The sequence below is a fragment of the Heterodontus francisci genome, chromosome 18 (genome assembly GCF_036365525.1).
Source record: "Heterodontus francisci isolate sHetFra1 chromosome 18, sHetFra1.hap1, whole genome shotgun sequence".
Taxonomy (NCBI): domain Eukaryota; kingdom Metazoa; phylum Chordata; class Chondrichthyes; order Heterodontiformes; family Heterodontidae; genus Heterodontus; species Heterodontus francisci.
Window position 1 is genome coordinate 76,891,615 of NC_090388.1, and position 60,948 is coordinate 76,952,562.

General features: G+C 44.4%; 1 protein-coding gene across 1 annotated transcript; it reads right to left on the bottom strand.

Moving 5' to 3' along the window:
* Positions 1-2,553: 2,553 nt before the first annotated feature.
* Positions 2,554-58,933, bottom strand: LOC137379889 (uncharacterized). Its single transcript, XM_068051291.1, has 13 exons — positions 58,687-58,933; positions 56,410-56,650; positions 53,469-53,548; positions 51,807-51,939; positions 46,605-46,802; positions 45,401-45,508; positions 43,248-43,355; positions 32,478-32,843; positions 25,064-25,201; positions 23,963-23,998; positions 17,192-17,230; positions 5,340-5,383; positions 2,554-2,900 (listed from the first exon to the last, which is right to left on the bottom strand). Exons 2-13 carry the CDS (start codon positions 56,496-56,498, stop codon positions 2,890-2,892), a joined length of 1,350 nt encoding a protein of 449 aa, XP_067907392.1. The 5' UTR covers positions 56,499-56,650; positions 58,687-58,933; the 3' UTR covers positions 2,554-2,889.
* Between the last annotated feature and the right edge of the window lie 2,015 nt (positions 58,934-60,948).

Here is a 60,948-nt window from a genome sequence, read left to right on the forward strand (position 1 = left end):
TGAACATTGGAAACCACCCACATCTCACCACATGGCCGTAACGATGTGTTTGGAGTTATTAAATAATTGTATATTATTTGTAACAATTCTTATACGTATCAGGCTGCAGCAGGTACCAGGACTGGACATTTGAATGCAGGGCGCGAAATCATTTTCTGAATTTCTTCCTTTCGATATGTGTTAGGAACCCTGCATTCTACTTAAGTTCTTGCAACAATGCAAGGAAATTTGTAACACAACACAGGCCAAAGACTCAGCAAAAGCAAATTGGACAGTTGCATTCACATTAAAGGCAAGCACAATTTAATAAAGATTACATCATATTTATGTCATGTCAAAGCTTTTCATAGAACTTTACACAATGAATTAAAACTCAAGTGCTGTGAAAACTGGAGGAAAATATAGCACTCATACTGTGTCACAAAGGTGAATGACCAGTTAGCTCACTTATCTTGGAGATATATTGAGCAGAAGAACTCTGTCCATTGTTGAAAAGTGCTGTGGGATATTGAATATCAACATTTTTGAGGCGATGGGGAAAATGAGCCAGAATGGGGGTGGGGGAAAAACAATAGATAGAGAGCGTATAGGGTAGAGGCAAACACAGGAGTGGATAGGTCTGGTGAGCTTTGTCAGATGAAACCGAATGCCGATGCCTGCCACATGTCCAGGACTTTTGGTGAACTCGTTACATAAAGTGTCTCAATCACATGACTGCTTGAAGCCTCAACATGGCTGTGTGCATGTTATATGTTACCAGTCTGATTTTGGAAAGTGAGCACTTTATGTGGAATAAAATTGTGGGACTTGCCAGTAAGGAGTTTTTAACATTCTAGGGCATTGGCTTGATGAGTTGTTTGGAGTCAAGCAGCAGGTATCCCAGCTATCTACCTCTCCAAGACCCATCAGACTGGCTAGTCAAGCATCGAGAGATGACCAGGTCTCCCACAAAGCAATGATTTGGTTCTAATCTGCTGACAGGCTGTCATAATGGAGCCATCTCAATCCCAGGAAAAAAACCATTAACCTTCCCTGGCCAAGAGGTTAGTCACTGGTTGGTCATTGGACACCTAAAAATTGTGTGTTTTGAGTACTCGCTAGGCAAACAGCTGGTACTAGGGGCTCCTCAAGAGCAGCACAACTCAAAGTGAAGTTTGAGAGTGCACTGCTAACTACTCTCCTGATCACAGCATGAACACGTAGCAGATCCCAGGGGGTTCCATCTACTGGTGTTGCACAACTTCATTTCAACATGGTTAGGCATCAAACACTGGATATATAAGAGAGCATGTTCTCATAGCTGGATGCGTTGAGAGAGCAGTTAATAAAGCAACCAGTATCCTGGGCTTTATTAAAAGGGGCATAGAGTACAAGAGCAAGAAGGTGATGTTGAACTTGTATAAAACACTAGTTCAGCCTCAGCTGGAGAATTGCATCCAGTTCTGGGCGCCGCACTTTAGGAAAGATGAGAAAGTATTGGAGAGAGTACAGAAAAGATTCACAAGAATGGTTCCAGGGATGAGGAACTTCAGTTATGAAGACAGTTGGAAAAGTTGGGACTGTTTTCCTTAGAGGAGAGAAGGCTGAGAGGTGATTTGATAGAGGTATTCAAAATCATGAGGGGTCTGGACAGAGTAGGTAGGGAGAAACTGTTCCCACTTGTGAAAGGGTCAAGAACAAGAGGTCACAGATTTAAAGTAATTGGCAAAAGAAGCAAAAGTGACATGAAAAACATTCTGACACAGCGAGTTGTTAAGATGTGGAATACACTGCCTGCGTGTGTGGCGCAGGCAGGTTCAATTGCAGCATTCAAAAGGGAATTAGACTATTATCTGAACAGAATTAATGTGCAGGATTATGGGGAGAAAGCAGGGAAATGCCTCCAGGCGAATTGCCCATTCGGAGAGCCGGAGGAGACACAATGGGCTAATTGGCCTCCTTCTGTGCTGTAGCAATTCTGTGACCTGCAGATAATGCAGCTGTTCCAATTCTAATTGTTCAGCAGCTTATCCAGTGGACAACTGCCTTCACTGAGGTGTAATCGTCAACACTGGACATAGTTTCCCTCCTTTACTGATCTCGTTTTTGCCACAATTCTACCTCTGAGCTTGTTCCTGGATTATCCGGACAGAATGAAGCCCTTCCATTGCATGTCGGAGTTTGGAAGCATGAAAGAGGAATGCCCAAGCCGATTCTAGCTGCCACAAGTTTAACCTGTATAAGCGCTTGGTGTCGTTGAGGAAAATGCGTAAGATCAAATTGCCCTTTGCCCCTTTCTCAGCATGATCTCCAAGCCCTGTGCCAGGCTAAAACTAACATCTACCTGGACCTGCAGGTAAATCAACAACTGGGACAGGCACCTCTTGGTCAGTGCATCAGAACCCTAGGCGAATGCCAACACCCCAGTATCATCTGTGAAAAGGTGTGGCATGGCTCTTGCAGGAATGTTTGAAGTTGAGTCTGTGACCATCCGTTCTTCTGAATTGAGATGTTTCTATACATTGAAACTGGAAATGAAGCTGCTGCTATTGTCCCTTTATTGAGCTGCTTCAGAAATAATGAATTAGTAATTTGCCAAAAAAACTTTTATTGGAGTTAAATTATAGCATCAGAAGATTTATTTCTAACCTACACAATAATTTACAAGCTCAAAACAATTTCAATATAGTGCAGTAAAAATATCTTCAAGATAACTAGTTATGGTTGCCATTTGTTTCTATCAATGTGAATATGAACATATTAACCGCTGGTTTTCTAGTTGTTGCCATTATAGATTTTACTTTGTGGAAATTATGTATTTAGTACTAACATTTAAACAATGTTTTCAACTACCCAATAAAAAGCAGATCTTGTACAGGATTCAACTTGAATCGAGACTTGGATTGACGCTCATTCATTTCCTAAAAGTTGGGATAGATGAACATAATGTCAGTATGTGAATAAGCAGGACTGGCAGTTCAAATAAGAAAATGTGCCTCTTGTATGTATATAGTTAATGCATATCATGACATTTTGAAGGTGCCTGTAAGGTAAGCAAGCATTTTGTTCACTGCGTCATTCCATAAGCAAACATAATAGTTAGTTAATCTGTCTTTTGGTCCTGGCAGATCTCCTGTGGCATTGCTCACAGCACATTGGAGGACATATTCTTCTCTAAGGACAGCAGCATCATATGGTGAAACTTAGAGAGTATTATTTTGCTGCTAAGGTGGATCTGTGTTCCTTGATGATCACTGAGTCTAATTGTTCAAAATAGGTTCAGGTCAGATGAAATCTTCAAGTGAGAACAAGACCAAGTAGAATAAGCTAAGAGGGGAAGTGAAGAGGAAAATACGACTGGCAAAGAGAGAATATGAGAATAGAATGGCAGTCAACATAAAAGGGAACCCAAAAATCTTTTAACGGCTTGTAAATAGTAAACAAGTAGTAAGAGGCAGGGTGGGGCCTATTAGTGACAAAGAGGGACAGGGCAAGGCTAGAATACTCAATGAGTCTTTGGATTGGTGTTTACTAAGGAAGAGGATGCTGACAAAATATGAGCAGAAGTGGAGATGGTAGAGGTAATGGATAGGGTGAAAATTGAAAGGCAGGATGCACTGAAAAGGCTGGCTATGCTTAGAGTGGAGAAGTCACCTGGTCTGGATGGCTTACATCCCAGGTTGCTAAAGGAAGTAGTAGCGGAGAGTAGTGGAAGGGCTTGCCTTAATCTTTCAATCTTCCCTGGATATGGGGGAGGTGCCAGAGGATCAGAGAGTGACAAATGTGACAGCCTTATTCAAGAAAGGGTGTAAAGACATTCCTAGTAACTACAGGCCAGTCAGTTTATCAGTGGTGGGTAAGGTTTTAGAAACAATAATTGGAAAAAATCAGCAGGCACTTGGAGAGGTTTGAGTTAATTCGGCAGAGCTAGCACAGATTTGTAAAAGGATGATTGTGCTCAACTAATCTAATTGAATTTTTTGATGAAGTAGCAGAAAAGGTTGATGAAGGGAATGCGGTGGATGTTGTCTTTCTGGATTTTAAGAAAGTCTTTGACAAAATACCACATAAAAGGCTGGTTAACAAAATTGAAACTCATGGAATAGGAGGGTCAGTGTCAGCTTGGATAGAAAATGGCGTAAGGACAGAAAACACCAAGTTGTGGTAAATGGTTGTTTTTCAGACTGGAGGATGGTAGACGGTGGTGTTCCCCAAGGGTCAGTGCTGGGACCACTCCTTTTGTTGGATATACATAATTAACTTGGAACACAGTAAAATTTCTGAATTTGATGATGATACCAAACTTGGAGATGTGGCAGACAGTGAGGATGATACCAATCAACTACAACAGGACATAGAAAGGCTAGCAGAATGGCAGACAAGTGGTAGATGGAATTTAATAAGAGAGAAGTGTGAGGTGATGCAATTTGGCAATAGGGTGAGTCAATATGGACTTAATTGCACAGCTCTAAAGAGTAGTACAGAGGGACCTGGGGGTTCATGTGCATAGATCTCTCTATTAACAGAGTAGTTTAGCAAAGCATATGTGATCGCGGGCTTCATAATTAGAGGTATTGCGTACAAAAGCAAAGAGGTTATGCTGAACCATTATAAAGCTGTGGTTAGGTCACAACTAGAGTATTGTGTCCAGTTCTGCTCATCCCACTTTAGGAAGGATGCGAGGGTCCTTGAGGGTGCAGAGGAGATTCACCCAAATGATTCCAGGAATGAAGGTTTTTAGCTACAAGGTTAGGTTGGAGAAGTTGGGGTTGTTCTCCTTGGAGCAAAGGAGATTGAGGGGAGATTTGATAGAGGTGTACAAGATTATGACAGGTTTAGATAAGTTAGACAAAGAAAAGCTGTTCCCATTAACTGATGGCACAAGACTAGGGGACACAGATTTAAGGTTTTGGGCAAGAGATGCCGGGGGATGTGAGGAAGAACTTTTTTTTTTTACACAATGAATGCTAATAACCTGGAACTTGCTGTCTACGAAGGTGATGGAAGCAGAGACCATGGATAATTTCAAAAGGAAAGTGAATGGGCACTTGAGAGAAATAAACTTACAGGGCTATAGGAATAGAGCAGCAGAATAAGACTGATTTGGATTGCTTTACAGAGAGCCGGCATCGTTTTATGGGCTGAATGGCCGCCAATGATAAAAGTCTACTGGAGGCCAATTCCTCGGAGAAAGGACCCAAGGTCAATTAACTGGTGACTGTTTCTTTCGAGATTGGCAATTATTGACATATTTATAGCCTCCCCCACTCCATCTTTTTTTGATGTCTGGTTCTGTCAAAAAGACTAATTCTGGGATACAACAAAAAAAAGATAAAGAAATGGGGCATAAGGGTACTCACTGATTCCGCTGGAGACTGAAGAAGTGGATGAAACAACGTGAAATCTGTAGGAGCAAAATAGCAAAGATCTGAGTGCTTGTCCACTCCTGAACCTATGCAGAGAAAATGGCCAGAAGTTTACAGCCCCCAAACAAATAGTCTGATGGTGGAAGCGGGTGTAAAATGACCAGTGGCCAATTAACTGCCACTTAAGGTCATCCTCCCGCCGCTACAGGTGTTTTACCCTTGGCGGCCAAACGGCAAAGACCTCAAGAACACTACCTGGTAAAACCAGGTGGCCTTCTTGCAGGCTAGGGGGCCCTCCTGATCAAACACCCTGTGCCCCACGGAGAGTTGCCCCCGAAGCCCTAACTGCCCCCAATGCACAACACTCCACCCCCCCACTCGCCTCACTGGGGCCCGGCTAATTGTCCCCAGCGAGGCCCTAAAAACTTACCTCTTTTGCTGGGCCATCTTTCCTGTTGCCTCTGATGGCTGGGTGTAGTCCCAGCAGTGGCCACCGCTCCTGGTGGCACTGCTGGGACTAAGAGCTGCCAGCCCACTGATTGGCCAGCAGCTCCATTAGGCGGGACTTCCTGCCTCAAAGAGGTGGAAGTCCTGCTCAAGACCAATTCAGGGCCTGGGGAGCAAAGAAATCTGGCCTGGCTCCCCAGGCCTGGCAGAGGCGGCCTCGTTACTGACTTTTCGGCCAGTCAGCGGGACTGCCCGCCCAATGTAAAACTCTGGCCAATGTCACAATTGCTGGAAGAAATGTTTATACGTTTGAGCTTGAGGCTCCAGGAAGGAGCCTGTCATACTTTAAAGCATTTCATTCCCATGAGTGCAGTTCACTGTGTTGTTGCAATCTCATTTGTGTTTACTTTCTGCCAATGTTCTCTTCGCCTGAAGACTGTGACTCTTGTTGGGTACAACTCCTAAAATACTGCTCACTCCCTATACTTTGCCCAGGGGCATTCATCTATCTGCATCATGATAAGTCAATATCAACAGACTCTTCAACCATAGCACCATGGCATCCTTAACAACAACAACAAATTATATTTATATAGCGCCTTTAATATAATGAAACATCCCAAGGCACTTGACAGGAGCATTATAAAACAAAGTATGACACTGAGCCACAAAAGGAGATATTAGGTCAGGGGACCAAAAGCTTGGTCATAGGTAAGTTTTAATGAGTGTCTTAAAGGAGGGCAGAGAGGTTTAGGGAGGGAATTAGAGCTTGAGGCCGAGGCAACTGAAGGCAGGCCACCAATGGTGGACCAATTAAAATCAGAACTGCACAAGAGGCCAGAATTAGAGGAGCACAGACATCTTGGAGGGTTAGATATAGAGAGATACAGCACTGAAACAGGCCCTTTGGCCCACTGAGTTTGTGCTAATCAACAACCACCTATTTATTCTAATCCTACATTAACCCCATATTCCCTACCACATCCCCACCATTCTCCTACCACCTACATACACCAGGGGCAATTTACATATCAACCTGAAAGTCTTTGGCTGTGGAAGGAAACCTGGCAGAAACCCATGCAGTCACAGGGAGAACTTGGAGGGATTTGAAAACAAGAATGAGAATTTTAAAATCAAAACATTGCTTGACTGGGAGCCAATGTAGGTCAGTGCGGGCTGGGGTGATAGGGGAACGGGACTTGGTGCAAGTTAAGACACGGGCAGCAGAGTTTCAGACGACTTCAAGTTTACAGAGAGTAGAATGTGGGAGGCCAGCCAGGAGTGCATTGGAATAGTCAAGTCTCGAGGTAACAAAGGCTTGAATGAGGGTTTCAGCAGCGGATGGGCTGAGACAGGGTCGAAGTCGGGCGATGTTAGGGAGGTGAAAATAGGCGGTTTTAGTGATGGCACAAATATGAGCTGGGGGGTCAAATGTGACATCAAGGTTGCGAACAGACTGGCCAAATCCCAGACTGTTGCCAGGGAGAGGGATGGAATCGATAGCTAGGGAAAGGAGTTTGGAGCGGGGACCAAAAACAATGGCTTCAGTTTTCCTAATATTTAATTGGAGGAAATTTCTGCCCATTCAGTACTGGATGTTGGATAAGCAGTCTGACAATTTAGCAATGGTAGAGGAGTCGAGAGAAGTGGTTTAAGGTGTCGTCAGCACACATGTGAAAACTAAGGCCATATTTTCGGATGATTACTAGCAAGAGTCTCAGGACAATCATTCAGAAATGGAGATCCTGGATGATTTGGAGGACAAACACAACCTGAACTACTGCCCCAACTGAAATCAGATCATTTAGTACACACACAGCTTCTGTTGCTTGTTTGGCTTCACCTGTGACAAAAAAGGATTTTTTTTGTATTGTATTTTAGATCAATTTGGATAAACGGGGTAAATATGATGTTAAAAAGTCGCTTTAACCTGCTGTATTTCTGGGCAAAGCTTATTGTTTCTGTGGTGGTGATGACCTCTCCATGTCAGTGGCTGCTAACCAGCCTATAGCAGTGGATGAGATAGCCCTTAATGGATTACCTTTATTTTTGATAAAATGGGCTCCCTTTGTCTGTAGTGAATGGATTCTCTTTGTGATGAATGAGATCCCTTTGTGATCAACTAATTTCTTTCATGTGTGATAAAATGGGGTTTCTTCGGGTTGAATGTGTTGCTGTTGTCTGTAGTGAATGGGTTGCCTTTGTTTGATGGATGAAATTCATTTGGTTGTGATGAAAGGATTTCCTTTGGATGAAAGGGTTTCCTTTGCTGGATGAATGGGCTGCCTCTGAGGAATGGTTTTCGTCTGTGATGAATAGATTTCTTTGTCTGTGATTCATTAATGGGCTCTTTGTGTCCCATCTTAATGGTCAAGACTGAATGTTTGAAGTGTTAACATATGACAGATTCCAAATTAATTCTTACTGATGAACATCTTTACAAGAAGACAGAAATATCCTAGCATTAATACTTTTTCCTCGAGGTGTACGTTCTGCTGTGCTCTCAGGTTGCTTATAGACTTTAAATGCCATGGTTATAACTCAGAAGGATTCCCGCAACATAAAGTAAAGGTTTAGTTTGTCAGGTGATCAAAACTCCATTACTCGAAAAATCACATCATTCACAACAAAAGATCTTTTCCATGAGCAAACAAACTTTTCTGTAAACTGCCCTGTGTTGTATAAAATGTCATAATAAATGGATGTACTAAGAAAGCTATTTTAGCCTTGTGGACTGCTTGTTTTAAATAAAGCATCTTCAGTATTTTGTTATGTCTTACTTCTTGTGTGCATTATCCCACTTGTAAATAAAAGTGACCATTAGTTAAACAGTGGTCTGATGGCAAGGTATTTACCACTTTCATAAAGACTAAGAATATGGTGATCATTCTACGTGATCTCCAGTGGCTAATATGATATTAAGTGGATGTGCTAGCTAACAACACATTTTACAGACAGCTTTTGTTTATGGAATTTTTTTTGCTATGAAGCAAAGGCAAAAGTGCTGGGAGAAGGCCTGAATTATAACACATCCACTATGCCAGCAGGGGGAGCTCATGGGAACATTTCATTTATGGTGAGATCACTACTGAAATCTTCGAAGCACAACAAATAACTTCATAACTCACTGCAAGTTAAGGGATGATTGGATACAGGCGTCCACAACCAAGAAGGGTTATATTAAGGTAAACAGTGACAACTAGGTGGTAAGACAGATATTACGGGGGGCATAAAATGAAGATAATCTCAAAAACAATGAAAGGAGAGGCTAGAAAAATGTTGTTACATGAAAGGTGGTTATAGAATGTGAAACTATCATAAATTGCCCCTCGGCGAGATCATTTGGAACCACATCAGATTCCACATGTGCGTTGCCAACACCCAGCTCTACCTCACCACCACCTTTCTCGATGCCTCACACTGCTGGTCGGACATCCAGTATTGGATGAACTGAAATTTCCTCCAATTAAATATTTATTTTATAATAAGACTGAAGCCGTTGTTTAGGTCCCTGCTGCAAATTCTGTTCCCTAGCCACCAACTCCAGCCACTTTCCCTGGCCCCTGTCTGAGGCTAAACCAGAATATCTTTGCATTCTAATTGACCCTGAGCTGAGCTTCCGACATATTCTTTCTTTATCAAGACAGCCTATTTCCACCTCCCAAATATCGCCCACTCCGCTTCTGCCTCAGCGCATCTGCTGCTGAAACTCTCATCCAGCCCTTGTTACCTCCAGACTTGACCATTCCATTGCTCTCTTGGCTGGCCTCTAAGGAAGAGCAGCCATTTTGACACAATTTTCAAGTTGAACATTCAACCAACATGCTTTGGCAAGCTGGCAACAGAGCTGATGGGGGAAAAACCTGGAATAAAATTAAAAACTGGCTGAACTGTCGAGAAGCAGCAAAATCCAACGGCGCTATCAAGAGAGAATAAAGGGATTGTGTAGGCTAAAGGAGAAGTCTATAAATGATGAGGCCTTGATGAGATTAGACAGAACTCAAATGGGCCTCTTCAATTACCAATCCTTATCAAAAAGTTTGCCAGCTAGACGGTTGAGATTTGCATGAGCTATTCCGCCAATCAACTGTTTATTGTGGTCTTACCATGATGGACTTTACGAAAAGGATGTTTAAGAAAGGTGAACAGTATCATACGGTCTTTAACATTAAGATTTCAACAAAAACGCAACAGCTGGCTCTGTTGTTCAGCAGGGAGGTGCAAAGCACAGAAGAGCAATAGTTATACGGGATTCTATAGTCAGGGGCACAGATAGGCGCATCTGTGGACGTGAAAGAGACTCCAGGATGGTATGTTGCCTCCCTGGTGCCAGGGTCAAGGATGTCTCTGAACGGACAGGGGACATTCTGAAGGGGGAGGGTGAACAGCCAGAGGTTGTGGTACACATTGGTACTAACAACATAGGCAGGAAGAGTGACAAGGTCCTGCAGGGGGAGTTCAGGGAGTTAGGTAGAAAGTCAAAAAACAGGACCTCTAGGGTTGTAATCTGGGGGTTACTCCCTGTGCCACGTGCCAGTGAGGCTAGAAATAGGAAGGTAGTGCAGCTAAACACGTGGCTGAACAGCTGGTGTAGGAGGGAGGGTTTCAGATATCTGGATCATTGGGATCTCTTCAGGGACAAGTGGGACCTGTACAAGAAGGACGGGTTGCATCTAAACTGGAGGGGCACAAATATCCTGGCTGCGAGGTTTGCTAGAGTCACTCGGGAGGGTTTAAACTAATGTGGCAGGGGTGTGGGAACCAGAGCAGTAGGACAGCAGGTGAAATAACTGAGGGGGAACGAGCGAATAAGGCCAGTAAGACTAAGAGGAAGAGCAGGCAGGGAGATGTTGCTGAGCACAGCAGGACTGGTGGTCTGAAGTGCATTTGTTTCAATGCGAGAAGTATAACATATAAGACTGATGAACTTAGAGCTTGGATTAGTACTTGGAACTATGATGTTGTTGTTATTACAGAGACTTGGTTGAGGGAAGGACAGGATTGGCAGCTAAATGTTCCGGGATTTAGAAGCTTCAGGCGGGATACAGGGGGATGTAAAAGGGGTGGGGGAGTTGCATTACTGGTTATTTGGGCCGGAGGCCCTGTTTCAGTGCTGTATCTCTAAATAAATAAATAAATAAAATAATATCACAGCTGTACTGTGGGAGGACACCTCGGAGGGGTCATGAAGCGAGGCAATATGGGTGGAGCTCAGGAATAGGAAGGGTGCAGTCACGATGTTGGGGGTTTACTACAGGCCTCCCAACAGCCAGCGGGAGGTAGAGGAGTAGATATGTAGACAGATTTTGGAAAGATGTAAAAGCAACAGGGTTGTTGTGGTGGGTGATTTTAACTTCCCCTATATTGACTGGGACTCACTTAGTGCTAGGGGTTTAGATGGGGCAGAATTTGTAAGGAGCATCCAGGAGGGCTTCTTGAAACAATATGTAGACAGTCCAACTAGGGAAGAGGCTGTACTGGACCTGGTATTGGGGAATGAGCCCGGCCAGGTGGTCAAAGTCTCAGTAGGGGAGCATTTCGGGAACAGTGACCATAATTCCGTAAGTTTTAAGGTTCTTGTGGCTAAGGATAAGAGTAGTCCTCGGTGAACGTGCTAAATTGGGGGAAGGTTAATTGTAACAATATGAGGCAGGAACTGAAGAATTTAGGTTGGATGCAGCTATTTGAGGGTAAATCAACATCTGACATGTGGGAGTCCTTCAAACGTCAGTTGATTAGAATCCAGGACCGGCATGTTCCTGTGAGGAAGAAGGATAAGCTTGGCAAGTTTCGGGAACCTTGGATAAACGAGGGATATTGTGAGCCTGGTCAAAAAGAAAAAAGGAAACATTCATAAGGGCTAGAAGGCTGGGAACAGACGAAGCCCTTGAGGAATATATAGAAAGTAGGAAAGAACTTAAGCAAGGAGTCAGGAGGGCTAAAAGGGGTCATGAAAAGTCATTGGCAAACAGGATTAAGGAGAATCCCAAGGCTTTTTATACGTATATAAAGAGCAAGAGGGTAGCCAAGGAAAGGGTTGGCTCACTCAAGGACAGAGGATGGAATCTATGCGTGGAGCCAGAGGAAATGGGCGAGGTACTAAATGAGTACTTTGTGACAGTATTCACCAAAGAGAAGGACTTGGTGGATGATGAGGCTAGAGAAGGGAGTGTAGATAGTCTGGGTCATGTCGTTATCAAAAAGGAGGAGATATTGGGCGTCTTGCAAAGCATTAAGGTAGATAAGTCCCCAAGGCCTGATGGGATCGACCCCAGAATACTGAGGGAGGCAAGGGAGGAAATTTCTGGGGCCTTGACAGAAATCTTTGTATCCTCATTGGCTACAGGTGAGGTCCCAGAGGACTGGAGAATAGCCAATGTTGTTCCTTTGTTTAAGAAGGGTAGCAAGGATAATCCAGGAAAATATAGGCCGGTGAGCCTTCCATCAGTGGTAGGGAAATTATTGGAGAGGATTCTTCAAGATAGGATTTACTCCCATTTGGAAACAAATGAACTTATTAGCGAGAGGCAGCATGGTTTTGTGAAGGGGAGGTTGTGTCTCACTAACATGATCGAGTTTTTTGAGGAAGTGACGAAGATGATTGATGAAGGAAGGGCAGTGGATGTTGTCTACAAGGACTTCAGTAAACCCTTGACAAGGTCCTTCATGGCAGACTGGTACAAAAGGTGAAATCACAAGGGATCAGAGGTGTGCTGGCAAGATGGATACAGAACTGGCTCGGTCATAGAATACAGAGGGTATCAGTGGAAGGGTGCTTTTCTGAATGGAGGGCTGTGACTAATGGTGTTCCACAGGGATCAGTGCTGGGACCTTTCCTGTTTGTAGTATATATAAAATGATTTGGAGGAAAATGTAGCTGGTCTGATTAGTAAGTTTGCGGACGACACAAAGGTTGGTGGAGTTGCGGATAGTGATGAGGATTGTCAGAGGATACAGCAGGATATAGATCGGTTGGTGACTTGGGCGGAGAAATGGCAGATGGAGTTTAATCCGGACAAATGTGAGGTAATGCATTTTGGAAGATCTAATACAGGTGGGAGGTATACAGTAAATGGCAGAACCCTTAGGAGTATTGACAGGCAGAGAGATCTGGGCGTACAGGTCCACAGGTCACTGAATTTGGCAACGCAGGTGGATAAGGTAGTCAAGAAGGCATACGGCATGCTTGCCTTCATCGGTCGGGGCATAGAGTATAAAAATTGGCAAGTCATGCTGCAGCTGTACAGAGCCTTAGTTAGGCCACACTTGGAATATTGCATAGAAGTCTGGTCGCCACACTACCAAAAGGATGTGGAGGCTTTGGAGAGGGTACAGAAGAGGTTTACCAGGATGTTGCCTGGTCTGGAGGGTATTAGCTATGAGGAGAGGTTGGTTAAACTCGGATTGTTTTCACTGGAACGACAGAGGTGGAGGGGCGACATGATAGAGGTATACAAAGTTATGAGTGGCATGGACAGAGTGGATAGTCAGAAGCTTTTTCCCAGGGTGGAAGAGTCAGTTACTAGGGGACATAGGTTTAAGGTGCGAGGGGCAAAGTTTAGAGGGGATGTGTGAGGCAAGTTTTTTTACACAGAGGGTGGTGAGTGCCTGGAACTTGCTGCTGGGGGAGGTGGTGGAAAAAGGTACAATAGCGACGTTTAAGAGGCATCTTGACAAATACATGAATAGGATGGGAATAGAGGGATACGGACCCCGGAAGTGCAGAAGGTTTTAGTTTAGACAGGCATCAAGATCGGCGCAGGCTTGGAGGGCCGAATGGCCTGTTCCTGTGTATAGTTCTTTGTTCTTTGTATTATAGGCCATCATTGATAGGTTACTGAGGCCTTGGGATGTAATATCCAGTCCTCCATTGAAAGGAAAAGATATAAAATAAGCTGTTTTTAAAAGTTCGTTCATGGAATGTGGGCGTCGCTGGCTAGGCCCGCATTTTATTGCCCATCCCTAATTGCCCTTGAGAAGGTGGTGGTGAGCTGCCACCTTGAACCACTGGCAATCCGTGTGGGGTGGGTACATTCACAGTGCTGTTAGGAAGGGAGTTCCAGGATTTGTGACCCAGCAACAGTGAAGGAATGGCGATATATTTCTAAGTCAGGATGGTGTGTGGCTTGGAGGAGAACTTGTAGGTGGTGGTGTTCCCATGCAGCTACGCCCTTGTCGTTCTTGGTGGTAGAGGTCACTGTTTAGTTTTAGTTTAGAGATACAGCACTGAAACAGGCCCTTCGGCCCACCGAGTCTGTGCCGACTATCAACCACCCATTTATACTAATCCTTCACTAATCCCATATTCCTACCACATCCCCACCTGTCCCTATATTTCCATACCACCTACCTATACTAGGGGCAATTGCTAATGGCCAATTTACCTATCAACCTGCAAGTCTTTTGGCATGTGGGAGGAAACCGGAGCACCTGGAGGAAACCCACGCAGACACAGGGAGAACTTGCAAACTCCACACAGGCAGTACCCAGAATTGAACCCGGGTCGCTGGAGCTGTGAGGCTGCAGTACTAACCACTGTGCCACTGTGGAAGGTGCTGTCGAAGGAGCCTTGGTGAGTTGCTGCAGTGCATCTTGTAGATGGTACACACTGCTGCCACTGTGCGTCAGTGGTGGAGGGAGTGAATGTTTGTAGATGGGGTGCCAATCAAGCGGGCTGCTTTGCCCTGGATGGTGTCGAGCTTCTTGAGCGTTGTTGGAGCTGCACCCATCCAGGCAAGTGGAGAGTATTCCATCACACTCCTGACTTGTGCCTTGTAGATGGTGGACAGGCTTTGGGGAGTCAGGAGGTGAGTTACTCGATGCAGGATTCCTAGCCTCTAACCTGCCCTTGTAGCCACGATGTTTATATGACTACTCCAGTTCAGTTTCTGGTCAATGGTAACCCCGAGGATGTTGATAGTGGGGGATTCAGCGATGGTAATGCCATTGAATGTCAAGGGGAGATGGTTAGATTCTCTTTTGTTGGAGATGGTCATTGCTTGGCATTTGTGTGGCACGAATGTTACTTGCCACTTATCAGCCCAAGCTTGGATATTGTCCAGGTCTTGCTGCATTTCTACACGGACTGCTTCAGCATCTGAGGAGTCATGAATGGTGCTGAACACTGTGCAATCCAGCGAACATCCCCACTTCTGACCTTATGATTGAAGGAAGGTCAATGATGAAGCAGCTGAAGATGGTTGGGCCAAGGACACTACCCTGAGGAACTCCTGCAGTGATGTCCTAGAGCTCAGATGATTGACCTCCAACAACCACAACTATCTTAGGTATGACTCCAACCAGCGGAGAGTTTTCCCCCTGATTCCCATTGACCTCAGTTTTGCACGGACTCCTTGATGCCATACTCAGCCAAATGCTGCTTTGATGTCAAGGACGGTCACTCTCATCTCACTTTTTGAGTTCAGCTCTTTTGTCCATGTTTGAACCAGATTGTAATGAGGTCAGGAGCTGAGTGGCCCTGGTGGACCCCAAAAAAGCATAACGCAGCAGGTTATTGCTAAGCAAGTGCTGCTTGATGGCACTGTTGATGACACCTTCCATCACTTTACTGATGATTGAGAGTAGGCTGATGAGACGGTAATTGGCCGGGTTGGACTTGTCCTGCTTTTTGTGTACAGGACATACCTGACCAATTTTCTATATTGCCGGGTAGATGCCAGTGTTGTAGCTGTACTGGAACAGCTTGGCTCGGGGCACAGCAAGTTCTGGAGCACAGGTCTTCAGTACGATTGCTGGAATATTGTCAGAGCCCATAGCTTTTGTAGTATCCAGTGCCTTCAGTCGTTTCTTGATATCATGCGGAGTGAATCGAATTGGCTGAAGTCTGGCATCTGTGATGCTGGGGACTTCAGGAGAAGGCCGAGATGGATCATCAACCCAGCACTTCTGGCTGAAGATTGTTTCAAATACTTCTGCCTTATCTTTCGCACTGATATGCTGGGTTCCCCCATCATTGAGGGTGGGGATACTTGTGGAGCCACCTCCTCCAGTTTGTTGTTTAATTGTTCACCACCATTCACGGCTGGATGTGGCAGGACGGCAGGGCTTAGATCTGATCCGTTGGTTGTGGGATCGCTTAGCTCCATCTATCTCATGCTGCTTACGCAGTTTGGCATGTAATCCTGTGTTGTAGCTTCACCAGGTTGACACCGCATTTTGAGATATGCCTGGTGCTGCTCCTCTCATGCACCTCTGCACTCTTCATTGAACCAGGGTTGGTCTCCTGGCTTGATGGTAATGGTAGAGTGGGGCATATGCTGGGCCATGAGGTTACAGATTGTGGTTGAGTACAATTCTGCTGCTGCTGATGGCCCACAGCACTCATGGATGCCCAGTTTTGCATTGCTATATCTGTTCAAAATCTATCCCATTTAGCACGGTGGTAGTGCCACACAACACGATGGAGGGTATCCTCAATGTGAAGGTGGGACTTCGTCTCCACAAGGACGAGATCGAGATGGAGATCGGCAGCATGCTTTCAAAAGTCAGCCCCATGTGTGTCAGTTAAAAGACCTTGCAAAAATTTTACCAGCGTTTGAAAGCTGAAAACACTGCATGTTTGGGGGCTGCTAGAAGTAAGTGACTGAAGGAATGTACTGATACTGAAATGATGAATGAAGTAGTAGTAATAGGTTACGTATCCTTCTGCTCTGGTGAATCACCATCGGGATGAGCATGACTGGGCAGTGGGGGGGGGGGGGGGGGGGTTAATTGAATAAGAACCAGGATAAAAGAGACCCTCCCAATCGAGTCAGTACAGAGGAGAAGAACCAGAAACGAGAAGAGGAGAAGTTCGAAGACTAAAGGCAGCAGGAGAAGACGTATGCTCTCCTGTCCAGAACTAATACGGGAAGTATATAGCCTGCATTAGACTGTAAATCGCGACACAAGTTTATTGCTTTGAGTAAAACTTAATAAACTTATTCTGACTTTGTCTCAATAAAGTAGATACACAACTGAATATTTTGTCATGTCCATTCCTGTACAAGTAAGGGGGACAAACGTTACACTGCTTGCATCTAAAGCAATAAATACAGGCAGATACATACTGTCCTGGTTATGGCAAGCTAGAAGGACCCATCCAAATCCTAGCTGTGCAGAGGTGAGTAAAGAGGCTGATCCATGGTATTAGAGATGGAGATAAGTGCAGATGGCCAGTTAGGCACAAGCCATTCAATTTCAAAAAGAGATATGACAGAGAGGATTCTCCAGAGGTATTCAGGATACTTAATGTGATAAAGAACGTGAACCTGGAACAATACTACAGGGCAGCAGGACAAGAGGGATAAAGTTGTTGAAGCTAGTTTGAGAAATGCTACAATACAAAAAACCATAGAAGGCTGAAAAATGAAACAGAGATTTCATTTCAAATCACGTACCTGTTGGTAGACTGAACAAAACTTGCTGAAGATCTGCTCCTGAAACATCAATGAAAGCCATGTTAGAAAGTGGCCCTGTGAAGGGATGGGGAAAGGAGAGACTCCATTAACTCATTTACCCCACAGCTCCTTTGACCTCTAGGGCTATCTTTATGATGTTTCCTGACATAGTGGGGAGGATTCTGGACTGTCTCTGCTAACCCAAATCACTAAAATTGTGGGTGCACTTCAAGAGTTTGGTACTGCATTGTCCTATCTCGGGATAGTGCAGTCAGGAGAACAGTGGGGGCTGAGGATCAAATCAGTGACGCACCATCCCTTGCAAGCTCTTGACTTACCTCAATATAGTAAGGACACATTGTACAAATCTTGAAAAAGAAACCAGCCCCATTGCTGGCCATATTTTAAATGAAACATTAAATTCAACTTTTTTTTATCCTGAGGTTGCTACTTGTCCATCAGAGCTTAATAAATGCAATAACTGGCTGTAAAATGGACAGTCTTAAAGGCCTTGCTGAATTTATTCTGAGTCAACCTTAACATGTGTGAGGTGAACAAACAATCAGTCAAGGCTGTAGAGTGTATGGTAAAGAACACTCTGGGGAACAGTGATCATAGTATAGTAACATTTCATATGGAGTTCGGGAGTGATGTGGTTAAGTCCAAAACTAGGGGCTTAAATTTAAACAAAGTCAATTATGTGTATGAGCGGTGAGCTGACTAAGGTAGATTGCAAAATTAGATTAAAAGATATGATGATAGATAAGCATTGGCAAACATTTAAAGAAATAATTCATAATTCTCAATGTATGTATATCCCCTTGAACAATAAAAGCTCCATGGGAAAAGTGTTCCAGCCATGGCTAACTAGAGAAGCTAAGGTTGGTATTAGATTAAAAGAACAGGCTCACAATGTTGCCAAATAGAGCAGTAAGCCTGAGGATTGAGGTGGGGGTGGGGGGCGTTGTTCCAAAAATCAGCAAAGGATGACCAAGAAATTGAAGAAGAGGGAGAAAACAGAATATGAGTAAACTAGTAAGAAATATAAAAACAGCTAAAGTTAATGTGGGTCCCTTGGAGGCAAAGACTGGAGAATTTAAAATGGGAAATAGGAAATGGCAGAGCCATTCAACAAATATTTTGTATCTGTTTTTTTTTTACAGTAGAAGACACGAATAGGAGTATTGGAAATCAAGAGTCTAATGACAATGAGGAACTTAAAATAATTAATATTAGTTTAAAAAAGTACTGGAAAAATTAAAGGGATTAAATGTTGACAAATCCCTTGGACATGATAGCTTAGGGTTTTAAAAGAGGTGTCTGCAGCGATAATGGATGCATTAATTTTCACCTTCCAGAATTCCCTAGATTCTAGAACAGTCCCTGTGGATTGGAAGGTAATAAATGTAATCCCGCTCTTCAAAAAAGGAGAGAGAAAACAGGGAACAATAGACTAGTCGGCCTGACATCAGTAATAGGGAGAATGCTAGAATCTATTATTAGGGAGGTAGTAACGGGGTAGTTAGAAAATCATAATATGATTAGGCAGAGTCAACATGGTTTTATGAAAGGGAAATTGCATTTGACAAATCTACAGCATTTTCTGAGGGTGCAACTGACAGGACAGATAAAGGGGAATCAGTGGTTTTAGTATATTTGGATTTTCAGAAGGCATTCAATAGGGTGTCACACAAGACGTTGTTAGGCGAGATTAGGGTTTGCGGGATTGGGATAATGTTCGCATAGATTGAGGATTGGTTAATTGACAGAAAACAGAGATTAGGAATAAATGGGACATTTCCAGGATGGCACAGTGTAAGTAGTGGAGTGCTGTAAGAATCAGTGCTTGGGCCTCTGCTATTTACAATCTATATCAATGACTTAGGTGAGGGAACTGGGTCATGCTGATGATACAAAACTAGGTGGGAGAGTAAGCTGTGAGGGGGATGCAAATAGGCTGTAAAGGGATACAGACCGGTTCAGTGATTGGGCAGGAGAGTGGCAGATGGAACATAATGTGGGGAACTGTGAAATTACCCATTTTAGTAAGAAGAATAGGAAAACAGAGGCCAGAATTTTATGCCCCCCAGACAAGCAGGCTGGTGGCAGGGGAGGAGGCGTAAAATTGAGTGGGAGGTAGGGGGTGTTGTGGGGGGGGGGGGGGGGGTGCCCATTCCCGATCCCCTCCCGCTCCTGTAACAAATTTACACAGGGCAGCGGTGAGAAACGGCCCACCTGCCCCAGGCCAATCAAGGCCATTAAGTGGCCAATTAACTGGCACTTAAGGGCTTCAGCCCTTCACCACGGGTGTTTTACCCTTGGCTGATGGGCAGCTGAGGCCTCAAAAAGCCCAACCACCTCCAAAGAACAACACTCCCTCTGCCCCCCCCCCCAACCGACCCCAATTGCCTCACCGGGGCCCAACCAATTGTCCCCAGCGAGGCCCTAAAAACTTACCTTCATTCTGGGGCCATCCTTCCTCTTCCTGCTGAAGCTGGGTGCAGTCCCAGCAGTGGCCACCGCTCCCAGTAGCACTGCTGGGACTAAGAGCTGCCGGACCGCTGATTGGCCTGCAGCTTCATTAGGCCGGACTTCCTGCCTCAAGGATGTGGAAGTCCTGCCCAAGACCAATTAAGGGCCTGAGGAGTGTAAAATCCCAGTCTGGCTCTCCAGACCCATCAGAGGTGGGCTCACCACCGACCTTTTGGCTGGTGAATGGGGTCCCCCACACCAACGAAAAATTCCAGCCATAATCTTTTTCAAAAGGTAAGAGACAAGTAAAAGTTGGCAATTAGAGGATTCTTTATACAAGTCACAGAATGTTAACATCCAGTTAAAGCAAACAATTAGGAAGGCAAATAGTATGTTAGCCTTTATTGCAAGGGTTTTACAGTATAAGAGTAAGGGAGTCTTGTTACAATTATTTAGGGCTTTGTGAGACTATACTTGGACTACTGTGAACAGTTTGGCCTCCTTACTTAAGGAAGGATATATTTTCCTTAGAGGGGTTGCGATGAAGGTCCATTAGATTGGTTCCTGGGATGAGAGGGCTATCATTTGAGGAAAGATTGAGTAGAATGGGCCTATATTGTCTGGAGTTTAGAAAGTAAGAGGTGAGATGTTTGCCACTATTGAGAGCCAGAACAGCACCACAACGGCTGGCAGTAGCAGATGCGCCAAAAACCTGAAGTTGCAGTGTGCCTCAATGGCCTCTAGAGGAGCCACTGTAAAACGGCAAGAAACAGCACAGCAGGAATTTAGGCTTATTGCACACAACTTGCACAGATTTTTATGTGCCTTTTTTAGAGCTGATATTAGCAGGTGTAAAGCCTGCTGGGGAGCAGATAGGCAAATTAGCTTTACAATGAGCAGAAGGATCTCAGCACATCTTAAGGAAAATGTAACTGACAAAACAAAGAAGTGAAAACATTTGGTTTTAAACTTGCCTATATCTAACTGGAATTTGTTAATATGGCAGAAACAAACTTAATTCACAGTGATTATGCATTCTCTTCCCCTCAACTTGCTCGCTCCCCTCCACCTACCCCCTGCCCCAAGGAAATGATATTAATAAAGTGTCCATGTTAAATCTCAAATTGTAGTTTAGTGGATTGCATGCCATCAGCTTAAGTACCTAATGCTTCAGATTTTTCATAGAATTAGAACATTACAGCGCAGTACAGGCCCTTCGGCCCTCGATGTTGCGCCGACCTGTGAAACCATCTGACCTACACTATTCCATTTTCATCCATATGTCTATCCAATGACCACTTAAATGCCCTTAAAGTTGGCGAGTCTATTATTGTTGCAGGCAGGGCGTTCCACGCCCCTACTACTCTCTGAGTAAAGAAACTACCTCTAACATCTGTCCTATAAAAAAAGACTCTCACTTAAAACTGATTGAACAAAACCAAAATCATTTTGTCTCTGACAACTTAAATATCTTGTAAGACAAGCACGATGGTTTCAATAGCCATCCATTTTAAGAGTTTTATTCTGAGAGATATTAATTCAGTATTTAGAAAAGAAAATAGCTACATATGTTCCTGTCAGTTTCCGAACATACTCTGCATGTGTCATGTGCAATACGATGCTAGTATTGGGGATATTGACAAATGAATGCTTAACAAGATCATATGAAGTTCTTTTGTTCCCTTTTTAACCAGAGGTACTAACCATGAATTTAAGACAATAGACAGAGGAATGCAAAACAAAAGTGTTAATTGTGTTTGCTAATCCTGTTATCAGTCATTTTTAACCTATAAACACTCTAAGGACTGCTTGCAAATGATTCATTTTCTCGAAATATTTGTTGACAAAGATATATTTTAAAAGGAATGCCTGCCTTTCATTCAAAACAAGCCAAACAGAAGACAAAGCACAATATTTCATTCATTCAAAGATTAGTCATGTCAACAAGTTGAGTATTTTCGGTGTTCCACAGTTTCCCTCATGTTTATCTGCTATGCATTCAATTTGGATCAGTTAGTGATAATTAAACAATTGTTCAAGGTAATATATTGCAGCTCTGATTCTTCAAAGTTCATGGTAAGGACATGAAACCAGAATGCCCCATTGGGGATGTTTTCAGGAGAGTTGCTCTTCAACAAGCACATCCTGTTATTTGAACTTCGCATATTTATCAATCAAATGAGAAAAGTAACATTTCTTCACTCTGGGTCTACTGGTATCTGTCTCTCAGTTTCTCTCTGTCTCCTTCTCTCAGTGTCTAGGGTTTCTGCCCAGTTTCTCTACCTCTCTGTATCTGTCTCAGTGTCTCTCCTCTCTCTCAGTTTCTGTGTCCTCTTTTCTGTCTCTCTCTGTATCTGTCTCCCTCCCTCCCCTTCTCCCTTTGTTTCAATATTTAAAAGTTTATAACAGTTTTTGAAAGTTTATGAAAGTGTTAAAAGTGTTCAAAAGTTTGTAACAGGTTGAAAAAGCGTTTCAATTGTTTAAAAGTATTTAAAATCATAACAAAATACTCATCTGCCTTTGAGCTGAAGACTGTCTTCAGCTCATGACATCAACAGGGGTGTGGGTTTGCCAGCAATGCACCACTTTGCTGGACCTTGAAGATCGTTTTGTCAGTGCACCATGCTGCAACAAGAAGTGCAAGTTCTCACTGCAGTCAATGAACCAGGTAAATTTGTGTTTCTCTGTGCAGTCAGCGGTGAACACTGCCACTTCGCTGTTGACTGCAGAATCTGGGCTATAAATTCTTTGAGGACTTGACAGGTTAGATGCTGAGAGGCTGTATCCTCTGGCTGGAGAGACTAGAACTAGGTGTTATAGTCTCAGAGTAAGGGTCGGAATTCAGGGCTGAGATGAGGGGAGATTTCTTCACTCAAAAGATGGTGAAGCTTTGAAATTCTCAACACCAGAGAGCTGTGGATGCTCTGAAAGTGAGTTTATTCAATACTGAAATTGATAGATTTGTGACACTATGTGAATTGAGGGATAAGGGGATAGAATGGGAAAGTGAAGTTGATGTCAAAGATCAGCCATGATCTTATTGAATGGCGGAGCAAGATTACGGGACCATATGGTCTACTCCTGCTCCTATTTCTTATGTTCTTAACCTAATTATCATTCTTTTCGTCTCCCCTTCCCAGTCGCACTTTCAATCTTGTCCCTCTCCTCACACACCTTTCCTCTAAAACGTAGGTTAGTGTTCCCACCTTTTAAGATATACCAAAGGAGGAAGAGTCTGGACAGTGGCAGGGCATGTACTGAGTCTTTGACTTCGTGGTAGTATTCGCATCTCTGGAACAGGTTTCAAACCTGCTGACTCAGACAGTCCCAATGTGTGTAGCTGAATTCTGGAATTCTCAGGTCTGCTGAGTGTGGGCCCCCCAACCTCACCCTCACTCATCATATGGATTGTGGGATCTCATAAAACCCATATAGGACTAAGCACCTCATTGGCTGGTATGGTTACAGCCATGGAAGGAGCTTGTCCGGCTGTTAATCAGCCTGTGAATCCTTCCACTATTTCACACTATTCACCAATGGAAGAACGTGGCCAGTTACAGACCCATTACTTTCATTCCATGTTAAAAAAAAATGGAATTGATTCCAGAGTAAGATTGAGGATTATCTTTACCACTTTTACCTGGTATACTGTCATCAGCATGGATACAGGAGGGCAAGATCCGTCCTGAACCTCTTTCAGGAAGAGACCCCTTTAAGGGACAGGGCCGAATGGGCTACTCCTGCTCTTATTTCCTATGTTCCTATGCACTGCACCCTGAAACATTGGACATGCTCACACATTCATCTGAGTAACATATTAGTACTTGCCGAGTGGCAAATTAGAGCTTTTCAACTAACATGCCTCACCCCATCCGTTGAGCAGCCTCTTGATGCAATTCTCCCACTTCGTGTCTCCCCTTTAGCCTCCTTGTCTTCAATGCTGAACAAAACTATTGCTAAAGGATCAGGAGTTGGCCATTTACTCCTTCAGGCCTGCTCCACCATTCAGTTAGATGAAGACTGATCTGCACCAGATTCCAGGTTTCCATTACCTTTGACTATAGTATTTTTTGTCACAGACAAGATGATGGCCGGGATCAATAAGAAACATCAGAAACCTAGTGGCTAGGACCTGTTACAGATTGTGACAGTAGTCAAAGCAAAATTGAATGGAAAATGTTGACATAGCAATTTACAATAGTAAACACTGATAGGAATGTGTGACCAAAAATCGTGACAAGAAGTGCTGCCATAGGCAAGATTTTTAATAATGTGTGGGTTTACGTACAGTGCACTTACCTTATTGACTCAACCAAACTAGATGTATCACTGAACCTGAAAGGCAACCCAAAAAAAACACATTTAAAAAAAAAGTCAATATAGGAAAAAAGCGGCCAAAAAGAAATGTATACTATTTCAGATCACCTGATTCTACAGTCAGGAGTAAAGATGGAGTGGGCAGACAGTAGCAGTGAAGGATGCTGTCCTGAGAAAGAGAGAAGACAAAGGGTGGAATTTTATGCTCTACCCTGCTGTGGGTTTGGAGGTAGGGAGAGAATAAAATTGGGTGGGATGGTGGCCAGGGCATGGTGGGGGTGGGTGTTCCCGCCACCATCCCACCTCTGCTGAAATTTAGTCCAGGGTGGGAAGGCCTGTGAACAGCCTTCCCACCTCACCATCAATTACGGTCCTAACTGGGTAATTAACCTCCACTTAATGGCCTCTTCCTGCTGCAGCCGCAATTACCCGTGCAGCGGGCGGCCCTGTTGCCACACGGGAAGCAAGTCACTAAAAACCCTACAGGCTGCTTCCCAGCTCCAAGGGGAGGGTGGGGCAATGAGGGGGGTGTCCCTTGTTCAAAGGCACTTAGTGCCTGAATGAGGGATCTGGCATTGGGAAGGGAGGGCCTGCTGAGGGCCACTCCCCCCTCCTCTTGCTGCCGAATTCCTCGACCCCCACCCCACAAGACCCCACCCGCCCTGACTTACCTTAAGCCTGGCTCCAGCGCTGCTCCTTGGTGTCTGGTTGCTGCAGCTACAGCAGCACCCACTGCCTCCGTGGTGACACTGCAGCTACTGGCCTCCGATTGGCCGGCAGCTCTGAAAGGCTGGGACTTCCAGCGATGGGGGCCTTAAATCCTATGGAAGGCCCGCTGCTGTCCAATGAAGTGCCTGATTGGCACTAAATTCAGTGGGCCTTCCGTAGGAGAGCCGACGCGGGGATCTCGGCATTGGGTTCCCCTGACATTGAGACAACTGCCGCCAGCATAAAATTCCACTGAGACAGTCTGCTGTTATGTGCTCAGCTTCCCTTCTGCTTCTAACCCTCCCAACCAAATTAAAACATCCACAGTAAACAAATTACTGAAGCTGACATTTTGAAGCTGGTTGACTTACATACCTGCTGGCAGATTGTACCGTACCCGTCTGGACCGATCCATTCCATACCCGGTCAGTCTGAACCAATCGATTCTGCACCATCCCAGTCTGTACCATGTCAGTTTGCACTGACTTGGTCTGGGCTAAGCCAGTGGCAGTCCTAGAGGTGAAGGTGGAGAAAAGGGACATTGAAAGCTCAGTGTAGTCTAAAACTGGCACCATGCAGTGTCACATGAACACAAACTGTGTCAGCCACTGTGCGGCTGTCAATGGATCACTTTTCAAATCACCAAGGACTTTCCACTCCATACACTAATCAGCCTGCCCTCTTTTATTAATGGGCCTGCTGTACTTTCTGCATTTTCATTGCTATTTCACTCCGAACACACGAATCCTGTTCTGCCACATTTAACGATTCATCCCAACACTTTTGAAAAGCCTCCTGGCCTGTTCCAGGTGTTGGGGCGTGCCTGCGTTTTGTAGCTGGTCATAGGTGGAATGAAGGGGACAGCATGGATCATTCCTATGAATAATTATTCCAAAGCACAAGGCTTCTATTTATTCTCTGTAAATCCAATCCTGGCCTGCTGTGCATCTCCCACTCACTTCACTCCACTATCCTCAGACGTTTAGGCCTTAAGCTCTGGAATGCCCTCTCTCATTCTCTCCTCATTCAAATCTGCCCCTTCGATCAAACATTTGGACTGCTGTACCTAATTTCTCCTTATTATTATACTTATTACTACGGGATAAGAGGTAATATACTGACATGGATTAAGGATTGGTTAACAGGCAGAAAGCAGAGAGTAGGGAAAAATGGCAGGCTGTGACTAGTGGGGTACCGCAGGGATCAGTACTTGGGCCCCAGCTGTTCACAATATATATTACTGATTTGGATGTGGGGAACCAAATGTAATACTTCCAAGTTCGTGGAAGACACAAAACTAGGCGGGAATGTGTGTTGTAAGGAAGATGCAAAGCGGCTTCAAGGGGATTCGGAAAGACTTAGTGAGTGGGCAAGAATGTGGCAGATGGAATATAATGTGGAAAAATGTGAGGTTATCCACTTTGGTAGGAGGAATAGATGTGCAGAGTATTTCTTAAATGGTAAGAGATTAGAAAGTGTAGATGTACAAAGGGATCTGGGGGTCCTTGTCAATAAGTCACTGAAAGCTAACATGCAGATGCAGGAAGCAATTAAGAAGGCTAATGGTATGTTAGCCTTTATCGCAAGAGGATTTGAGTACAGGAGTAGTGAAGTCTTGTCTCAATTGTATAGAATCTTGGTTAGACCGCACCTGGAGTACTGTGTGCAGTTTTGGTCCCTTTGCCTTAGGAAGGATATTATTGCCATAGAGGGAGTGCAACAGAGGTTCACGAGACTTGTACCCGGGATGGCAGGATTGTCCTATGAAGAGAGATTGGGGAAACTGGGCCTGTATTCTCTAGAGTTTCGAAGAATGAGAGGTGATCTCATTGAAACCTACAAAATCCTTGAAGGGGTAGACAGGGTAGATGCAGGTAAGATGCTTCCCCTGATTGGGGAGTCTATAACCAGGGGACACAATTTCAAAATAAGGAGAAGCCACTTAAGACTGAGATGAGGAGAAATTTCTTTACTCAGAGGGTTGTGAATCTTTGGAATTCTCTATCCCAGAGGGCTGTTGAAGCTCAGTCATTGAGTATGTTTAAAGTAGAGATTGACAGATTTCTAAATACCAGTGACAAAAGGGGATATGAGGATAGTGTGGGGAAAAAGGCATTGAAGTGGATGATCAGCCATGATCATATTGAACAGGCTCGATGGGCAGAATGGCCTACTCTTGCTCATATGTTCCTTGACTCAGTGTCAATTATTTTTTCCGATTACACTGCTGTGAAGAACCTTGGGATGTTTTACTAGGTTAAAAAGTGTACATAAATACAAGTTATAAAGAACAGAATAGCAGCCTTTATAGGAGGGGCCAAATATCGGATCTTCTGGGTATGTGGGGCTTCCCACATCTTTGCAGGATCTAATCAAAATAGAAAGTAGTTGAGGTGTATGTGCTTCATAGGAGAATTAGTAATGCTTGTGGGCTTCAGCTCATTAATTGCATGGTTAGCAGCTTAACAAGTGGCTCAGTTGAATCATGGGATGTAAGCTCAAAATGGTTCCTCCGCTAACTGTAAAGGATCAAACCTCACAGAAAGCGCATTGAAAAATATTCAAAACCTCAGAGAGGGTATGGAAGAGATTTATCAGAATGGCACCGGGGATCAGCAATTTCAGTTATGGGGAGAGACTAGAAGCCGGAATGTTCTCCTTAGAGCAATGAAGGTTAAGGGGAGATTTAATAGAGGTGTTCAAAATTATGAGGGGTCTTGACAGAGTAAATAAGGAGAAACAGATTCCGGTGTCAGTAACCAGAGGACACAGATTGAAGATTACCGGTGCAAATGCCAGGGGGTGGGAACATGAGGAATTTTTTTTAACGCTGTGAATTGTTATGATCTGGAATTCACTACCTGGAAGGGCAGTGGAATCAGATACAACAGTAATTTTGAAAAGGGAATTGGATATATACTTGAAAAGGAAAAATTTTCATGGGGGAATAATGGAGGAAGCGGGACTAATTTGATAGCTCTTTCAAAGATGGGCCGAATGGCCTCCTTCCATCCTGTAGGATTCTATTATATTTTGGAGATTTGACAATGTGCTGGAAAAACCCTTGCTAATCATAACGTGAAGGTCACTATGAGTGACTCTTCCTCTCCTGAAGGTCTTGATTTTTTTGCTGGTGTACAGTTCCACAGGTGCCAGCAGACAATATTTCAACATTGGCCAATCTTCAGAGGCACGTCTAATTCAAAAGTAGGGGCTTAAATTTAATAAAGCCAATTATGTGTATGAGTGGTGAGTTGACTAGGTTCGATTGGGAAATTAGATTAAAAGATATGTTGGTAGATAAGCAATGGCAAACTTTTAAAGAAATAATTCTTAATTCTCAACAAATATCCTTCCCTTGAAGTAAAAAAAAACTCTATGGGAAAAGGGGTCCAACCATGTTAACTAGAGAAGGTAATGATAGTAGTAGGTTCAAAGAAGAGGCTTACAATGTTGCTAAAAAGAGGAGTAAGCCTGAGGATTGGGAAGCTTTTAAAAATTAGCAATGGATGATCAAGGAATTGGGAACGAGGGGGAAAACAGAATAAGAGTGAACTCGCAAGAAATATAAAAACAGCTTGCCAAATATGCATAAAGGAAGAAATTAGCTAAAGTAAAAGAGAGTTTCAAGAAGCAGAGGCAGGAGAAATTTAAGGGAGAATAAGGTAATGTCAGAGACATTGAACAAATATTTTGTATCTTTTCACAGTAGAAGACGTAAAAATCATTCTGAAGTGATTGGGGAATCTAGGGTCTAATGAGAGTGAGGAACTTAAAGCAATTATTAGCTTTAAAAAAAAGTACTTGAAAAATTAATGGGACTAAAAACAGACAAATCCCCTGGGCCGAATGGCCTACATTCCAAGGGTTTTAAAAGAGGTGGCTGCAGAGATAGCGGATGCATTGATTTTGATCTTCCAGAACTCCCTTGATTCTGGAACAGTCCCCATGGATTTGAAGATGGCAAATGTAAGACCCCTAGTCAAGAAAGCAGGGAGTCAGAAAACAGGGACCAGGCCAGTTGGCCTGACATCAGTGGTAGCAAAACAATAGAATTTATTATTAGTGATGTAACAGGGTAGTTAGAAAATCATAATATGATTAGGCAGAGTCAACATGGTTTAATGAAAGGGAAACCATGTTTTACAAGTCTATTAGAGATTTTTGAGTGTGTCATTGACAGGGGAACCTGAGGATTTAGTATATTTGGATTTTTCAAAAGACATGAGAGATAAAGTTCCACACAAGAGGTTGTTACACAAGATTAATAATCATGGAATTGAGGATTGATTAACAAACAGGAAACAGAGAGTGGGAATAATAGGTCAGTTTCGGGATAGCAGGCTGTAACTAGTAGAGTGCCACAAGGTTAAGTGCTTGGGCCTCAGCTATTTATTTAGATTAGATTAGATTAGAGATACAGCACTGAAACAGGCCCTTCGGCCCACCGAGTCTGTGCCGACCATCAACCACCCATTTATACTAATCCTACACTAATCCCATATTCCTACCAAACATCCCCACCTGTCCCTATATTTCCCTACCACCTACCTATACTAGTGACAATTTATAATGGCCAATTTACCTATCAACCTGCAAGTCTTTTGGCTTGTGGGAGGAAACCGGAGCACCCAGAGAAAACCCACGCAGACACAGGGAGAACTTGCAAACTCCACACAGGCAGTACCCAGAATCGAACCCGGGTCCCTGGAGCTGTGAGGCTGCAGTGCTAACCACTGCGCCACTATGATCCATATCCATGATTTAAATGATGGGACTGAGTGTAATGTATCCATGTTTGCTGACAGCTAGGTGGGAAAGTAAGCTGTGAGGAGAACACAAAATGATATAGACTGGTTAAGTGACTGGGCAAGAGGTGGCAGATAGAGTATAATGTGGAGAAGTGTGAAATTGTCCACTTTGGCAGGAAGAATAGAAAAGCAGAATTTTTTTAAAAGGTAAGCGACTAGTAAATGTTGGTAATCAGAGAATTTGAGGGTTCTTGTACACAAATCACAGAAAGTTAACATGCCATGCAGCAAGCAATTAGGAAGGCAAATGGTATGTTGGCCTTCATTGCAAGGGAGTTGGAGTACTAGAATAATGATGTCTTGCTGCAATTGTACAGGGCTTTGCTGAGACCACACCTGGAGTACTATGCGCAGTTTTGGTCTTCTTTCCTAAGGAAGGATATACTTGCCTTAGCAGGGGTGCAACGAATGTTCAATAGATTGATTCCTGGAAGGAGAAGATTGTCCTATGAGGAGAGATTGAGCAGACTATGTCCATATTCTCTAGAACTTAGAAGAATGAGAGGTGATCTCATTGAAATGTATCAAAGTCTAGGAGGGCGTGACAGGGTAGATACTGAGAGCAATTTCCTCTTGCTGCAGAGTCTAAAACTAGGTGTCATAGTCTCAAGATAAGGGGTGTCCATTTAGGACTGAGATGAGGGGAAATTTCTTCACTAAGAGGTTTGTGAGTCTTTGAAATGCTCTACCCCAGAGGGCTGTGGATACTCGGTCATTGAGTATATTCAAGACTGAGCACTAAGGGAATCAAGGGATATGGGGATAGGGCTGAAAAGTGGAGCTGAAGTAGATCAGTTATGATATTGAAAGGCAGAACAGGTTTAAGGGGGTGTATGGTCTACTCTGACTCCTATTTCTTATGCCCTTACCTTCTTATCCTTCTTCCCTTCCCAGCTGTCCTTTCAATCCTTGCCCCTCTCTTCACACACCTTGTTCACATCTATTACCAAATAACAAAACATGAAGAGTCTGGACAGTGGCAAGGCACATAGTGAGCCTTTGGCTTAGTGGTGACATTCCATCTCAGAAGATGCAGGGTTTGTACCCTGCTCACAACAGTCCCAATGAGTGTAACTGCATGTAGATGTGCGTTTAGGTGTGGCCCCACCCCCAACTCATTGTATGGACTGTGGGAGCTCATAAACCAGTCTGACCATTTAGAATTAGCTAGCCAGCTGGTATAAAGTTGGTTACTGCAGTGTAAGGGGTTGAAAGGGTTAATGTTTGGGACAGTGGGAGTAATACCTCCCACTATGATGATTAGCTGGTGATAGGTGGAATGGGGGGGGAACAGCATGGATCATACATAGGAATAATTATTCCAACACACAGTGCTTCTATTCTCTCGATGTACAATCCTGGCCTCTTGTGTACCCCCCACTCACTTCACTCCACTATTGGCCTCCGTGTCTTCAGGTGCCTGGGCCTTAAGCTCTGGAATTCTCTTCCTAAACCTCTCCTCCTTTTAGATCCTCATTAAAATCTATCTCTTCGACCAAGTTTTTGTTCACCTCTCCTAATATCGCCTCCGTTAACTCAGTGTCAGTTATTTTGTCCAATTACACTCCTGTGAAGAAGCTTGAGATATTTTGCTGGGTTAAAGGCACTTGCAGTTATAAAGAATAGAATAACAGTTATTATAGGAGGGAGCAAATATAGAGTCTTCTTGGTACGTGCGGCTTGTCACATCTTTACCGGATCTTATCAAAGCATAAAGCAATTGAGGAGTATGTGCCTCAGAGGAGAATTAGTCAATGGGACTAAAAGGCGCCAAATCCCCTGGACCTGTATTCTAGGGTTTTAAAAGACGTAGCTGCAGAGATAGTGGATTTGAGTCTGCAGAATTCCTTAGATTCTGAAGCAGTGCCCAAGGATTTGGAGGTAGCAAATACTACCCTGCTATTTAAGGACAGCAGAAGAGAGAAAACAGGGAACTATAGGCCAGTTAGCCTAATATCAGTGGTAGGCAAAATGCTAGAATCCATTATTAGGGATGTGGTAACAGGGCACTCAGAAAATCATAATATAATTAAGCAGAGTGAACATGGATTTATGAGAGGGAAATCATTTTTGACGAATCTGTTAGAGCTCTTTTTAGGGTGTAACTAACAGAATGGATAAGGGGGAACTGGTAAATGTAGTGTATTTGGATTTCCAAAAAGCATCCACTAAAGTGGCACACAATAAGTTATTACACAAAAATATGACTGATGGGATTGGGGGAAATATATTAGTATAGTTGAGGACTGGTTAATTTTCAGAAAACAGAGAGTAGGGATAAACAGGGCATTTTAGGGTTGGCAGGCTATAACCAACAGTACAGTAAGGGGTACAGTAAGGATCAGTACTTGGGCCTCAGCTATCTACAATCCATATCAATCAGAACTTCTGATGAAAGGTCATCAACCTGAAACATTAACTCTGTTTCTCTCTCCACAGATGCTGCCAGACCTGCTGAGTATTTTCAGCACTTTCTGTTTCTATTTCAGATTTCTGCAGTATTTTGCTTTTATTGCTGAAAAAGACCCTTGCTGAATATAATCGAGTTGTCCACTATTAGTGATTCTTCCTCTCCTGAAGTTGTTGATTCTTTGCTGGTGTGCAATTCAATAAGTGTCAGCTGACACTATTTTGACCTTAGTCAATCTTCACAGTCCTGCCTAGTGGGTGCAGGTTGGCAGGCTGTCAAACTGTGGGGGGGGGGGGGGGGGGGGGCACTGCGACCAAGCACGTTCCTATCCTCACCTGACATGTACAGATTTCAGTAGGAGGCAAAGGTACACGAGCCTGAATTGGTATTTATAGCCCTACATAGCCAGTGGCAATGGCTTAATTGTAGCATCCTCAAAAGGCACTCTGGGTGAGACCAGCTACCTTGGGACAGACTGGGAGTTGCAACACTGGGCCTTCCCCCACAATGAAGTTAAAACAGTCTCAGTTCACTAAATGCTGAAGCTGAAAAATTTCCAATTACATACCTGTTGGCAGATTTCGCCACACGTGTGGGAGCTGATGTATGGTGTACCAATCGAGTAGGAAACAATCCATTCTGTCGCAATCCAGACTGAACCGATGCATGCTCTACTGATCCAACCTGAACTGTTCCATGCTCTACTGATCGAGCCTGAACCAATCCATGCTGTATTGATCCAGCCTGAACTGATCCTTGCTGTACTGATCCATACTGTACTGATGCCAATCCAGTCTGATCCAATCCATCCCGTACCCATCGAGTCTGTGCTGATCCAGTCCGAGCCGATCCATTCTGGTTTGATCCAGTTTGAACCAATTGGTTCTGTACTGATTCATTCTGTACACATCCAGTCTGAACTAAACCAATGGAACTGAATGTAGAAAAAGACATTGAAATCTTAGTGTGGTCCGATGAAAATTGTTTGCTGCCATACAGTGACACAAAAGCACAGACGGCGTCAGATACTGAGCTGTGCAGTCAGTTGATCAACTAAATATAAGAACCGATAGTAGAATGCTGGCTATGTATCAGCTGTGGCTCAGTAGCAAAATGCTTGCTTCTGTATCACCCAGATAATGGGTTCAAGTCCTACTCCAGAGACTTGAGCCCATAATTTAAGCTGAAACACTGCAACAAAGAGAGGGCTGCATTTTACCAGCCCCTCGACGTCGGGGGTCTTGGCAGGGAGGCCTGTAAAATACTTGTGGGAGCGGCCCGCCACGACCCCCGACGGCGAGAAGGCCCCGCCGCATTTTGCCAGTAGTGGTGAGGCCTCGGTGTGTCCCCCCTGCTGCTCAACGGCAGGACTTTCATTTATATTGTAAAATCAATGCAAATAAATTTACATACACTTACCCTGTCCCGGCGGCTGTCCCGCGTCAATATTGCGGCCGCTGACCGCAACCCGCACGTCTTCGGAACTTCATACGGAGGTCCGAGGCGAGACACTGGTGGTGAGGGAGGAGGAGTGAATTATCAGGGCGGGGGTAGGGGTAGTGCGGAAAATGTTTTCTATTGGTTGTGGGGATGATGGGAAGGGGTTGAGGAACAAAGTTACAAAGTTTGGGGAACAAAGTTGATGATTAGGAAGAAGAGGTTTTCCGGTGTGTGAACAACATTGTGGGGGTGGGGGAGGGGCCACGATCCATAAATAAAGTTTTCCTTTTTACTTTGCCCACAGTGTGACTTTAAGAATTTAATTTGTTCATAAGGGCTTGAAGCCCTTTAAAAATGGCACCGGCGCCTGCACAGTGGCACTGGACACTGTTGCCGGGGGCATAGCGGCTGACTCCTCTACGTCATCAGGGGCAGCCGCTCCGTCCCCTCCATTTAATGAGCTGCCCTGTGAAATATCGCGGGGGCTCAGTGGTAGCACTTCTGTGTTGGAAGGTTGTCGAGCTCAAAGCGTGCCGCTGCGATGTGCGGCTGGATAATAAAATTCAGCCCAGCGAGTGCTGCACTGTTGGATGAGGCTTTATCTGCCCTCTCAGTTGGATGTAGAAGATCCCATGGTACTATTTGAAGAACAAGGGAATTATCATGACTAATGCTTATTCCTCAATCAGAACATTAAGCAGATAATCTGTTCATTATCACATTGCTGTTTGTGGGAGCTGGCTGCGTGCAAATTGGTTGTTTCTTCTCATACACTTCAGACGTACTTCATACAGTGAGGTGTTTTGAGATATCCTGAGATTATGAAAAGCACCGTATAAATGCAATTAATTTCCTTCTTCTTTTGTTGATTAATCAACTAACAACCAAAGCCTTCTGTTAAACCCCTAATAAATGTTTACCCTGTAGTTACCTTTGGTTTTATGTATCTTGGTGCACTTTACTTAGCTATTTCGCACTCCTGGATAGGCTATCATAACTAACCTTGTCTCTCATCTCTAGCCACTCACTTTATTGCAGCATCTTTTCACTGTGGTTTCCATGGAAGATTGATCCATTATAGGTGAAAAGGTGAATGTATTGTCATTATGCAATATGTTTTATTGTTTGCAGCCTGTGTGTATAGTTAAGGAGCTGGTCATATCTAGAAATGGAGATCTATGAAACCTTTAGTCCCAATTTTAACCCAGTCCCCATGGAGGGCATGTTGGGTACAGAGAGTTAAAATGGTGGATAGGCATTTCACAAAGCATTCCCGCCCCCATGCCATTTTAACTCCCAGGTTTTCAGGAGCATCCTGGCTGCCTGCCATAGTTTGGTAGGTCCCCTTGAATATTGAAATATCAAGGGGCCAGGCAAGTTCCATTTTTCCCTTCTGTCAGGTTATCTTATGGGGCCAGGAGGAGAAGGTATGCTCCTCCTTTCACCACAAGGAAGCCTTTGGACTTCTCTGCCTTAGGTTTCCCTCCCTACCACAACCACAATTGACCGGACCCTCCCCCCACTCAACCCCGTCACTCACTTGCCTTGCTGAGTCTTGTTGCTTTGGTCTCCAACAGCAGCCTTCAGCCACACAATTTCCTGAACCTGCCCTTTGTAGTCTACTTGACATTCTGTTTTATAAAAGCATGCAATGGAAGATGTATTGTCCTGTTGCTAAGGTTGGGATGTTTCCCTTTCAGCCCAGAAGCTTAGTTGTTGTTCAGTAAACAAAGCTTCAGGTCACTCAGAGTTCAATTGTAAATAAGGGAACTGGACAGATATGATTTTTCAAAGATTATTTTGCATCTGTAACAAGGTGTGAAGTTTATAATGTATAAAATGGATACTATTTTCCTTCCGAGGGCAGGGAATGAACGTCAGGACTGTTTCCTTGTTGTGATCCCACCCTTGGTGGGGAAGCAGTCACAGGCCCTGATTTTCATGGGGGAGGGCTGTTAATTGATGGAGGGCAGGTTGGGCGGCCATTTAGCAGCCATGGGGACGGGAACGGAGGTAGGACTGAAAGAAAGTGGGCCCAATTTAAACCCGCTACGACAGCCATTACCATAGCTGCTGTTTTAGAGATTTACTTGCTGGATTACTCATGAAGCAGGAAAAGCAGAGGGTTGGAACCTAATGCAGGGCTGCCCCTCACTTTGCTGATGCCAACCTCAAGATCCTTCTCAAAGCAGTGAGGAAGAGGAAAGAACTCTTTCAGGCAGGAGGAGGCCACCCTCCCAGACCAAGCAGGCCTGGATTGAGGTGGCGGAGACCTATCAGCAGACGGAGTGTGCTGCCCATCAATAGCTCTGAAGGTGAAAGGCCACATAAAAATGGAGTAGATCGATCATTCAATAGTGCAGTTGGAAGAACTTCGTTCTTCAACAACAATTTAATAGTTCGTACTCGTCTCTCTGCTTCACCATTCAATTGAGGGTAACGAGGGGAACTTGTGAGATGTTCAAATCCCCACTTCTTCGCAAATTGTGTGAAGTATTCATTTGAAAACTGTGGTCCTGAAAATGGTTTTGGCAAGTCTGCTTAAAAGCGACTGTTGGACTCTTCTGTTTGATTTCATCCACTTTTTTTAATTAGATGTAAGTCGAAGCAGTCTTTTCTGCTTAACAGAGAAAATCCCTGGTTTTTCAGAACATAGAGTTTCCATTATGTGCCTTCCCCTATATTGGAGTGTTGCTGGTAGCTTTCCCTTGACCTTCAGTTCAATCCCTCCTGGACCGTGTAACTGAGTGTTTGCTGGTTGTAAGCAATGTGTCGACAACCACAGCTCTTGGTCTGACAACACTGTGACACTTACACCTGTGTCCAATTTGAAATTAGTAATATGTCCATTGACATATATGTCTGCTGTCCAGAATACCTGATTGGGGTCATTACTTTCTCCTAGGAAGGCTCATGCTTTGTCTTCTAATGGAAGTTTTTCCACTTCATTCACAGCTCTATGTGTGAAGGCTTTTAGCTTGGCATTTTTGAGAAAAGAGATTTTGCTCTGCCACGTCTTTCCAAAATGGCCTATCTTATTGCAATTAAAGCATTCAGCTTTATTAGCAGGACACTATTCACGTCTGTGGGTTTATCTGACTCGGCAGCACTGGTAGGATTTCGTAGCATCTCGCACCTACCCCACTAAATGTACCTTCTTATCTGTAGAGTGTATTTCAGTCCTGGGCTTCAGGAACTGTACAGTCATTGGATTCTTTCTGATCCAAGGCTTCTCTTTAGCCCACAGGATGGCTCTATTTTATCTTCTGACCTCTACCAGTCACATCATCTGAATCGCTTTCTCAAGAGTGAGGTCATCTTTTGACTGTGGGGGATCTGATAAAGACTCGTCAGCTATTCCCACAACTATTTGGTCCCTGATCAACTTAGACTTCAGTTCTCCATACTCACATCCCTCAGCTAATCTGTACAAATTTTAATGAAAGTGTCCACTTACCTGCCCAGCTTCTGGATCTTTTTATTAAACTTTACTCTTTCCAGGATCTTATTGCTTCTAAAATTAAAGCATTTATTGAAGGCTTATAAAACATCATCAACTTGTTTGAAGCCTCAATGAAGTCTTATGATCACATCATTAGCAATTGCACCCATGGAGTATAGTAGCGTATTTACTTACTCCGCTTCAGATTTGATGTATAGCTGAGAAGCTATTCTAAATCTTAGAAATCTTTTTCTCCATATCAACCAATTTTGTATCTGATTGGGTCCTTCTGAATTCTGGAAGCTTTCAGGCATTGTGTATTTTGAATCCATTTTTTTCCTAACTCTTTAGGATTTGTTTTTTTTAAAAAAACAGAAATTTTTCTTTGCTTTGGAGGTGTTCCTGCTCTTTTTAGAGATTTCCTGCTCTTTCTGGGAGTTCCCGTGCTTTTCTGAGGTTTCCCGCTCTTTTCAAGTGTTCCTGCACTTTTTCTCCGTGGTCTGCTCGAGCAATAGCCACTGACTCTGGACTTGGCCTTGTAAGGGATTGACCTTTTGTCCCATCTCACCCATCCAGTGCGCCATTAAACAATAAATGCACCCTTTCTAAAAGGTTTCTCACCCAATCCCCGACTATCGCTCAGTACTGTGACTCACAACCCAATCACTGGATCTGGTTTCTGCTCGCAGACCACCATGCTTCTGTGGTGCAGCCTAAATGCTTGCATGGCTGATTCACCCACTGTCTATGTCTTCCTTCCACTACAGTGCAGCTCTGGAGCTCTTCGCAGTCTCCCTTCGAGGTTTGCCATCTTCTTGGTGCTACTATAGCCGCTAAAATTCTGACTCCTCTGACTCTCCCAACGACCTTCCATTTTACCCACTCGTTTAACATTGCTGCCGCTTTAAGGCTCACCAAGCAGCCAGACTTCCTCTTCCAATAGAACATTCCAAAATACACCAAATATGCAAATGAGACCCAACAGGAAGATCAGGTCCTGAGGTTGTACTTCTGGCAAACTGAGCCCAAACTTTTCCCAGGCAGCACTCCGAGGGGAATACTGACTCCCTTATCTTGGTATGTTAATACCAGCCTCAGAGTACTTTGCATTATGAAAATTAGCACAGAGACATAAGGTGTGTCTATATTGGGAAGGTTTCTCCTCTGGCATCAGAAGAAGATATCAGAAGATATATTTTCTGACGAACACATAGAGGGACAGTAATTTCTTTTCTCCTCTTGCCTCCTGATTCTTGTGGCGAGTTTGCACAGGCACCAAGAAGCCCTCTAGTACCTGGGCCTTGGTTATCCTTCACGTGAGTCTGTTCAGTAAGAGCTGTTAGATCAGTGATGTCCAATAGAAATCATTGATAAGCCGGAGGCTTAGTCACATGCACTACCTTTAGTAGAAAATGCTGTACACTCAATTCAGGTAAATACACTTCACTTGTGGATATTTATTTAAACACCGACCATAATTCAGTAATCAACTCTCCAAAAACACTTCCACACTTTGCTTTTCATCTTACCCTTTTACAAGCAAATGCACAAAAAGATTAAACTTCAGATGCACATGAGTGTAATCAGAAATGCAATTAGCCACATCTGGATTTCCAATTAGCCACATGTGGCCAGTGGATAATGCACTGGAAAACACGATATTACATCGTAGGAGACAGCATCGTCCAAGCTGATCCTCTCCTCACCTGACTGCTTCCACCAGCAGCCACTGTATAGTAGACAGGAACAGGAGTCCAGGATGATTTCTTCCTCTCCCTGATGCCTGGCCTTGATGGTAAGTTGCAAGACCCTAAACCCTTGCCCTGGTCGCAATCAGCTAACTAAGGCCAGACCAGGGCTGGGATTTAAAGTGGAGGTCGTGGCCCCACCCTCCAGCTGGAAAGTCGGGGACGAGTCCGCCTCATCCGGCGGAAGCCACGACTGTAGTTGGTGGTCCTCAGGGAATTAATTGCCTGCAGTTGTGGCTTCTGCCCTTCTGAGGCAGGATGTCCTGCCTCCAAGAACTGCCGGTCAGAGGGCCAGCAGCTATAGTCTCAGCAGTTCCACTGGCCCACCCCTGGCCTCCTATATCTTGAAGCATACTCTGGGGGGAGTTTTATGTTCTCCCCCACGGTGGTTTTGGAGGTGGGGAGAGCATAAAATTGGATGAGATGGTGGCGTGGGGGGGGAGGTGGTGTGGTGGAGGGGGAGCGGTGGTGGTCCTGCCACCATCCCGCCTCCACCAAAATTTAGTCCCTGTGAACAGCCTTTCGCTCCGTAGCCAATCAAGGCCTTTAATAGGACAATTAACCCCAATTAAAGGCCTCTTCCTGCTGCAGCCACAATTACCCTTGTAGCGGGTGGTCCTGTCGACGCAGGAGAAGTGCAGCATGAAAAACCGTGCGGGCTACCTCCCGGCTCTGGGGTGGGAGGGGTCTCTCGTTAAAAGGCACTTAGTGCTTGAGCAAGGGACTTGACATCAGGAAATGGTAGGTAGGGCCTGCTGAGAGCTGTCTCCCTCCCCCCTCCCCCAACAACCCCCATCCTGAGAGACCCCTCCCGCCCTGACTTACATGTGGCCTGGGTCCAGTGATGCTCCTTGGCCTCCAATAGGTGTGTACCTCTAGCAGCAGCCACTACCTCTGCAGTGGCGCTGCAGCTGCTGGCGTCGAATGCCTCATCACCAGAACTTTCAAACAAGTACCAAGATGTAGCTTGGCTGGTGGTGAGAAGCGACCTCCCCATCAGATCCTTCCTGCATGCCCGAAGTCTCACCCCCTCCGCACAATGCCCTCACGGTGGCTGTGGTGGGGAAGAGACGGTTGCCCACCTCCTTCTGGAATGTGTCTTTGCAAAGCAGGTGTGGAAAGATATGCAGTGGTTTTTGTCGAGGTTCATCCCAAGCAGCTCTGTAACACAGGAGTCTGTGCTCTACGGGCTGTTCCCAGGGACGCACACCGAGATAAACATCAACTGCTGCTGGAGAACCACCAATTCGGTGAAAGACGCCCTTTGGTCTGCCCGAAACTTGCTGGTCTTCCAGCGCAAAGAGTTGTCCATGACCGAATGTTGCAGACTGGCACATTCCAAGGTCCAGGACTACATGCTGAGGGATGCACTAAAGCTTGGGGCAGCCGCAGCAAAGGCTCAATGGGGAAAGACCACAGTGTAAGGTCCCCCCACCAAGCTGAACGGAGGGGCTGGATCCATGGGAAACCCCTCCAACTGTATTGGGAAAATCTTGTGTGCTGTAAAATGTAAAAATGTATATGGCATGACAATGAAATGGAAGGGTTGTGAGGCAACTCATGATTGAAATGAAGGAAACTGATCTCCTTTGCACTGTTTGTATTTTTTGACTTGGTGCTTTTTACAGATTTTTATGAATAAAGTAGATTTTGGAAATAAAAAAAAAGCTGCCAGCGTCTGATTGGCCAGCATCTCTCCAAAGGCGGGACTTCCAGAGACGGGGTCCTTGATCCTGTGGAAGGCCTACCGCTGTCTACTTAAGTGCCTGATTAGCACTAGATTCGGCAGGGCTTCCGGAGAAGAGGTGACGTGGGGATCTCGGTGTTGTTTTTTCCAGACGTCGAGTCCTCCATTGCCAGAATAAAATCCCAGCCTCTCAGTGGGATTCCTACCTCCATTTGGAAATAATATCGACAGCAGGGTTCAGACTCAACCAGCCTGCCATAGTGTATTGAGGCTGATAATTTGCGGGGCAGCTGACGACAAGGTTTTCATGTATTTGTCTATATTTAAATTTAGCGGGGGCTGGAAGTCAAATCGATCATTTTGCAAAAAAAGAATGCTTTCTTGTATTATCTTGGCTACTGATTCTATCAAATGCCGATATATGAGGATACCAGCAATGACGAACAGGAATTATGGAATCAAGTCCAGGAGATCACACTGTTCTTGATAATTCTATACAGTACTCACCTTTTGAACCTTTCATGGGATCTTCCTTAGACTCATAGAGTCATAAAGTTATACAGCACAGAAATAGGCCATTCGGTCCATCGTGTCCGTGCTGGCCATCAAGCACCTATCTATTCTAATCCCATTTTCCAGCACTTGGCCTGTAGCCTTGTATGCTTCAAGTGCTCATCTAAATACTTCTTAAATGTTGTGAGGGTTCCTGGCTCTACCATCTCTTCAGGCAGTGTGTTCCAGATTCAAACCACCCTCTGGGTGAAATTATTTTTTCTCAAATCCCCTCTAAACCTTCTGTCCCTTACCTTGAATCTATGCCCCCTGGTTATTGACACCTCCGCTAAGGGAAAACGTTTCTTCCTATCTACCCTATCAATGCCCCTCATAATTTTGTACACCTCAATCATGTCCCCCCCTCAGCCTTCTCTGCTCGAAGGAAAACAACCCTAGCCTATCCAGTCTCTCTTCATAGCTAAAATGCTCCAGCCCAGGCAACATCCTGGTGAATCTCCTCTGCACCCTCTCCAGTGCAATCACATCCTTCCTATAGTGTGGTGACCAGAACTGTACACAGTACTCCAGCTGTGGTCTAACTAGCGTTTTATACAGCTCTATCATAACCTGCTTAAAATATGCTTAAAAACTTTCACATTTCTAATATCTGCTAGTTCTGATGAAGGGTCACTGACCTGAAACGTTAACTCTGCTTCTCTCTCCACAGATGCTGCGAGACCTGCTGAGTATTTCCAGCATTTCTTGTTTTTATTCCACCATAACCTCACTGCTCTTATATGCTATGCCTCGGCTAATAAAGGTAAGTATCCCATCTGCCTTCCTAACCACCTTATCTACCTGTGCTGCTGCCTTCAGTGATCTATGGACAAATACACCAAGTCCCTCTGACCCTCTGTACTTCCTAGGGTCCTCCAATCCATTGTATATTCCCTTGCCTTGTTAGTCCTCCCAAAATGCATCACCTCACACTTTTCAGGATTAAATTCCCATTTGCCACTGCTCTGCCCATCTTACTAGCCCATCTACATCATCCTGTAATCTAAGGCTTTCCTCCTCACTATTTACGACATCACCAATTTTCATGTCATCTGGGAACTTACTGATCATACCTCCTATATTCACGTCTAAATCATTAATGTACAGTACAAACAGAAAGGGTCCCAGCACCGATCCCTGCGGTACACCACTGGTCACAGGCTTCCAATCGCAAAAACAACCCTCGACCATCACCCTCTGCCTCCTGTTACTAAGCCAATTTTGGATCCAATTTACCAAATTGCCCTGGATCCCATGGGCTCTTACCTTCTTGACCAATCTCCCATGTGGGACCTTATCAAAAGCCTTACTGAAGTCCATGTAGACTACATCAACTGCTTTAACCTCATCTACACACCTAGTCACCTCCTCGAAAAATTCAATCAAATTTGTTGAAATGATCTACCCTTGACAAAGCCTTGTTTATAGGTTAGAGCCAGAGCTCCAGTCTCTACCCACTGGAACTGTCTGGAGCATAGCTCAAACTTATCACCTACTAACTCGGAGGAAGGAATGTTAACTACTCAGCCAAAGACTCAGTCTAGTCTGTGGAAAGAGAAGCAGAGTTAACGTTTCGGGTCAGTGACCCTGACCCGAAACGTTAACTCTGCTTCTCTTTCCACAGATGCTGCCAGACCTGCTGAGTGAATCCAGCATTTCTTGTTTTTGTTTCAGATTTCCAGCATCCGCAGTATTTTGCTTTTACTCAGTCTAGTCTGCCTTGTAGAGAAGAAAATAAGAAAAAGTTCATATCACTAAACTGTCCTTTAATTAATTTTTTAACTTTCTGTTTCTTTATGCTTTTTCCATTTGTTATTTAGATAACTGTCTTTGGAAGTTTCAGACTGAATGGTTTGAAAAAGAATAGTCGATAAATGGCTTCAGAAACAATGACCAGGTTTTATGAATTTAAATGACTATCTGTTGACTTCAGAGGGAATTTGCAATCAGACACATATTGGAAGAAATCACACAGAATGTTTGTAGTCGAATTGTTTAGCTTGATAATCGGGCAAACTGTCAGATTATTGTAACAAAGCAGCATTTTCTCAACATGCTTATGTTCTGTGATAGAATTAAAGACTGCATTAAATGCTTCATTTTTGTCATGAATGGTATCATAAGCCAGGTGAAACCTGTCATCGACATATGTGAAGCTTCCAGCAAGGGGCCGCTATCAAGTATGGGAAAGCTGGCTGATAATTCCCCTCCCTACTCGAAGGACACTGAAACTCACTGCAACACCCCAAAGTGTGGCCTGGCTGGAATCCTCTAACTCGGCCACAGACCAGGAAGTCAGCCTGCGACCTTCTGCCTGCATGACTCAGTATCATACACTTGGTGCTCTTATTCACTTGACCATTGAAAAAGGCAACACATTTCTTATGCTTTCAGTCACAATAATGCAGGATCGTTAACATGAGGTCAGAATGATGTCTTTCCACTAGTAATGAAAATGATGGCCTGTACCTCTTCTGAAATGTCAGGTCTTCATCAGAGGATGTGGAGATACAACTGAATGGCAGATGATCAGAGCCCATCCTTTGGTTTACAGTTGGTCCCCTCTCCCTGTAAACGCTGCAAGAAAAAAGAGCCTTTAAAATATAGACATTTTTTTCTCTTTTTAATGCTTAAGACTTTTTCACTCCCCACTTCTGTATTAGTTGTGCCACCCTCTCCCTCAGGCACCACTCTACAAGGTTAGAAAGTAACTGACTTGTAGGCCCCTTCGAGAACTCTGCATTCCTCCAACTCTGAGCTCTTGTGCATCCCCCACTTGCTTCACTCAACCATGGGTGGCTGTGCCTTCAGTTGTCTAGGCCCTAAGTTATAAAAGCAGTACTTTGAGCAATCGTTTGGTCACTTGTCCTGCAGTCGCTTTTGCCTTGGTGTCACTTTCTGTTTGATTATGGCTCTATGATGTGCTTTGCGATCTTTTACACCTTTCAAGTAAGTTGTTGTTGCTGATATCACTTAGTGACCTTGGAGATGCACTGGGTTGTTTCATTGTTCAGTCATTCTCTCCCATCCTGATCAGAATGACCCTTGCCTCATTTGCCAGATAATGGAAAAATTAGGAAGTTGCTGTCCGGAGTAACAATGGAGAAAAGAAGTAAAAGGGAAAAAGGAGAAGTGGGAGGCGGATTATGAAATCGGGTGCAAAATCCAACTGAAACAAAAGATCGTGGTGAGTTAATAGTGGGTATAAATCTGTACCCTTTACAGAGTCGACATTGCAAGGACATGGCATATCATATAACAAGAGGCATCTTTTAAGGGGAAACTGGATTAGAAATTTCAGCAAAGGTAGATACAAAGTTATGGAGAGAGTGGACAGTGGGATTAATTCTCGATTACAGCAGCAAAGAGCTAGCAGGGACATGATGGACTAAATGGCCTCTTCCGATGGTTCTATATTTTGTTTCCAATGAGTGAACTGAAATGTAACTTGTACTCCTACACTCCCTTTCTCTTGTCTCTTTTCTCCCTGACTTACTTCTCATTCTCTCTCATATTTTCACTTTTTTTTACCTGTCATACCCTCTCTGTCTGTGTGTCTTCCCCATTTTCTCCACCTCGCAGTCTTTGGCCGGAATTTTCTCCACTTAAAAATTTTTCATGCACGGGTCCATGTCCTGGTCCTGACCACACTCGTGCCAGCAGTTCGTCCTCTGGTGTGATTTTACAGGAGGCAGCCAATTAACAGGCTGCCTCTGTGTTCACCACCCAATTAGGGATGGCGGGGCAGGCGGGCTGATGAGGCGGGAGTGATAATCAGGAGCTGGCATGTGAGGGTGGCCGGCAGCCTTCACTGAGGCTGCCTGGAGGCTGCCGTGGAATGCAGCTACAGTAACTGGAGCACAAGAGGGAGCACCGCTACCAGAAGGAGGTGAGGAGGAAGGGGACGGAATGATTCTCTTAAGCCCCAGCACACAGAGTGGCAGCAAAGCTGCATGAGAGCCTGCTGCAATGGCAGACCTCTGCCTACCCTAGAAGGCAAGTTTCCTGTTTGCGTGAAATAATTTGCAGATCTCACGTAATGCTCAAGCTGCTGGGTTCTCCCGCTGTGCACTCACCTCTTGTGAGCTGGAGGGTCATGCACACCGTGGGGGGTGGGGGTGTCCCGGTTGGCTCTGGGAAAATTGGAATGCTGCCGGAAAATCCAGCTTAATTACTTACTCAACTACCTTAATTGGCTGCTGGGCGGGTTGCCATCAGCACCCTGATGCCGCTCCTGGTTAAAGTGCACGGAGGCGGGAACATGTTGGGAGCCGGCCGGACATAGTTTTTGCCACTTTCCCAGCCCCCTCGCTGCCTCCAAACCAGACTCGAAGAGGTTAGAAAATTCTGCCCTTTCTGTGCCCATTTCATCTCCATGTCCCTCACTCTTCCCATTTACATCCTCTCTCTATTTCTTTTCTTTTCTCCCCACATTGCTCTTGTTTTTCTCTCATTTGTGCCCCTTTTTTCTATCTGGCCTATTTTCCATTCAGTGACCCATATCCTTGGAAGGTTGTGCTTCGGCCAGTAGCTGTGTCATAGCTCCTTTGTCTGACTCTGGACTGTCTAACTGGAAGCTAAATGAGGGCAGCCAGGACCCGTTAGGAGCTGATGGCATGTACCTCTTGTGAAATGTTAGGCCTTTATCCGAGGGTGGGGTGATACAACTGAACAACAGATGATTGGAGCGCATTCCGTGGGTTATTGGTGGTCCCCTCTCCCCATAAACACTGCAAAGAATAGAAAACACTTGAAGATATTTTAACATTTTCTAATGTCTAAAACATTTTCCTTCCTTCATTTAAAAAAGTGTTTTGACTTGTTGATAGGAATAATACTTTCCCCTCCAGTATCTCATGCAAGTAGCTATTTCCCTAGCCAAGGCAGCTCGACCCATGAAGGCATCACAGCCACTTGTAGCCCTGCCCGTTCTTAATGGCTACTTTCCCACTGAGCTGGCTGGATTACAGTTATGAAGTGGAACCCAGCAGTACTGAAGTTAATTGTAGCAGTACAACTGCGGACGGTTGAGATCAGCTAACCGGTTTGGACTAGGGATCTTGTGTCCATGGCTCAGATACACACTACCTTAACCAGCTCAGCTACTGGGAGAGCTGAAGGGACAGTAATCATTGGTAAAGTGTGTCCCACCATAGGAGAATGGGACAGCTGCAACAAGGCTCAAAAAGCTCAATATCACCAATGACGATGCAGACCACTTGATCACCAGCACAAAGACCCATTTCCTCCACCACCCACACACCATGACAGCAGAGTTTACTGTCTATACCAAGGCTTCTTTGGAAGCACTTGTCTTGTTAACCTGAACCAAGATCTGGAATAAGATCAGGATCAGGTTGATTGGGTGACAATCATCTCTGTGGCAGCTCTTAAAATATCTGGGGATGGTCGAGAATACCTGTCCCCATAATTCATGGATCCACAGCAAAGAAGCAGCCCAAGCAAAGCAGTGAACTAACCTCAAATGTTAATCGCCTTCCAAAAGGGAATGGGCTCGCCTGCGTTAGAAATGGCACATTCATACTATTATTCAGGGAGTATCTGATGTGGCTTGTTACTGTGCTATAGTAGGCAACCTCATTCCTGATACATGTAATCATACAATCATAGAATGGTTATAGCACAGAAGGAGGCCATTCAGCCCTGTTGTGTCTATGCTGGCTCTCTGCAGGAGCAACTCGGCTAGTCCCACTCCCCACTCCTTCCTCGTAGCCCTATGCATGGTCAATTACAACAACAGAAAATAATAAAATAATTGACACTTTTAATGCAATCTGCTTATTAACAAAGCTTGAGAGCAACCACCTGTGGTATTCCGGAATGTTCCAGGATCTAGAAGTATTATCCTCATTAGAACATTGGTCCTGGGGTTGAACAAAGAACAAGGTGTTCACTTTCTCGTTTTGCTGTCTTTCACCCATTGCCGTGAGCATCTTGTTCCTGCGCTTGTCCTTTTTAAAATGTGTATCGTACCCTATCCAATTATTCTTCATAGTTCCAGTCCTGTTTCAGATTAAAATTAAAAAGAGTAATGAAGATTGGAAATCATAAATCAAATACAAATACAAATATGAATACAAATCACGGGATGTTGCCTGGGCTGGAGCATTTCAGCTATGAAGAGAGACTGGATAAGCTAGGGTTGTTTTCCTTACAGCAGAGAAGGCTGAGGGGGGATCCTGATTGAGGGATACAAAATTATGAGGGGCATTGATAGGTTAGATTGGAAGAAACTTTTTCCCTTAGCGGAGGTGTCAATAACCAGGGGCATGGATTTAAGGTAAGGGTCAGGAGGTTTAGAGGGGATTTGAGGAAAAATCATTTCACCCAGAGGGCGGTTGGAATCTCGAACACACTACAAAGAACAAAGAACAGTACAGCACAGGAACAGGCCATTTGGCCCTCCAAGCCTGCACCGATCTTGATGCCTGTCTAAACTAAAACCTTCTGCACTTCCGGGGTCCGTATCCCTCTATTCCCATCCTATTCATGTATTTGTCAAGATGCCTCTTAAACGTCGCTATTGTACCTGCTTCCACCACCTCCCCCAGCAGCAGGTTCCAGGCACTCACCACCCTCTGTAAAAAAACTTGCCTCGCACATCCCCTCTAAACTTTGCCCCCGCACCTGAAACCTATGTCCCCTAGTAACTGACTCTTCCACCCTGGGAAAAAGCTTCCGACTATCCACTCTGTCCATGCCACTCATAACTTTGTAAACCTCTGTCATGTCGCCCCTCCACCTCCGTCATTCCAGTGAAAACAATCCGAGTTTATCCAACCTCTCCTCATAGCTAATGCCCTCCAGACCAGGCAACATCCTGGTAAACCTCTTCTGTACCCTCTCCAAAGCCGCCACGTCCTTCTGGTAGTGTGGCGACCAGAATTGCACACAATATTCTAAGTGTGGCCTAACTAAAGTTCTGTACAGCTGCAGCATAACTTGCCAATTTTTATATTCTATGCTCTGACCAATGAAGGCAAGCATGCCGTATGCCTTCTTGACTACCTTATCGACCTGCGTTGCCACTTTCAGTGACCTGTGGACCTGTACGCCCAGATCTCTCTGCCTGTCAATGCTCCTAAGGGTTCTGCCATTTACTGTATACGTCCCACCTGCATTAGATCTTCCAAAATGCATTACCTCACATTTGTCCGGATTAAACTCCATCTGCCATTTCTCCGCCCAAGTCTCCAACCGATCTATAGCCTGCTGTATCCTCTGACAATCCTCATCACTATCCGCAACTCCACCAACCTTTGTGTCGTCTGCAAGCTTACGAATCAGACCAGCTACATTTTCCTCCAAATCATTTATATATACTACAAACAGCAAAGGTCCCAGCACTGATCCCTGTGGAACACCACTAGTCACAGCCCTCCATTCAGAAAAGCACCCTTCCACTGCTACCCTCTGTCTTCTATGACCGAGCCAGTTCTGTGTCCATCTTATCAGCTCACCTCTGATCCCATGTGACTTCACCTTTTGTACCATTCTGCCAGGAGGGACCTTGTCAAAGGCTTTACTGAAGTCCATATAGAAAACATCCACTGCCCTTCCTTCATCAATCATCTTCGACACTTCCTCAAAAAACTCAATCAAGTTAGTGAGACACGACCTCCCTTTCACAAAACCATGCTGCCTCTCGCTAATAAGTTCATTTGTTTCCGAATGGGAGTAAATCCTGTCCCGAAGAATCTTCTCTAATAATTTCCCTACCACTGATGTAAGGCTCACCGGCCTATAATTTTCTGGATTATCCTTGCTACCCTTCTTAAACAAAGGAACAACATTGGCTATTCTCCAGTCCTCTGGGACCTCACCTGTAGCCAATGAGGATACAAAGATTTCTGTCAAGGCCCCAGCAATTTCTTCCCTTGCCTCCCTCAGTATTCTGGGGGAGATCCCATCAGGCCCTGGGGATTTATCTACCTTAATGCTTTGCAAGACACCCAACACCTCCTCCTTTTTGATAACGACATGACCCAGACTATCTACACTTCCTTCCCTCGACTCATCATCCACCAAGTCCTTCTCTTTGGTGAATACTGTCACAAAGTACTCATTTAGTACCTCGCCCATTTCCTCTGGCTCCACACATAGATTCCCTCCTCTGTCCTTGAGTGGGCCAACCCTTTCCTTGGCTACCCTCTTGCTCTTTATATACGTATAAAAAGCCTTGGGATTCTCCTTAATCCTGTTTGCCAATGACTTTTCATGACCCCTTTTAGCCCTCCTGACTCCTTGCTTAAGTTCTTTCCTACTTTCTATATATTCCTCAAGGGCTTCGTCTGTTCCCAGCCTTCTATCCCTTACGAATGCTTCCTTTTTCTTTTTGACTAGGCTCACAATATCCCTCGTTATCCAAGGTTCCTGAACCTAGCCAAACTTATCCTTCTTCCTCACAGGAACATGCCGGTGCTGGATTCTAATCAACTGATGTTTGAAAGACTCCCACATGTCAGATGTTGATTTACCCTCAAACAGCCGCCCCCAATCTAAATTCTTCAGTTCCTACCTAATATTGTTATAATTAGCCTTCCCCCAATTTAGCACCTTCACCCGAAGGGTGGTAGAGGCAGAAACCCTCGCAACATTTAAGAAGTATTTAGATGAGCATACAAGGCTACGGGCCAAGTGCTGGAAAATGGGATTGGAATAGATAGGTGCTTGAAGGCCGCACGGACTCGATGGGCCGAAGGGCCTGTTTCTGTGCTGTAGAACTCTATGACTTTAAAGGAATTAAAGCACTGAAAGAAGCCATTCAGTCCATTGTGTCTGGAATGATGTTAGCTCTTCCATTGGAGCTGATCACTTTATTTCCAATTTCCTGTCCTTTTCCCATATCCTTTTATATTCTTCCTTTTCTTAAACACTAGGAATAATCTTTCGTTATACCTTATCAAAAACTTTTATAATTTTGATACCCCCTTAACTTTCTCTGTTCCAGTGAAAATTCCCCAATTATTATATATTTTCTTTATAAATGTCTGCTCTCATTTCTAGTAAAATTCCTTTGAACCTTTACTGAACCTGTTATATGGCTCTAATAACCTTCCCATGAAGGGTGTCCAGAATTGTACACAATCCACCAAGTGCAGCCTAACTGATGTCTCGTACAAATTCAGTATCGCTTCTTTGCTTTAATATTCAATGCTGCACGTATAAAACCCAGAATCCTATTGGTCTTTCATACCTGTATTCACACCACTAGATTTCTCTGTCTCTCCATTCTGGAACAAATCCTCTTACTTTGGTTATATTTCCCTTTATCGCTTATTTCCATGTCAGTAACTACATCATATTTCTCTGCATTTGCTACCTGTCTGCCCACTTGGCAAACCTGTTTACAGTCTCTGGCAATCTGGGGAATTATTCTTCACAGTTTTCCCTGCCCCCAAGTTTGATATTATCAGTAAACTTGAATATGTTTTATAGAGACACAGGAACAGGAATAAGTCATTCAGTCCCTTGAACCAGTTCCACCATTCGGTTAGATATTGGCTGATTTGTATTTAAACTCCATTTGCCTGTCTTGGTTCCATATCCCTTAATACTCTTACCTCGCAAAAAATCTATCAATTCTCTGTTTTGAAATGGCCTAACCTCAATAACTTTTTGAGGGAGAGAGTTGCAGATTTCCATTACCTTCTGTGTGAAGAAGTGCTTCCTGACAACACCCCTGGTTATGCTCCTCTTGTGCTGTTGATTAGTCATTTAAACAAGTAGAAAATAAAAAAGCTCCCAGCACAGTTTTTTTTGGCAAAACACCTCCTCATGAGCCACAAAAATGTCCAGTTAACTTTGCTTTCTGCTTCCTGTCCCAGGCCGCATCTCGACCCAAGCAGTTACATTCACCTCAATACCATGCATCTTAATGTTGAGAACAAGACTATCAAGTGGCACTTTATAAAATCCTGTTCAAAATCCACTGCATTTCTTTTATCTACATACTCTACTGTTTCCTGAAAAGAAATTTCACTGAATTAGTCAAATGTATCCTGTTCTTTACAAGTCTGTGCTGATTACATAGAATTTACCACAAACAGACCAGTAAGTTCAATTGATCTATGGCTGTGTTTATGCTCCATATAAGCCTCCTCCCACCCTACTTCATTTGACCCTTTCTCCCTCATGTACTTATCTACCTTTCCCTTGAATGTATCTTCACTATTCAACAGAACTACTCCATGTGGTAGTAAGTTCCACATTTGAACCACTTCCTGGGTAAAGAAGTTTCTCCTGAATTCCTTATTTGATTTATTAGTGACTTACATTCATTTCCTGTGCTTTTGCACTCCTGCACAAGTGGAAACATTTTCTCTTCAGCTACCCTGACAAATCCTTTCCGTAATTTAATGACCTCTAGGGCACCCCTTTGCTAAAGAAAAGAGGCTCAGCCAGTTCAGTCTTCCTGATGGATATAAACTCACAGTTCTAGTATTATCCTTGTAAATCTTTTTGCAGCCTCTTTAGTCTTTATTGTTTATTGTCTCTGATTATCCCAGACTTTCCAAAGTCTATTTTCATCCTATAATGTGGATTCGAGAAATGTGCCCACAAATTACATAAAAATCTAACTGGGCTATAGTTTCCTGCCTTGTCTCTTTCCCTTTGTTGCAAACAGGCCTGTAACGGTTTACACCCACTAGTTCTCTGGCACAATTGCCATTTCCAGTGGGTTTATTTTGTTTTTGAAAAATATGATTAGTGCATCCACCATCTCCACTTCAAACTGGAAAATCTGCCCCATTATGTGAAACACAGAAGAGGATCTCTACACTGGACAGTGCAGCAAATTAGCATGCTGAAGGTTGACTGAAGCCTTGTACTTATGATTAGTCATAGAAAATTAATGGAGAGAAAATCCAAGGGCTACAAAAAGACAATGATAAACTCTGGCCCGATTATTCTGATCAGTGATCCGTCATGTCTCTGTGCCAGGTGAGTTAGTTTGTTTCCCTGATGCTAAGGTGACTGGATCCCACTTTATTCCTCTCCACTTACCTCTTCCTCCTATAGCAGCACATCAAAAGGAGGCCAAGAAGTAGGAGGCATAAGAAAAACAATGATAGGACCGTGATGACAATCATTCCCGCTGAGCGCTGCCAGTCCTCCTCCAGCATTTGGTATGGGATAACTGGTGCGAGACAGAACAAAACAGTTAGAAAGGAGAGACAAAACAGAGCACTGGACCGCAAATAAGAGCAATTACACTTGGACTGCCAATGCCTTTGCACTGCAAGGCCTCACCTCCCAGAAGCCTGTTGCTTAACGACCATCTGACTCAAGTACTGATGGCTGCCACCACCAATGGAGTCCTATACCAGCATGCCTCATATTCTTCAGGGGAGCATTTGGTGCAAGGAAGGGGAAAGGGGCTGGGTGTCCTGGCAATGAAGCAAAAATAGCCCCTCCTCTTAGGATGTCACATTGGGCTGAGAAAAATGACACCAAGTTGTAATTGTTCACATAATGACTTGGAAAATGGAATACTATAGTACCTTAACTATTATTTGATTAATGTCAAGCTGAAATAAAATGGATATTTAATTAAATAACATTAATTCATGATATGGTTTATACTGTATAACAAATATTCCCGAATTTGGATTTTCTCCGTTTCTTTCCCCATTCTTTTAACCCTTCCTTTACCCTGTCTCTCCTGAAGGGTGTGAGGCATGCTGGGACTGGGCTCCATTGATGCCAACAGTACCTGAGTCAAAGATCACTTTTAAGGTGTGACCCTGGATGATGTAATAAATCTATTCTGCTGAATGAAGCAGCAAAGCTGAGACAAAATATATCCTTACCCTTCCAGGGTTAATGGATGGGAATTAAATCTATTTGCATCAAGTACTATTCCCTGCTCAGGAGGACTATCAGTTGACCTGCTCCTGGGTTGTCCTCAGTTTGTTCCCCTCTCTGATCTTCTTTCTCTCCCTACTTGCCCTTTGCTGGATATCTTCTCGAAGACGCAACCAACTGTGGGGAATTACAAGTAGAACCCTATATTCTGTCACACTGTCACGTCAGGCTAGATCATCAAATACACAACCCCCTCCATTCTACCCTGGGATATTCCTTTAAGTGCACAAAGTGCCATGATTTTCATTGAAAACTTTTGGCAAATTTCCTCATGATTACACCCTTGATGTTCTACACTAACCCCTGCACCCTGTGTCTCCTGGTAGCATCTTATTCCTAATCTATAGGAAACCAGCCAAGGAAAGCAAGAAGGTTCCTCTGATTGGTAATGATGGCAATTATCTCAATCAGTGCAGACCTGTGCTGCCTCTTTTCAACATAAGCAGTTTATTGATTGCACAGTGGAATAAACATGTTGCATCTCTTTCAAAACTGCTGGGTGTCAGATGTAACTACTGATGTCATAGCAATGGAGGAAGACGAAAACTGAGCTCAATTTCAATAGCCTTTGTGGCAACATGCTTGCACGCTGTTCTGCAATGCCAGTGTTATTTTAAGAATGCATTCACCAGTAAGCAGCCTCCAATTGCAATCAGAAATATTTCTATTTTGGAAATACTTAAAGTACCAGAGTATGGGAAGGTGATAGTACAAGGCTTTTTCTGTCATTCTTTCCTGCTACCAGAAGTTTACAAGTCATGTTGTAGTTTTCATTTTTGTTTGGTTGTTAATCCAACCCACCTCTTTTGGTCCTGAATTTATCTGACCAGTTGCTGCTCATGATCTCTCCGCTGTGTTGATCAACCAGGAGGTACTTGATTCTGCAGATGACAAAATCCAAGTCAGTACAATTGCTTAAAATCCCATCCATCGTTGAAGCAAGATAAAGCTTACACCGAGTACTTCTTGTTAAGTAGAGGAAATTTTGTTCTCCTGCCCCCAATTTCCTTCATTTTTCTGCTTAAGGTGTTGGCTTTTTATTGGTTACAGCCCTATGAAGAGTCCAGTACCTCATACCCAGAGTCCTTTCCTAATGTTTGAACCTCAACATTGAGTGATGGAGAACATGATCCCGTTCTCATCTAAAACATACATCCGCACATACTTTCTGGCACTGGCCATTGACTTGTGAGCAGGAATGCATAACCTGGCTGACTTTCTCTTCCCTAGCCCTGAGGCACTAAGGTCAGTAAACCATCTCAACTGCTGCCCCAGCTGAGATCAGCTAACCCAGCAAAGAACAGAAATCAAACCAAGATTCTTCTAGCCTATGTGGCTCAGCGGTATAACAAACACTGCTTTGGAAATATAGGTCAAAAGGATCGAAAAGAAAGGATAGAACTTAATCATGAAATGATTGTAGGTGGCCTCCATGGCAGTCAATTCCGTTAGCTAATTATCTTGGATAGTGACAAATAAATGCAATTAACTGCACTCAACTAATCCATGGAGAGAGAAATGATTGAATATTGCAATTTCCATTATTCACATTATTTTCATCATGCCTTTCATGAATGTCAGGCATTTTCTCTTTATGAAAAACTGTATCATCAGGGATCATACTGTCAGCTTAGCACAGTGATAGCACTCTCACCTCTAAGTCAAAAGCTAGAGATCAAGCCCTATTCCAGTGCAGTACTGAGGGAGCGCTGGACTGCTGGAGGTGCAATCTTTTGAATAAGGCAATAAACTAAGTCCCTGCATAACCTTTCAGATGAATAGAAAAGATCCCAAGGTTCTTGTGAAAAAAGAGCAGGGAGTTCTGGTGTCCTGTCCAATATTTATCTCTCAATTAATATAATTAAAAGAGATTAAATGGTCATTTATCGCAATGTTGCTTGTGGGAGTTTGCTATGCTTCAACATTACAACAGTGATTACATTTCAAAAGATACTTAATTAGCTGTAAAACACTTTGGGATGTCCTGGAGTTGTGAAAGACATGATATAAATGCCACTTCTTTCTCTCTTAAACCCATATACAACAGGATGTGTAATGTTTGATCCCAGGTCAATGCTGAGTCAGCTGGTCTGCATCTGTCTGACATTCAGTGTACTATAATTAACCTTATGGGTTCTAGAGAGAGCACCCCCACCCCACCCCCACAAACCCCCCCCCCCCCCCCCCCCAGCCAGAATTGCTACTCCTGATCACTATTAAGTAACTCCAACTGGAAAGTGAGGATGTCTGGATAGTATTGGGCTCATCTATGAAGGCTTCCCCTTAACTGTCAAACCACCTGGGCTCACAGATGAAGAATGACCATGTGGGCTCTCATAGAACTGTGTACCAGCAAAAGTCAATGCCTTTAAGAGAAGAGGCAATGAAACTAGAAGCATCATGTTTTCTGAATCAAAAATGTACCTTAGGAGGGCTCCACTATCCTTTCAACAACCAAACTAACTCACCCCAAATAGACAAACTGGAGATAGCCATATAGGGTAGAATTTCAATATGGTGAGTGGTGAGTACAATCAATCAGAAAAACGGGCAGAGATTCATTAAACCCAAGTTCTGATGAAAAGCCTTTGAACTGTAATATTGGGCAGAATTTTTGCTCCAGGGTCGGGATGCTGGCGTTGGATGCATTTCCGGGTCCTGAACCTACGTTGCATCAGCATCAGACACCTGATATTTTTGACGGGATGGCCAATTAGTGGCCAGGGAGCATGTTCGCCATCTAATTAAGGATGGCGGCTGGGCTCCTGAGGCTGCAGAGCCAATAGAAGGCCTTCCAGCCCTGAGACATCAACAGCCCCGCCGCCAGAGGTGGGAGCTGCCGATGTAGATCTGAGAGCGAGAGAGAGAGCAGGCGCCTCAAGATGGAGGTGCCCTCTGAAGATTTTTGGGGAAGGTAAGAATAAAGCAGGCCACAGCTGCCAAACCGCTACTGTGGAGGGAGGCAAAACACCTCCACAGGGTGGCCTGTGCCACAGCTCTGGCCACCTTGCATCACGGCTAAGTGTGGAGGGGGATGCGGTGGGTTCAGAAATGTCCGATGGAACGCTGACCCCCTGGTCTGCTGTCGGGAGGCTGCCTCCATCCCTGGGTAGGGCTTCAGCTGCCGCAGGGGTGGGGGCGGGAGGGGGGTGGGGGGTTTCCTGCTGGCCAACTGGAAAATTACAGTCTGCCTCAGAACATTGTCCTTAAGAGGTTCTTTGACTTAATAGGCTACCCCCACATCTCTGCCCTGAACCTGCCTGTACCGAAATGACCCAGAGATGGGATCATGCTGGCAATCCTTCACACCGCTCTCTGACACCAATTTTTAGGCCTTCCTGCCTCGGGTCTCGCCTCTGAAGAAATTGAAAATTCGGCTCATTAACTCTGCTTCTCTCTGCACTGATGCAGCCTGACCTGCTGAGTATTTCCAGCATTTTCTGTTTGTATTTCATTCATTCAAAATAGCAGCCCATTTGCACCCCATCTCATTTTCCAGTCGGACTCTATACTGGTGCCAAAAGAAGTTTCTGAGAGATGTGATAAGGTACAATGAAAGTGCAAGCCTTTCTGTTTAAAAAAAAAATCAAATTACTTTTTCAGAGCACATAAACCCAAGGGGATCCAGCCATTATCTGCAGGATGCATTGGGAAGATTTATATATTTCCTGAAATTCTTTGCTGAAACAACTCAACCCTGCTTCACTGAAGGCACTTTCATAATGGTCAGGGTCAAGCTCACCTGTAGGTTGTGTTAGAGCGCAGTGGCTTGTCACATATAACCTTCACTGAATTGCATGAGCCATTGGAGCCAATCACATAGTAGTGCATGGTCTTAGAAGGTTCTGGATCCTTTCCATCATCGCAGTTGTATACAGAGAAGTGTTGTTGTGCAACATAGGGACCTTGCCATTCCGGGTCAGCTAGATTGTAGGCCCCATTGATTGCACCCAGAGACAGGAGGGTAAAATTCCTATAGGCAACTGGAAATAAAAATGAGCAATTTGCCAACACATGTGGGATATTAAGGAGAGCAAGTCATAGTCACGCAACACCAAAGAATGTTTAAAACTCTACAAAGTAAAATTAAAGGAGAAATAATTCATGTTCAGCAGGAAAAGCAAAATTATAGGGAGAAAGAAAAGAGTGTGGCATACAAGATGCGAGGTGATTTGATTAATAATCTGGAGTTAAAGACTGGAGTCCTCATGTTCTGCTTGGTTGAAGGAACATTGTGATATGAAGGTGGCAGAATCAAGACTTCCAGTTCTCCTACTTTACACACAGAGTCCCCAGTCTCAGTCTGGTTGTCAAGGAAATCTATCAATTTGTGCTGGAACAATTGCCCAGAGTGACAGAGGGTAAATCAGCTGGGGCTGCTCAACCACAATGCATTATGAGTGATAGGAATATGCAGATGCATATAGGCAGGTTGTTGTCTGCTTGCTCGGCTGGGGAGTGCTGGATACCATTGTGAGGGTGTCGTGCAGGGACAGGGTGGTTGGTGACCCATTGCTATTGATGGTGAAAAACAGCATTCAGGAAAATATGAAACTGACCACATTGGAAACCAAAACAACCTTCGAAATGAAGTCTAGTTTAATGTTTCCTCAACATATTGCCTTCCAAAGACTGAGACTGAATTTCTCATAAGGAAACACATCAACCCTTTTCTAATTGGAGTTCCATTTTTGAATGACTTGGCTGGTGCTGTGTCTGCTCAGTGTTTGAGTACTCTGTGCTATTTGTATGACTGCTTACTATGCTGTCAGTCAATCCTGAGGGGGTGTGGTTCCAAAAGTGAAACTGAGACGGATCCAGGTAGCTATCTGAATAAAGCTTACAAACACACAAATTGTGAGTCTAGTTTCTTGATTCTTGGGGTACGAAACATAACATCCGGCGATGAAGATGGCCAGTAATTTAAATTTATTGGCCCCAGCACCTTTCCTATCATCGCAAGGAGACCCTCCCATTCCGTGGGACAGATGGATTTCTGGGTTTGAAACCAACTTGCTCACTACTGGTATGGACAGTACAGATGTAGCAGCGACCCGCAAGAAGGTAATACTCATGCACTGCCTCGGAGTGGAGGGCTATTGTATATTCGAGCAGCTAGGTCTACGGTCGATAAGGCAGTAAGTGCTCTCAAGAAATACTTTGGCCCAAAGAAAAGTGTGATAATTGAATGATACAAGTTCTGCCAGAAATGTCAGGGAAATGGTGAACCCATAAAACAATATGTGGCAGTATTGTTGGCCTTTACATACAAATTTGGCACAGTAACTAATGAACTAATTCATGACCAACTAATTGAAAAAACTTCAATCCCATGAATTAAGGAATGCCTACTCATGGAGGATGATGGTTTAAATTTGGAAAAGGCAACAACTTTGGCCGTCCAAATCGAATCCGCCATGTTATATTTGAAGATGTTACACAAAACTATACCCTCAGGCTCAGTGTCACAGACACAGCTTGCCCAATCAGCTCAAGTGCAAGGGTTACAGACAGAGAGACTTCAGCAGGCTCATCAACACTTGCCCTATCACAGTCAGACACCCTGAAAAACATGTCCAAATTGTGGGGGTACCCCTGGATTTAAACACCATGATCCCCCTGCGGCGGGTTTGGAGATGGGGAGAGCATAAAATCAGGTGGGATGGTGGTGGATTCCTGTCACCATACTGCCTCTGACAAAATTTAGTCTGGGGCGGTAAGGCCTGTGAATGGCCTTCCCGCCCGCCACCAATTGAGGGCCTTAACTGGGCAACTAACCCCAATTAAGGGCCTCTTCCCGCCGCAGCCGCAATTAGCCATGTGGTGGGTGGCCATGTTGCCGCACAGGAAGCATAGCACGAAGAACCTTGTGGGCTGCTCCTGGCTCCGGGGTTTTGTGGGGGGGGGTCCCTTGTTAAAAGGCACAGTGCCTGAATGAGGGACCCGGCATCGGGTAGGGGGGGCCTGCTGACCCCCCTACAACCCCCTTCCCTGCAAGACCCCTCCCGCATTGACCTACCTGTGGCCTGGATCCAGCGACGCTCCTTGGCCTCCAGTAGGTGCTCCTTCAGCAGCAGCCACTGCCTCCACGGTGGCACTGCAGCTGCCGGTCTCTGATTGGCTGACAACTCTCCAAAGGCGGGGCTTCTGGTGACGGGGTCCTTGATTCTGTGGAAGATCTGCCACTGATTGGCACTAGATTCAGCGGGCCTTCCGGAGAAGAGGCAACGCGGGGATCTCGGGATCGCTTTTTCCGCAAGTCGAGATCCCCGTCGCCAGAACAAAATCACGTATCATGTCAGGTGCGAGGGAAAAAGTGCAACTCATGTTCAAAGGTGAATCACTTTGCAAATATATTCAGGTCATCGAAGAAGACTTTGTCAGTTTGACATATGGAGGTACCTATTCCTGAGAGTGAAATACGGTATGTGTGTACTATCTCAGACAGTAAAGCGCCCGGTCCCATGTATGGAGGTCACTTCAAGGATTGCACAGTCACAATCGCAGGCACTTCAGTTTCGCTGCTACTGATATGGGTGCCAAAGTATCCATATTGAGCAAAGACACCTATGGTCATTATTTTTTGCAACTTTCTCTCATTCTTGTGACAGACACTCTTCAAGCTTATGATGACTCGGTTATCCCGGTTTTTGGAATAATCAGAGTTCCAGTGCGCTACAAAAATGTCAACCTAGACAAGTTCATATTGAAGCCTTATGGGGGTAGACCTGCTTGATAAGCTGGTCTTCAAACTTGCAGAACTCACTGGAGCACATATTAATGTGATTGATATAGACTCTGCACAACAGTATCCTTCCTTATTCACTGGTTTTGGGGAGATTAAGGGGTACTCTCATGCTCCTCACATCAACATGTCAATTCCACCCGTTTTGCAAAATTTGACACGGTTGCCGTTAGCAATCTGTGCCGAAGTGTAACAGGAGCTGAAGTCACTGGATGGTATCATTGAGCGAATCAACTCATCCCCATGGATGTCAAACCTGGTCATTGTGTGACACAAAAATGGGCTAATAGAGCAATTATTCGAGTACCCACTCCCTTTGATCCAAGAACTACCAGCATCATTTCATGACTCCACAGTCTTCACAGATCTCTACATGTGATGGAGCTATCTTCAGGTACCACTGGTGGAGCGAAACCGACATATTACAGCCTTTGTTACACACAACGGTGTTTTTCAGTACCACAGAATGCCCTATGGACTAGGTTCAGCACCTAGTGCGTTCAAGTAGACTGTCTCTTCAGTCTTGTCAGACATCGAAGGGACACTCAACCTTCCCGACGACCTCATCGTCCACGGAATGGACAAAGCAGAACACGATCAGCGATTATCCGCAGTGCTCACTCAACTTGCACAACACAATTTGACACTCAACAAGGACAAATGCACATTCGCGGCATCCAAAATTGACATTCTTGGGTACAAAGTGACAGTGACTGGAGTAAAACGTCAAAGCCATTCATGTGCTTCCAACCCTGTCTAACATGAAAAAGTTGCCATCGTTGCTTGGCACTACCAATTTTTATCGCAAATTTATGCTCCAGTACGTGAAGATCGTGGAGCCTCTCTGAAAGCCACTGCTCAAAGATACACACTGGGAATGGACAATCGCACAGCAAACAGCATTTGACATGTTAAAGACGAAGATAGCATCTCCACCAGCCCTCATGCATTTCAAACCACATGCGGAAACGTATGTCACAATTGACACATCAGGAAATGGGATAGGAGTTGTACTCTCACAGTACATTGCAGGAAGTGAACGTCAAATCGCATACATGTCACGCCCATTGTCGGAAACTGAATGCAAATACCACACTGGAGAGTGGGCAGCACTAGCCTGCATCTACACTTGTGAACACTGGCAAATATATCTCTAAGGTAGGAAGCTCACCCTCCGCACCGATCACCAAGTACTGGCTACATTGTTTGCCACATCAGGATCTGGTCATTGACCTCTACACATCTGCCAATGGTCTGATTGCCTTCATCAATACAACTTTGAGGTCTGGTATCTTGAATGTTCACTATTGCAGATTACGTTAGCAGTAGAAAGGCACTTGCAACATCGAAGACTATGTAGTCAGGGTGATTTCACATGCAACCGCAAATCTTGTGATGCAAGAGGAGTTGAAGGCAGAGTCGGTGGCAGACAGCGTACTGCAGAAAGTAAACCAATACCTAAAAACCAACTGGCCTTGCGAAATAGAGGAAGAACTGGTCCCACAGAGTAAACAATGAGCTCACATTGTTTCATAA

Bases quoted from the DNA above. Each gene is read 5' to 3' on its own strand.
- LOC137379889 (XM_068051291.1), bottom strand. From the start codon at position 56,498: ATGCACTACTATGTGATTGGCTCCAATGGCTCATGCAATTCAGTGAAG. The intron at 46,803-51,806 runs GTAAGTGGAGAG...AATCTGAAACAG, and splicing joins TGCTGCTATAGGAGGAAGAG to GACTGGAACTATGAAGAATA. The intron at 17,231-23,962 runs GTAAGTGCACTG...TTGATGTTTCAG, and splicing joins AGTTTGGTTGAGTCAATAAG to GAGCAGATCTTCAGCAAGTT.